The sequence below is a fragment of the Pseudochaenichthys georgianus genome, chromosome 16 (genome assembly GCF_902827115.2).
Source record: "Pseudochaenichthys georgianus chromosome 16, fPseGeo1.2, whole genome shotgun sequence".
Classification (NCBI taxonomy): domain Eukaryota; kingdom Metazoa; phylum Chordata; class Actinopteri; order Perciformes; family Channichthyidae; genus Pseudochaenichthys; species Pseudochaenichthys georgianus.
Genome location: NC_047518.2, coordinates 401,548 through 473,636, shown reverse-complemented (window position 1 = coordinate 473,636; position 72,089 = coordinate 401,548). Strand labels below are relative to the sequence as shown.

Sequence of the window (72,089 nt, the reverse complement as noted above, 5' to 3'; positions counted from 1 at the left end):
ATAGTGATAATATTAGGGCCGGGAATTTAACGCGTTAATTAAGATTAATTAATTACACAAAAATTAACGCGTTAAAAAAATTAACGCATTTTAATCGCACTTATTTTTGCACAGCGGAACGTTTCTCACTGGATGAGTTTCAGGCGCACTGTTAAATTAAAATCAATGTTTTGAGAGCATAGTGCACCTTAAACACACAGTCAGTTTAATTGCTGTTTTATACTGAAAAACCAGAAGTTCTTGTACACAACCAGGTGTTAAGCTTTTATTCTGAAAATCCTTCATCTCCGGTTAGCATGAGGCTAATATACCATTTACTATAGAGGTGAATTTAGCACCAATATGATATGATGTTGCACATCGAAACCTACTGATTTCAACACTACAACTATAGACGTCGAGATATTATTATTGTTGGATAAGGTACAGTTTATTTGATTACGTTATTGTTTACAGATGTGGTTAGCATGTGACAACATTCAGACTGACCGGAAACCAAACTGCTGTGAAGTATTTCCTGTATTTTTAGGAGTATTGATTACAGCGTTTAGAATGTGTTAAATGAAAAGTCATGAAAGAGTTAAGGAAGAGAAAAGGCGTGTTTAGATATATATTGAATGTACAATGTCTTTATCCTCTGATATGCGTAACAACGGATATTGAAATGTGGAGAGTCGGCCTGCAGGGAGGAGCCAGCAGAGGATATATATTCAGCACGGCCTGAGGGGACGGCCTCTTTTCTTCACGACCGAGAGCCAGAAATCACAGCTGTATTTCTGTTCGGACAATATTCTGTTTGTGACATTACCACGCTTTTTATTAATTAAAGTACCAATTTGAACCTTCTCAGAGACTCCATTTAGTCTCCTTTTTAAACTTCTGTCCTGGACGCTAGAATAATCACACACAGATAACAATTGGGACCCGACGTGATTCTAGTGGTACGGGAGAGACAATCCAGCCGGCTGTGGCCTGGACCCGAACGCAATCGTCTGACACACAAGAGATCTCAAACAATCGGTAAGAAGAAACCCGTTAAATCAAATTCTTCAATAGTTTATGCAGGAAAATCTTAGGACTGTGTGTTGGACTGCTGCTTCCGGTTCCCGAAAATAGCTGGGAAATTAATGTTAAAACAACCAAATTTAATGACAACAATCATATAACACGAGGCGTTGCTTTGTCACAAGCAGGGTGAGTTACTTTTACTTATTTTTCTTATATCTAACCCTGCATGCTATTCGTTTGTCTGTTATTACATGTCAGCAAGAGGCTAATCGCTCCAATATAGTGTTCTTTGTTACGTTTTAAGTTAACGTGAATAGCGTGTGGCTATTTAAACAAAAGAACAAAATCACAGTGGAAACTGAGATTATTGGAGGGAGTGTTTGTTTTTTTTTAAGTCCTTTGTGTGATTTGGCAATCATTTCAATTGCGTTTCTTGTTACGTTTTAAGTTAACGTGAATGGTTGGAGACTATTTAAACAAGAACACAGTTGAGTGAGTGTTTTGATTACAGTGAGGCTTTCTTATACCAAACCCTGCATGCTATTCGTTTGTCTGTTATTACATGTCGGCAAGAGGCTAATCGCTCCAATATAGTGTTCTTTGTTACGTTTTAAGTTAACGTGAATAGCGTGTGGCTATTTAAACAAAAGAACAAAATCCCAGTGGAAACTGAGATATTGGAGAGAGTGTTTGTGTTATTTTTAAAAGTCCTTTGTGTGATTTGGCTATCATTTCAATTGCGTTTCTTGTTACGTTTTAAGTTAACGTGAATGGTTGGAGACTATTTAAACAAGAACACAGTTGAGTGAGTGTTTGATTACAGTGTGAGGCTTTCTTATAAAAAAGTCCTTTTCGAGGAAAAGGCCTGAAAGTTTTGAAACTTTCAGTGGTTGTTTTCCTGTTTTCAAACAGACATTGCGTGTGGATTACGATGAGAAGTGCGACATTCGTGCGTTAGTTAGACGATATTCTGCTGATTGTGTTTGATTTGCGTCTTAAATTTGTCCCAACATGGCGTGTTTAAACAGAGGAGATAACCATACTGGCTCTTAAAGTCAAAAATTACGTGCATGGGTAGAGAACTGTGACGTAAGGGTATGAGGCCCATTTATAAATTGTACATTAAATAGAAATGTTATTTTAAACTGCATTGTTGTTTTGTGTTGAATTTAAAAAAACTCCGCTGTGAAAGCCACGAGGTGTTGTAAAATCCCTTTGTTCTTCAGGTCAAAGGTTGGAAAAGTTGCCATCTTGTTTTGCCAGCATTTTTAAAATGAACCACACGGCAGTCGCCGTGCTAATGAAATGCTAATTGAAGAAGTGAGACTGTTTGTTTTTACCCAGTCCTACTCCTCTTGAGAAGGACAAATCATATTTCTTTGCAAAGTTGGAATTATAAAATAGATAGGTTATCTTACCGTGGGAAGTTTGGCATTCATAGGGATCTGATATTGGAAGTTTTTTCTGCTTGAATTGACGTTTTTGAAATATTCCAGTTTGCAAAAGTGTTTTGGCGATTATGTGCTGTGTCGTTTTAACCAAGTGTAATATTATTCCCTAGTGTAATTCTCTTTCCATTTATTAAATACAGGTTAGTTTTGCAACAGTAATCCCTAGTGGATTAAGCTGAAAATTACAATAGCGCACTCTGCTGGTAGTACAGAATTATTACATAGAGGAAACACTCAATAGCATTTTGAAGTCTAATTCTAAGTGTTATAAATACACACATGCCTCATTGCCGAGATAGAATTGCAAGTGGTTTCTAATTATAAGATAAGACACTTTATATAATACTTTTCAAATAAGCAAACAAATGTATTGAAGCTAACACAAGTTATGACATTTACATAATTCCAAACACTTCGGAAAGTGGAAGATTTTCACCAGATTTCTAATTTTCATATTTCATAGTCAAAACCATACACTGTACAATTTTTATTTTTAGCATTTCAGATTTTAAAATTTGCATAATTTTTATCTTTTAATTAACTTTATTTAAAAAAAAAAAATACTAAAAAAAAAAGAACAGATTTAACAATTCTGATGATGTAGGATATTTTGAAGGAATACAAAGGTACTAGTCAGAGGACTAGTGCTTTGATCATTTGAATAGTTAGAGAGCATGTCACCGAAAGAAACTAAATTGAGACCAAAAGCAGAGCCAGGCCATAACATGCTTTAACCACTAGGTGTCCCTTTATATCAGCTCAATCAATCAATCAATCAATCAATCAATCAATCAATCAATCAATCAATCAATCAATCAATCAATGTTTATTTATATAGCCCAATATCACAAATGTTACATTTGTCTCAGTGGTCTTCACAGTGTGTACAGAATATCAGTATGACAATACGACACCCTCTGTCCTTAGACCCTCACATCGTACAAGGAAAAACTTCCAAAGAAAACCCAGTTTAAAGGGAAAAATGGGAGAAACCTCAGGGAGAGCAGCAGAGGAGGGATCCCTCTCCCAGGACGGACAGACGTGCAATAGATGCCGTGTGTAAATTGAAAAGATAATACATTTGCAACATAGGTAGTCCAAATGTTTGGAAATGCATGTGTGTATAATAGGAAGATGAATCCACGAGGATATCCATCCAGGACCTATGATCCAGGACCACAGCCACGACTCAAGATCCAGCGCTCACGATCCAGGACACAGGACCGCAGGATCATCCATGACTCCGGATCCCAGCGTATATAGACACCAAAAAGAAAGACATTTGGGGAAGCTGGGTTAATCGGAACATGAGTGTACACGGGTATAGACAGAGAGAAGGAAGAAGTAAGATGTCCCCCGACAAACTAAGCCTATATCAGCTAAACTAGGGGCTGTATCTAATCAGCCCTAACTATAAGCTTTATCAAAAAGGAAGGTCTTAAGCGCACTCTTAAAAACGGATAGGGTGTCTGCCGCCCGAACACAAACTGGAAGCTGATTCCACAAATGTGGAGCTTGATAAGAAAAGGCTCTGGCTCCCATTGTACTTTTAAAGATTCTAGGAACAACCAACAACCCTGCATTCTTGGAACGCAATGCCCTAGTAGGACAGTAGGGTATAATGAGTTCGTAAGGTAAGATGACGCCTGCCCATTAAGGGCTTTGTAGGCGAGAAGAAGAATTTTAAATTCTATCCTGTGTTCTATAGGGAGCCAGTGTAAGGCAGCCAGAACAGGAGTAATGTGGTCCCTTTTCCTAACTCTGGTTAGTACACGAGCCGCAGCATTTTGAATCAGCTGAAGCGACTTGATTGACTTCTTGGTACTCCCTGATAATAAAGAGTTACAATAATCCAGCCTAGAAGTAACAAATGCATGGACTAGTTTCTCTGCATCGTTTTGAGGCAAGATATGCCTGATTTTTGCAATGTTACGTAGATGGAAGTAGGCGGTCCTTGAAATTGATTTTATGTGGGCGTTAAAGGATAAATCCTGATCAAATATAACACCAAGATTCCTTACAGTCTCACTGGAGGCCAAATTAATGCCATCCATAGTTAGTATGTCTTTAGATAATTTGTTTCGTAGATTCTTCGGGCCAAGTACAATAACTTCAGTTTTGGTCGTGTTTAACATCAAAAAGTTTAAGGTCATCCACGTTTTTAAGTCCTTAAGGCAGTCTTGAATTTTATTTAGATGATTAATTTCATCAGGCTTGATTGATAAATATAGTTGAGTATCATCCGCATAACAATGAAAGTTTACAGAATGATTCCTTATAATATTGCCTAACGGAAGCATATATAATGTGAACAAAATAGGTCCGAGCACTGAGCCCTGTGGCACTCCATGGCTAACTTTGGTTTGCGTGGAAGATTCATCGTTAACACGTACAAACTGAGAGCGTTCAGATAGATAGGACCTAAACCAGCCTAAAGCAGTTCCCTGTATGCCAACTAAGTGCTCTAATCTTTGCAATAGGATATCATGGTCGATAGTATCAAATGCAGCACTGAGATCGAGCAAAACAAGAATAGAGACAAGTCCCCTGTCTGAGGCTATTAGAATATCATTTGTGACTTTAACCAGAGCTGTCTCTGTGCTATGATGTGTTCTAAAGCCAGACTGAAAATCTTCAAATAAATCATTGTTTTTTAAGTAATCACACAACTGTTTTGCGACCGCTTTCTCAAGAATTTTTGAGAGGAACGGAAGATTAGAAATAGGTCTATAGTTGGCTAAAACCTCTGGATCGAGGTTGTGCTTTTTAAGAAGCGGTTTTATCACTGCTACTTTGAATGATTGTGGAACATAGCCTGATAATAAAGACATATTCATAATATTTAATAAAGAAGTGCTAATTAATGGAAAAACTTCCTTCAACAGCTTAGTTGGAATTGGGTCTAACATGCACGTTGATGGTTTAGAAGAGAGAATCATTGAATGTAATTGTTCAAGGTTTATGGCTGAAAAGCATTCTAGTTTACTATCTAGTGTAATATTAGAACTTACGATTCCGGGAGCTGTTGATAACACTATACTGGTCGAAGGCAAGAGGTCATTAATTTTGTTTCTAAGAGTAACAATTTTATCGTTAAAAAAGCACATAAAATCATTACTACTGAGTGCTATGGGAATAGAAGGCTCAATGGAGCTGTGGCTTTCTGTCAGCCTGGCTACAGTGCTGAAAAGAAATCTTGCATTATTCTTATTCTCATCTATTAATGAAGAGTAGTAGGCTGCTCTCGCTTTACGCAGTGCTTTCTTATATTCATTGAGAGTAATATGCCAAATTAAACGAGATTCTTCAAGTTTAGTGGAACGCCATATCCTTTCAAGTTGTCTAGACTTTTGCTTTATTTTGCGGGTTTCGGCATTATGCCATGGAGCTAATCTATGTTGTTTTATTTTCTTCTTTTTCAAAGGAGCAACAGAGTCTAATTTTATTCGCAGCGCATCTATAGCACTATCAACAACATGATCAATTTGGGGTGGTGTACATTTTGTATAAGTTTCCTCCCCTACATGCAGACATGCTATCGAGTTAAGTATTGGTTGAATCTCTTCCTTAAATGTGGCTATAGCACTAACAGATAGGTTTCTGCTGCAAGAGCTTTTGACTAATGCTTTGTAGTCTAGTAACAGTACTTCAAAAGTTACTAAGAAATGGTCGGATAAAGCAGGATTATGCGGTTCGACTAATAGTTGCTCAATTTCAATACCATAAGTCAGAACAAGGTCGAGAGTGTGATTATAACAGTGGGTTGGTTTATTTACACTCTGACAGAAACCAACAGAATCTAATATAGAGTTAAATGCAACAGTAAGGCTATTTTTATCATCGTCAACATGAATATTAAAGTCACCTACGATAATTACTTTGTCTGTTTTAAGAACCAAAGTTGATAAAAACTCAGAGAATTCTGATAAGAATTCTGAATAAGGACCTGGTGCACGATACACTGTAACAAATAAGATTGGCTGCAAAGTTTTCCAGGTCGGATGTGTAAGACTAAAAACGAGGCTTTCAAGAGAGGTATAATTACATTTTGGTTTAGTATTGATAAGTAAACTTGAGTCAAAGATTGCTGCAACTCCACCTCCTCGGCCCGTGCCTCGAGCAATATGAGTGTTGACATGGCTGGGTGGAGTGGCCTCATTTATTTTCATATTCTTCATGTCTCAACCAAGTTTCAGTGAGACAGCATATATCAATATTATAATCTGATATTAAATAATTTACCAATATTGCTTTAGATGCTAGAGATCTTATGTTTAAGAGACCACATTTAATCTTCCTGTTTTGTTGCACTGTAGTAGTTGTTACATTTACTTTTATAATAATGTATTGAAAAGTTATTTGCTGATTGGTTTTTATATCGGCTCAGACAGGTTATATGGGAGGCCCAGTCTACGTACACTCTAACAACAAATGCCTTGGCTAAACAAAGAAAATCAAGGCAATAGGTTGCATCGATGGTTATTGAGTTTAGACAACTTCTATTGAAATGTTGTTAAAGCAACAAAGTTATTTGGGTTAGGGGAGAAGGCTTTTCCTCTACAATCAGAGGTGTTTTCAATTACCACTTACTTAATAATTGGTAGCATAAACACAAGTTTAAGTTTAAGTTTAAGTTGATTACTCCAAAGTTCCAACTTGTTTTACCGTATTATTTAAATATAATCTTAAATTGTATGTACTTAATTACCACATGTTGAACATGAACACATGTTTTTAAGTTGACAACTATTTATAAATTAAGTTGCTCCAAATAATATTGTATTCAATAGGGTTTTTCTCTTAGCTTTTTCATGTTTTTGCCTTTAAAGAAAGAAATTAATTGGTTCCACAACAAAAATATTAGGCAATTCATTTTTTATTTTTGAACTGCAGGTGTTTATTTCAACACATGATGTTTCAAAAGGAGAGACTTCATTTAGTTTGAACATTGCCTGAAGACGGTTGACGAACTTCTCATTGTGTGCACACCTAGACCGGACTTAAAAGACGTTCCTCTGACCAACGCTGACCTCATTTTGTATGTTGATGGGTCTGCCTCTCGCGACCAAGGGGGCACTAATCGGGTGGGTTTTTCTGTTGTTTCAGATTCTGCTGTACTCCGTTCTGGACCGCTTCCATGTCACCTCTCAGCACAGGCAGCAGAGCTCATCGCACTAACTGAAGCCTGCACGTTTGCAGAAGGCAAAACCGTGACTATTTACACTGACTCACAATATGCTTTCGGGGTAGTACACGATTTTGGGGCTATTTGGAAGTGTTGCTAGGGTAAATGAAATGCTTGCCGATACAATGGGCACTTGTAAATGTCTATAACTATGTATCCTGTAAATATAATGTCCTTTATTGTTTTATGTTTCATGTGGAACCTATATGCTGCAGGTCTCCCTTGAAAAAGAGATCTATGATCTCAATGGGACCAATCTGGTTAAATAAAGGTTTGAAATGAAATGAAATGAAATGTAGACAATTTCTGAAATCTGATGGCAAACCAGTACTTAACCATATACTGGTTGCAGGCTTACTAGACGCCATTCTGCTCCCATCTGAGGTTGCAGTCTGTAAATGTGCCGCACACGCAAGCAGTACAGACTGTCACAATTCAAATGTTATGTCACGTTTGTAGTTTTGTCTGTGTTGGTGTTTTTCTTGTCTTTGGGTTTCCTGTCTTATTGTGTTAAGTGTTCACCCCCGTCTGCTTTCTGTCTGTTTCCCTCCCTGATTACCCGATTGTGTTCACCTGTTGTCCTTGTGTTTCTCCTCCCCTGCCCGGCTGTTTCTCGTTGTCATGATTACCCCTTCTTGTATTTAGTCTTGTCTCTGTCTGTGTTCAGTGTTGGGTCATTGTTTGTTTGGTGACGGAGTTCACCGGAGAGTGTTCTGTTCGGTATTTGTCATTTATCCTTTATCCGTGGAATAAAGGGTTTCTCAAAAGTTATCTGCATTTGGGTCCTGCTTCCTTCACTCATCCGTGACAGAATGACCCAACCAGAAATGGACCCAGCAGATGACCCTTTTGAGGTGGAGCTGCAACCGTTTTCTTTTCCTTTGGAATGTTGCCACGATTGGTGGAAGGAAGCGTCCAGTGTTCGGCTGAAGGAGGCCGCCCTGGTAGAGGCGCACCGGTTGGCGATGGAGAAGCCCGACTTGGTGGAATTCTTACCTGACTGGATGTTAGACTTCCTCTGGAGGTGTGAGTTCCAGCCTGCTGACTACAGACGTCTCGGAGTGTTCCGTCTGGAGTCAACCTCTGCTTCTTCCCAAGTTCCTGGTCCTATTCATGAGTCTTATGCTGGAACTCGTCAGGCTTATGGAGGCCCACGGAGCATTCAGGCGGCTGCTACGAGGAGTCGTCGCAAGGCCAGACAAGGAGCCCGGGCCCCAGCAGCCATGGTCCCAGTACAGGCGCCAGCAGCCATGGTTCCAGCCTCAGTCCTGTTCCCAGCAGCCACGGTTTCGGCCCCAGCAGCCATGGTTCCTGCCCCAGTGCAGGCTCCCGCAGCCATGTTTCCGGCTCCGAGTCCGCCCCACACAGTCATGATCCGGGCTCCAGAGCTGGATCATACAGCCATGTTTCCGGGGCCGGCCCCAGCGGCTATGGTCCCGGCTCCGGGAGCGCCCTATACGGCCGTGTTTCCGGCGTCGAAGCTGGAGCTTATAGACAGGATTCTGGCTTCAGCAGCCATGTTTCTGGCTGCTATTCCGGTCCCTGCAGCCAGGGTTTCGGCCCCAGTTCTGGTCCCAGCAGCCATGGTCCCGACCCCAGCTGCCTTGGTTCCAGACCCGGATCTGGTCCCGGCTGCCACGGTCCCATCTCGGGTTCCCTCCTCTGGTTCCTCCTCGAGTCCCCTCTCTAGTTTCCCTCTCGAGTTCCCTTCTCTAGTTACTCTTCTAGTCCCTCCTCTAGTCTCTCCTCTAGTCCCCTCTTTAGTCTCTGTTCGAGTCCCCTCTCTGTTTCCATCTCAAGTTCCCTCTCCAGTTCCCCCTCGAGTCCCCTCTCGAGTTCTCTCCTTTAGGCCCTCCTCTAGTCCCTCCTCGAGTCCCCTCTCTAGTTTCCCTCTCGAGTTCCCTTCTCTAGTTACTCATCTAGTCCCTCCTCTAGTCTCTCCTCTAGTCCCCTCTTTAGTCTCTGTTCGAGTCCCCTCTCTGTTTCCATCTCAAGTTCCCTCTCCAGTTTCCCCTCGAGTCCCCTCTCGAGTTCCCTCCTTTAGTCCCTCCTTTAGGCCCTCTAGTCCCTCCTCGGGTCCCCTCTCTAGTTCCCCTCTCGAGTTCCCTTCCCTAGTTACTCCTCTAGTCCCCTCTGTAGTCCCTTCTCGAGTTCCCTCTCTGTTTCCATCTCGAGTCCCCTCTCCAGTTCCCCCCGAGTCCCCTCTCCAGTTCCCTCCTCTGGTCCCTCCTCTGGTCCCTCCTCGAGTCCCCTATTTAGTTCCCCTCTCAAATCCCCTCTCGTGTTCCCTTCTCTAGTCCCCTCTGGAGTCCCCTCTCCAGTCTCCTCTCGAGTCCCCTCTCAAGTCTCCGCTCGAGTTCCCTCTCCATTCCCAATTCAAGCCCCTACGCAAGTGTCGTTGGAGCTCCCGCCGTCTACTCCCCTGCCGGGGGTCCTGCCAACCCGGAGTCCTGTGCCGTTGGAGGTCCCGCAGAATACTCTTCTGCCGGGGGTCCTGCCAACCCTGTGTCCTGTGTCGTTGGAGGTCCCGCCATCTACTCCCCTGCCGGGGGTCCTGCCAACCCTTTCTCCTGTCCCGTTGGAGGTCCCGCCGTCTACTCCCCTGCCGGGGGTCCTGCCAGCTCTGTGTCCTGTCCCGTTGGAGGTCCCGCAGAATACTCTTCTGCCGGGGGTCCTGCCAACCCTTTCTCCTGTCCCGTTGGAGGTCCCGCTGTCTACTCCCCTGCCGGGGGTCCTGCCAGCTCTGTGTCCTGTGCCGTTGGAGGTCCCGCCGTCTACTCCCCTGCCGGGGGTCCTGCCAACTCTGTGTCCTGTGTCGTTGGAGGTCCCGCCGTCTACTCCCCTGCCGGGGGTCCTGCCAACCCTTTCTCCTGTCCCGTTGGAGGTCCCGCCGTCTACTCCCCTGCCGGGGGTCCTGCCAGCTCTGTGTCCTGTGTCGTTGGAGGTCCCGCCGTCTACTCCCCTGCCGGGGGCCCTGCCAACCCTGTGTCCTGTGCCGTTGGAGGTCCCGCCGTCTACTCCCCTGCCGGGGGTCCTGCCAACCCTTTCTCCTGTCCCGTTGGAGGTCCCGCAGAATACTCTTCTGCCGGGGGTCCTGCCAACCCTTTCTCCTGTCCCGTTGGAGGTCCCGCCGTCTACTCCCCTGCCGGGGGTCCTGCCAGCTCTGTGTCCTGTCCCGTTGGAGGTCCCGCCGTCTACTCCCCTGCCGGGGGTCCTGCCAGCTCTGTGTCCTGTGCCGTTGGAGGTCCCGCCGTCTACTCCCCTGCCGGGGGTCCTGCCAACCCTGTGTCCTGTGCCGTTGGAGGTCCCGCAGAATACTCCCCTGCCGGGGGTCCTGCCAACCCTGTGTCATTGGAGGTCCCGCCGTCTACTCCCCTGCCGGGGGTCCTGCCAACCCTATATCCCGTGCCGTTGGAGGTTCTACCGGGGGCCCTGCCAGCCCCATGTCCATCACCGGTCTCGCCGGGGTTCCTGCCAACTCCTGGTCCTTTTCCGTGGGGGATCCTGCCGAAGCCTGTCCGACCGGCTCCGGTTTCTGTCCGGCCGACACCGGGTCCTGCCCGATCTCCGGAACTGGCCCATCAGCGCTTTCCTGCCCGGCCTCCTGATCCTGTCCGGTCGACACCGGCTCGAGCCCGGCCCCCTGAGAGCCGCGGTCTTCGCCCTCGAGCCCGGCCCCCTGAGAGCTGCGGTCTTCGCCCTCGGGCCCGACCCCCTGACTCTTCCTGCCGTTGCCTTCGCCCTCGGACCCGGGTCCCTGACTCTTCCTACCGCTGCCTTCGGTCCTCCATGGTCCCCACCTTGGACTCTGTTTTGACCCCGGGCCGTCCGCCCGAGACCCCTTCCTGGTTCTCTGCCTTGTCCCCGGGCAGTCCGCCCGAATCCCCCTTTTTGGACTGTACCTTGCCCCTCGGGCCGTCCGCCCGTGACCCCTTCCTGGTCCTCCGCTGTGTTCCTGGGCTGTCAGCCCAAGACCCGTCCTCCGGACCCCCTCCGCCCACCCTGCTTGGGGTTTTGGACTTTTTTGTTTTGTTTTTTTTAGGGACGTCTGGAATCCGTCCCTTGAGGGGGGGGTTCTGTCACAATTCACATGTTATGTCACGCTTGTAGTTTTGTCTGTGTTGGTGTTTTTCTTGTCTTTGGGTTTCCTGTCTTATTGTGTTAAGTGTTCACCCCCGTTTCCTGCCTGTCTGCTTTCTGTCTGTTTCCCTCCCTGATTACCCGATTGTGTTCACCTGTTGTCCTTGTGTTTCTCCTCCCCTGCCCGGCTGTTTCTCGTTGTCATGATTACCCCTTCTTGTATTTAGTCTTGTCTCTGTCTGTGTTCAGTGTTGGGTCATTGTTTGTTTGGTGACGGAGTTCACCGGAGAGTGTTCTGTTCGGTATTTGTCATTTATCCTTTATCCGTGGAATAAAGGGTTTCTCAAAAGTTATCTGCATTTGGGTCCTGCTTCCTTCACTCATCCGTGACACAGACCCAGTTTCCCTAGGAAATGCGTCTGCTGACTCAGCCGCAAAGGCAGCTCCCCTGATTCCTCTCGCACCTCACGCACACTCATTTGTTAAAATCCCTGTCCCCTCCTTCACTGACAAAATGTCATCACTGACTTCCATGCAGCAACTAGCTACGCCAGTTGAGAAGGCTCAATGGAAGGCTGCTGGGGCTGTTTTTAGGTTGGCCCAAATTCCAATCCATGTCTTCCCAGACATTTTTTCCCTCATTTCGCTAAGTTGACACATGGGTTGGATCATGTGTCAAAAGGAGGGATGTTAGAGTCTATAAATCAGGAGTGGTTCACAAGGGGGTTCACAGTAACAGCTCAAAAGCACTGTGAAGCATGCTAATCTGCATTATGCAAAATTACAAACTAACAAAATGATGTGCAGACACAGGTCTGTCATGGACACAAGCTCTGCCCATTGTGCTGATGTACATGAGGATGCGGAAAAGAACACGGAGTCAACTCAGCCCATTTGAAATCCTTTTTGGGGCTCCTCCACAGATTGGACTCAAGGCTCCAGGATGTCCTCCTCCCTCCACAACTTTGTGTGAGGATGCTATGTTGTCATATTGTGTTAACCTATCATCCACTTTAGCGACTGCCACTGGTCCGCTTCACCGCCTTCAACCGGGCGACTTCGTGCTGGTCAAGGATTTCCGGAGAAAGAGCTGGAAATCCAATCATTGGCAAGGTCCCTACCAGGTGCTTCTCGTCACCCAGACAGCGGTCAAGGTCGCCGAGAGAGCTACATGGGTCCACGCCAGCCACTGCAAGGTCGTGGTCACAGGAAAGGAGAAACGATAGAAACAGACGACAACAAGTGACATGTCCAAGTCACCAACAGATGACAACAAGTGACATGTCCAAGTCACCAACAGATGACAACAAGTGACGTGTCCAAGTCACCAACAGATGACAACAAGTGACATGTCCAAGTCACCAACAGATGACAACAAGTGACGTGTCCAAGTCACCAACAGATGACAACAAGTGACATGTCCAAGTCACCAACAGATGACAACAAGTGACGGGTCCGAGTCACCAACAGAGATGACAGCAAGTGACGTGTCCTAGTCACCACCAGCACCACACTTGCACTACATACACCAAAACACACTACACACAAGGTGTCACGAGCGAGTGCCAGCTGAGCGGTTTCATATGCTCTCTGGTTCCTCGTTTGTGTTATCAGTGTGCGAAGTCTGACGGTCCGTGTCACGAAATCGACCGAGAGAATACACTCACACACCCCATGGAACATTTCCCCCTCGTGATGAGGGCTCGCCTGGAGAGACGACAACGCAACCGTGAGCAATGTGAATGCTACTGGAGAGCCTGGACACTCATAGAATGGTTCCTCTGCATACTTGCCATGATAGTTGTGTTAGGACTAGTCCTATATTTTATGTATCCATTTCAGCATACAGCATGTCAGCCAAAATCGAGGTATCTAAGAGGTACATGGAGAAAGCTTGGGCGAACCACATTTATTTTATTTTGTTGTCTGTATGTATGTATCCGGCGCCGACCCGTGTGGCACATTTTACATAGACATCGCGCCCAAAACTCAGACCCCGGAAAAGCGTAAGCAACCTTAGACGCCACTGTTGACATCCATAGGTACATCTACATGTAATCTATACATAGGCGACCATAGCAACATTGATGTGGGTCAGACCAGTAATGGGATCACCGGTAACGTCTGGTGGCACACTCTGAGATCATTCTTGCAGGCCGCAGGACAAAATGGGTCATGTTATGCATGCACCCCTTTCCCCCAGGACTCATCAATGTCCGTGCCAGTTCGTCCGCGCTCTCTGACCCAGGTTGAACACCTCTGCGCGTTTATGGCTCTGACAAGGCCCATCAAGGGTGAAGACAGCGTAACCGAGTGGCGTTATGCTAGGCAGCTTCCCCCACCATGCAGTAATCGGTCTAACTCCTCTTTGCGTGCATCCACGCTTGATACCACATACGCAAAGTACCAACCCGTCAGCCATGTGCACCCTAGTCATTTGAGAGGGATGAAACACAGCCTATGCATCCAGAGAGTTTACCACAAAACGTCTCTTACACCACCTTATTTGTTCCTAGGCACTACTACTGGTTGTACTCGCATCCTACGGAACACATGCGGTGACGGTGCTTACAAAATCTCGTATTGTCACATATCTGGTGCCCCTGAGAGAATCCTTTCTAACGTAGCATTCCCTGATGTTAAACATATTTCCCTCCAACTGGCGTGGCCCAGTGATGCTGGGTTCTGGCTCCCCTTTGGATAGGTACATGCACTCTAGTGGATTTGAATCCAGCAGTCACTGTACTCACGTCCTTAATGCACACGACACATCATTACCCAGAGTTCCAACACCCCGACCACCACAAGGTAAAAATAGATATGACGTCCGCTGGAGCTAAATTCATGGGTGGCCTGTTCCCATGGTGGGGTACAGTAAACAATGCCCATAAAATAGATACCTTACACGTCCGGCTAGAGAACCTCACTTACGAAACGACGCAAGGCTTCCAGGCATTGACCCCATTCATAATAGCCTCTAGGAACATGCTCATGCAGCACCAATTTGTTCGCCTCAAAGGGTGGCCTGTGTCATGTGATTGGTGACTCCTGTTGCACTTACATTCCCGACGCCACCAAGAACATCACTGACACCGTGCTGCATCTTAACAACCTGTTAGCTGACATGAAAGCTGATGACATATCCAACGCAGGGGGCTGGGACTGGTGGGCCTGGCTTACATCAGGCGGGTGGAAAGCATGGCTGGCTAGTATAGTGACACCCCTGGCGATCATTTTTGGCCTATTAATCAGTTGTACCTGTTTGATTATCCCAATACTGAAGAAATGCGTTTCCAGTATGGTATCCTCAGCTTTCGTTCAGTATACTACTATTCCATTACAGGACAATCCTTTGCGCCACAGTGAGATAGATCAGCTAGAATCAGAAGAGTCTGATTCCGATTTATCAATATAATCATGTGTGTATCTCCTCTCTTATGCTTACATTATATTGGAGTCTGTCCTCCACAAAAACAGCCAGTTTTCTTCTGATATATTTGTGATGTGTTTACTTAAACCAGCGATGGAGTGTATTCATTGATGTGTTATATCAGTCTATCCTATCATTTGTTTTTTCTATTGATCAAGTATGATCAAAAGGGGAGAATGTAGTGGACATTTTTAGTTATTATCATCCTTATTATATCTTTCATATGCTTAAACCAAATGCTTCTTATTTCCTGATATATTCTTACTATTATTATATCACTCTTGTGGCTCTGCAAGGCCACAGCTGTTTTAGCAGACTGGGAGTCACACAAGAACCATTATGCTATCTGCAAGGCCACTGGGTGTCTCATAAACAATCTGACCGTGTGAACCCAAGAGTTATAATATTCCCACTCTTTCCTTATATAATCTCTGCTTCTTCATTGTTCTGCGCACTCTCGGGCAGACTTTTCATACTCTGTCCGACCTGTGACAATATATTATTATATCGTGTATTTGAAGCTTCAAATAAATAACCAAAAGACAGCTTTGCTTGATTCACCATTTATTTGTTTTGATCACTTTTGACTTGTACTCTCGAGCCGGTGTTTGGGGGCTAGATTTCCATAACACCACTGAAAAGAGTTACAGTGGGAGGATTCAAGAGCAGATGGACTGAGGAGACAGGACGGAGGAGAGGACAGGACGGAGGAGAGGACAGGACGGAGGAGTTGGCACGGGCCATCAGAACCTGAGGGGGTCGTGGCTTGACGACCAGAGGGGGAGAGAAGGAACACGGGAGTGAGTGAGTTTACACATAAACACACTTATTAGAAAATAATCCTAAAAACACACTGAGGGTAGAACATATTATTCAATCTTTTCATCATATAGACAAATTATTCTTTTAGAGATTCTTATTCATGTGAGAATTTGGGGAAGATTTAATTTGTTACAATATAGAAAGCAGACAAATCTTTGTTTGAATGGAAAATGTTAAAGGTCGAGCTAGAACCAAGCCAACGAAAGTATTCCAATCTAGAGTATTGATGTCTCCATTGTAGCATGGATATTACCTCGGGAGAACTGTTAAGGTGGAAACAACATTTGTTTGTCGTCCAAGATGTAGAGTTTTTAAAAAGACACTAGGCAAAGAGCAATTGAACATTTTAATTTAGAAAAACTAGTATAATTGGGAGTAATGCATGCAGGGCCTTGGATCACTCATTTTAATGGTGCATATTTTCGACAACAAATATCGTTCAGGGAGAAGGGGTCGCTCAACCCACCCTGCAGATGTTTTAAATCTTACTTGCAGCTTCAGAGGGAGCGCACGGCACCAGAGTATGAGTTTTAAAAGACAAGTGCCACCACCTCCTAATGCTCATCCATTAATCAGTGATGACCTGACATTTAGAGATGTTATTTAAAGGAGAAACATATCTGCCATGAGTGAACATTCCTGAATTGAACTACAAACCATTAAAGAAACCACCACGGGGACCTTATCACTGCATTGATTGATCACGACGGCCTCTTCTAGAGAACATATTACTTTCATACCTTAAATGGTATGAAAGGAGGGAGGGTACATTTCTCATGAGGAGACGGTTACAAATGCTAGCAGAACCGGATGATCCACCCCCATATACAGATGTTGATGAAAATTATGAGTTAGTTTAAATGATATGGATGTTCAGAGATGAGATTATTCAATGAATGTCCAGCCGATGTGATTCTTTAAATGATGAAATCATGTGAAGAAGTGAGCAAAATAAAATGCTAAAATGGAGTGAATCCATTTCAATTTACCTATACTATTCCAAGATAGTGTATTGTTTATTTTTCATTATTATCCTATACTATTCCAAGATGGTGTATTTTTATTTTTTATTATTACATTAAACTGGTACAAGATATTTTATTTTATTCTTTATTAGCCATACTGTTCTAAAATGATGGATCACATGTTGTATGGATCATTGATATTCTAAAATGGGTCGTTTCTTTTCACTTTGTAAAAACAAGTGCCTTAACACTGAGCGTGGTATGAGAACGGTTTCTGTGAAAGGAGGGAGGAAGAAATGTTCTGATACCAAGCCATTGCTGCTATTTTGAAGAACCATATTGAATGTTAACACTAGAAGTTATGCACAAGGGAAAACTTTTATGTTTGAACAGTCAAAGTATTTTTGTATTTTTCTAAGGTTGATATTAAAACCATTCCATTTTATTGTATGTTTTTGATATGAGTTATGTACTATGCAGAGTTCAGTATTATACCTTTTAGGTGTGTAAGGAGGGACTGTTAGAAATTAAAATCAATGTTTTGAGAGCATAGTGCACCTTAAACACACAGTCAGTTTAATTGCTGTTTTATACTGAAAAACCAGAAGTTCTTGTACACAACCAGTGTTAAGCTTTTATTCTGAAAATCCTTCATCTCCGGTTAGCATGAGGCTAATATACCATTTACTATAGAGGTGAATTTAGCACCAATATGATATGATGTTGCACATCGAAACCTACTGATTTCAACACTACAACTATAGACGTCGAGATATTATTATTGTTGGATAAGGTACAGTTTATTTGATTACGTTATTGTTTACAGATGTGGTTAGCATGTGACAACATTCAGACTGACCGGAAACCAAACTGCTGTGAAGTATTTCCTGTATTTTTAGGAGTATTGATTACAGCGTTTAGAATGTGTTAAATGAAAAGTCATGAAAGAGTTAAGGAAGAGAAAAGGCGTGTTTAGATATATATTGAATGTACAATGTCTTTATCCTCTGATATGCGTAACAACGGATATTGAAATGTGGAGAGTCGGCCTGCAGGGAGGAGCCAGCAGAGGATATATATTCAGCACAGCCTGAAGGGACGGCCTCTTTTCTTCACGACCGAGAGCCAGAATTCACAGCTGTATTTCTGTTCAGACAATATTCTGTTTGTGACATTACCACGCTTTTTATTAATTAAAGTACCAATTTGAACCTTCTCAAAGACTCCATTTAGTCTCCTTTTTAAACTTCTGTCCTGGACGCTAGAATAATCACACACAGATAACAGTACCGATTATACTGGAGCACCAACTAACGTTCATGACTTCAGCATGGGACTTCAAACAACAACAAACCACGGTGAACAATAGTCAAACATGAACGAACAAGCTGATGAGACCGCTTTGGTCGGCCCCGTGGATGGGAAATTTTGTTTTAAAAAACAGACGGATGGAAGCGTCGACAAGAGCACGGTTGTGTTCAAATTATGCAAAAAAGAATTTGCATATCACCGCAGCACATCAAGCCTAAAGTATCACCTAAATGCAAAGCATGTAGCAGCTAGCGTGGACGTTAGCCCGACTCCGAGTGCAAGGAACCACACCCTGACCCAACCCACACTCAACCAGATGACTGGTTTCAGGGCCAGGATAAGTAAGTCCACGTCTGAGAAAATAACCAACTCCCTGGCACACTGGATTGGGCTCGACATTAAGGACTGCCCGATGGTCCGGGGCCATCTAGTATTTAACTCGGGCAATGAAGCCTCACCTGCTGGTTGCCCGATCGGACAATCTATTATGCCAGTATCATGCAGCTCGCGGATCCAGTAATGAGTGACCCAACAGTAAAACTAAACATATCTATAACTAGTTTAGGTAGTTTGAGAGGTAATTAAAATAGCTACGTGTGATATTCTAACCTGAAGTGTGTGTTTTGTTCCACTCACCGCTGCATGTGGTTATGCAGAACTGCATGTCGAGTCTCCACTCGTCAGCAGCAGCTGATCTCTCTCTCCCGTCAGATTAGACTTCACTCGCGTTTATGTCCATATCGATCAGATTAAGATGAACTTTTATTAATCCCTCATGGGGAAATTATTTCTCTGCATTTGACCCATCCTAGTGTTAGGAGCAGTGTGCTGCCATTTTGAACGGCGCCCGGGGAGCAATGTGGGGAACGGTGCCTTGCTCAGGGACACCTCGGTAGCACTTGGTCTTTCGGGGACTTGAACTGGTGACCTTCCAGTTCCCAAGCCAAGTCCCTATCGACTTCGCCACCACCGCCCGCAGATCCAGCTAGTTCTAGCTAATGATATGACTACCTGCTTATTAAAAGATAACTACACAATAAGTGTCGCAATGCAACTGGATGAGGCCACAAAGTATAGCGCAGCATTATGCCTTTGTTTACATGCCCACCGGAACCCCGAGGCATTACCAACAGACCAACGCACAATCAACCCATCCAGGACATCTCTTTCTCCACATTACGTGTTCGACATTAGAGTTGACTATTCTTGTCTGTCACATACTCTTCTTGTCTGTCACATAAGTGGCGCAACTGAAGTGGTATTGCTCTAAAGGGAAATAATTTTGACCGAAGATATTTAGATTTGCCGGCTAACGGGAACTCTGACGTGTGCTTCGTGGATGCACTCGGCTCCTATCGACTGCTGCTCGGGTCTGCTCGGTCAGCTTCCGGATGAGGAGGCATTCGTTCGACCAACTTACAGTAGTTAACATTACAAACATTTTTAACAGGGGCCATAATAGTGTAAATAATGTTTGTTTTGGCAGTTATAACTGAATGTAATGTTTTCTACTTTTTTCCATCTGGGAAGGCATTTGTCTTCATCAGATGGAAAGTGTTTTGACCAACAACTTAAGTATTTCTTATAGCTATGCAGGGCATTCAAGTGAGCAAACACAAACAAGAACAAACAAACAAGTGAAATGAAGAATAAAATTGAAATTATACAATATAATATTGTGGTGGTTCATCTTATAATTCAGTCTAGAGAATGCACCAGACAGCATCTACGACCTGCAAAAATCAAAAAATGTGTAGGGGGACGGAGGCACCCCCAAACCCTTCGTGCCATTTCGTCCGCGTGCATTTTTCAGGGCAATCTCTATTGGGCTCAGGGCCATCTGTAAATTAGCTTAGATGGCCCACAATCCCAAAATCCTTAATGTCATGCACTTGGACTGTAGACCACTTGGAGTAAAATCCATGTGAAAATTGCTTCTCACTGTTCTCAGGTCAAATATGTATATTTGATTAAAAATGCGATTAATTTCGATTAATTAATTACAAAGCCTCTAATTAATTAGAGTCCCGGCTCTAGATAATATATAATAATAATTCAAGTACATCCTTTCAAACTGCTAGTCACATCCTCATGTAAATGGCAATTTATCGAGTTCATTTTTATTTATCAAACCATAAGTCAATTAATTGCTTATCGCCACAGGCAGACAATAAAACAGTGGAAACAAACATGTGTTTGACTTTCAATAGTGAATGAAACGTTGTGCCCTTTATAGTCTGTGTCCAATATTGTGTATTTGTATAATATTATATATATATCCTATATATATGCTAAGGTCCCGCTGCTGACACGATAGCAGTCATTTAGTGCGCATATGTAATTAAACCCATGATATCAAAATCTCACTCCAGCCAGGTACCCAAAGTTGGCAACCCTGCCTTCACTGCAAACATCGCTGCTATAACCCGCTGCTGCAGATACACACTTTACAACATCAGGAGGATGCGTCCACAGCTGACCCAGAAAGCGACGCAGGTTCTGGTCCAGGCTCTCGTCATCTCAAGCCTCGACTACTGCAACTCCCTCCTGGCTGGTCTGCCTGCATGTGCCATCCGACCTCTGCAGCTCATCCAGAATGCAGCGGCTCGTCTGGTCTTCAACCTTCCTAAATTCTCCCACACCACGCCGCTCCTCCGCTCCCTCCACTGGCTTCCGGTAACTGCTAGAATCCACTTCAAGACAATGGTACTTGCGTACCATGCTGCGAATGGATCTGGCCCTTCCTACATCCAGGACATGGTTAAACCGTACACCCCAGCACGTGCACTCCGCTCTGCATCAACCAAACGGCTCGCTGCACCCTCGCTGCGAAGGGGACCCAAGTTCCCATCAGCAAAAACACGTGGGTTTGCTATCCTGGCTCCAAAATGGTTGAATGAGCTCCCCATTGACGTCAGGACAGCAGATAGCTTACACACCTTCCGGCGCAGACTGAAAACTCATCTCTTTCGACTCCACTTCGAGCAATAGAACTATTAACAAAGCACTTATATACTAATAAAGGGCTGGCTTATCTAAAGCCAGTTGAGTAGCACTTGAAATGTTTTTGCTCTATGAAACCTGATGTACTTATATGATTCTGTTTTCTTCAAGTTTGTATTTTGTTGGTCGAACGCACTTAATGTAAGTCGCTTTGGAAAAAAGCGTCAGCTAAATGTAATGTAATGTAAAAAAAAGGTAAATTCTTACCTCCGCCTAAAAAAAAAACATTACTTATAGTGAAAACCACCCTTGAATGATGGTATGGTAGACTAAAAGCTTTAGGAATCCAAAGTATAACATAATAAGTACCTTGTATCAAGATTGAGGCAAAACAAGTTAAATTTCACCTTTTTAGAGAGGTTTAGCAAAAAGTAGTCTGACCTTTGGGCATATTTGGCATATTTGGATACCATCAGTGCCATTTGACTTTTTTCAGGTACCATACTGTAAAAATAATTGTATTATCACTATAGGTAATCATTCCATACAAATAAAGTGTTTTTTAAATGACATTTCTTTTTTTATGTAAATTAGTGTTTATGAATTGAGGCACCAGGCACTTGGTGCAGTAGATAGGTCTTCACCGGTTTGTTGCCAGCATCAGAGCACCTCCTGAACGCGGTGGCACCTTCCCCATAATACTTGGGAATGCATACGATTGATGATGGGGGGAGGGGGGGAGTGGTGGTGCTGCTGCAGGGACTCCACCCCTCATGTCTGCAGCAAGCTGCTCCCTGAAGGACTTCTGGGTGTGTGGCTTTGTCCTGCCGGGGTCACCCCTCATCTTGTGCAGCTCCTTGTGGAGAAGGAAGCTGTTCGCCACTGCAATGTCCAGAAAATGGTAAAAAAAAAGTCTTGTACCATTTCACAGTTTTGTGGTGAACGCTGAAGTACCCGATCAAAGCATCGGACACATCCACGCAGCCCATGCTTTTATTGTAGTCCACCACAGCGTCAGGAACGGTAACAATCTTAGTCTGCCACACACCAGCCCGTTTCACTTTCCTCCTGACAGTCTGTCCACTGAATCAGAAGATGCAGAGGGAGGCTGAGTTAGTACTGGTGCAGACGTCCGGCGGCGTAGCTTGGATGTTGATGGCTCTGGGGCAACTGTATGCTGATCTGATGCACGTCGTAGCTCGGATGAGGCAGATGTTGATGGCTGTGATCCAGAAGCCATCATCAGCTTTGATTACTTCACTGGCTTATTCTTTCAAAAATGTAACTCAACTCAGAAATAATTCCTCCATTTAGCGTGTGTGAAATAACAGTATATATATATATAGACTGATATACAATACAGCTTTATTTATAAACTGCTAATAGTCAATGTCTGTAGAACTACAAAACAGTAATACCTTGCTTCCCAAGTAAGGCTGTCACTGCTGCTTTTCAGATACTCCCTACGTTCCTGAATCTCACTGCCATGTGCAGCATGCAGCTGCTGTGTGATGTCCCCGTGGACCTGGGTGGCTTTAAAGCTCTTCCAGAGAATAATTGAGGCTTTGTGTATGTTTGACTTTTCATGTTCTCGAAAAGAATCCAATGAACGCTTCCAGTTTGTGTATCCTGAGGTGGTGAGGGTGTCCCATTGATCCCTTGATTGCTTTGCCATATAATCTACAACTAAAGCAGAATGCTGCATTGGCAGTTGTAGAATATTCGAGCCATTTAAAAGTATCAAACCAACTTGGTTGAAATGATCTCTTTTGCTGGCCAAACATGCCGGATGGAAAGCAGTGATGTCTCACTTGCCTTGGCCCTGTATCTGCAGTCCCTAAATCAGTTCCCCAGTTACCCATTGACTCTGGTCTGTTCTAATGTTCCTGTTCATTGTTGTTCTTGTCTGTTGTATCTCCTCCTTGTGTGTCCCTTTCTCCTGTTCCCCTTTCTTCATACTCTGTTTGGCTCATCTGTGATGACTGTGTAGGTAGAGACAAACAAGTATGTAAGTCAATCAGTTTCCAGCTCTGTCAAATAAATGAATTTCAAGATACACAAATGTGTCTTCATTAAAATTAGTGTCACCACACTGTCACAAAATGTAATACTAACCAATTGAAAATAGTTACATTTACATTGGAAACCTCTTGTAGATATCACTGTTAGAGTAATTATCTGCCAATAGGACAGAATCATTCCTATACAAATGCAGTTTGAGTAATTCACTTAATACTTAAAACTTTAATATAGTCATTTTCACTTAATACTCTAATATAGTCATCTTTCTGCATTCAACACTAAGGAAAGCTGTACAATTTGACATAATAATGAGGAAAAAAGGCCTCCGACAATGCAGATCATTTTTTGATCATATCAATTTTAAGATGGGGGTCAAGGCTTAATATTTGGGAGCATAGTGTCCCTTCCCTAGGACTCAGGAATCAGGATCAACTGTGTAGGCTACTACTGTAAGGTAGCTTCTAGCTTCATGTCGAACACAGACAGTAAGTCAACATTTCCCAGAGAGCTTTCTTTTAAATCACCAAGTAACGCTAAAAAACACAACATTTAGATTGTATGACAAAGTGTTTATTTAATATATCTGGCTAGCTATAGCTACTTGCTAACGGTTTAGCTTACCCACGCGATTCAAAGTAACGTCAACGTAGCTATAATTTATGCTTTGCTTACATGTTCGCATAACTTGTAAGTTTACTGACAGGTACATACCTTGTTCACCTGGCTCAGGTGGTGGCTCTGGGGTTGTTGTGTGAGCCACCACTTGAGAATTGCCGTCTTTTTTATTAACAAAATGTCTAATGTCCATCTTCAGAATCTCCGCGTCCGACCGGGGCTGACAGTTTAAAGTTTAAACATTGTCACAGAGGAGAGGTACGTACCTGTCAGCCAATAAAACACGTTTATTTCCATGCAACTCTCTGATTGGTCTGGTGGCGTCGTCTTGCCTCTGTGTTGCATTCACCGAACATGGGAAATTACATTTCTGCCGTCCGTCCTATAGGTAAAGTAGGTTAATGTATTATATTGTTAGCCGCGTTCACACTGCGGTACTTTTCCCACAAAGGTTCATGCGAACTTAGTTCATGATCGCATTCACACCAAAAAGAGCCGGTACTAAAAGTAGTTCATGCGAACCTTTTTACCCCCTCGAAAGTCCCTGCTAGAGAGCAGGGACTTTCGAGCGGCTCTTTTTTGAGAAAAGAGCTATATTTCTGATTGGCTGGGCGGATTGCAAACCATTTTATTATCCTCGCATTAGCATTATTAGCATTAGCATTAGCCCAGCGCAGAAACGCAGAGAGAATAACTTATGGCAACACAAAATAAAACATGGGAGCGGTGGAGATGAGGAGGTGTCGGCGTTCTGGCGATTTATTCGGAAGGCTTCAGTAGAAGCTGCTGGGACTCCCAGCAGCTTCTACTGAAGCCAGTCCCCAACTCCTGGGACTTCCGGCCGGGAGTATGCGCCGTGAAGTGGTTTGCGGCCTGCCAGTAAACCCAAAGCAGAAGAAGAAGAAGTGACGTCAGCGGCTTCATTTGCCTAATCCACCCCCAGGGACTTTTTCTGGTGTGAACGCGATCTGTACTTGAACTAAAGAGTTCACATGAACTAAGTTCGCATGAACCTTTGTGGGAAAAGTACCGCAGTGTGAACGCGGCTATTGAGGGAGAATTTGTCCGGGGCTAAAGAAAAAACATCCGGGGCCCCTGCCCAAGCCTGTTTATCAGGTCTCAGGCTCGAAAATGACATTCCCAGATCAAATGACTATAACTTCACTTCTAAAAAGGGTAAATTAATAATCTTTTTTCTCAAAGCAATGATAAACCTGTGAGTTGGATGTAGAAAAGTCAGAATCTATTTCGATTTTTTTTAAATTTTAAAGTAAATTCAGATTGAACATAGTAAAAAATGTTTAATTAAAGTGTCTGTTCAAAAATAAAACATTGCTTATAGTGAAAACCACCCTTGAATGATGGGATAGTAGACTAAAAGCTTTAGGAATCCAAACTATAACACATAAGTACCCTGTATCAGGATTGATGCAAAACAAGTGACATTTGACCTTTTAATGCAGCTTTCACACCAAGGCAAGGCAAGTTTATTTATAGAGCACTTTTCAACGCAAGGCAATTCAAAGTGCTTTACAAAACAAAACAAAAACAAAAAAAATGAAAGACATTAAGCATTAAAAAAGAAAAGCTAATCAAATAAACATTAAGAAAAAATACATGGATAAAAGTTACAGTGCAGTCTAAAATATAAATAGTTCAAATAAAAGCAGCGACAAAAAGAAAAGTCTTTAGCCTGGATTTAAAAGTAGTCAGAGTTGCAGCGGACCTGCAGGTTTCTGGGAGTTTGTTCCAGATATTTGGAGCATAATAACTGAACGCTGCTTCTCCATGTTTAGTTCTGACTCTGGGGACAGAAAGCTGACCAGTCCCTGAAGACCTGAGAGATCTGGATGGTTCATAGTTTAGCAGGAGGTCAGTAATGTATTTTGGGCCTAAACCATTCAGTGCTTTATAGACCAGCAGCAATATTTTGAAATCTATTCTTTGACACACAGGAAGCCAGTGTAAAGACTTCAGAACAGGAGTGATGTGATCCACTTTCTTAGTATTAGTGAGGACTCGAGCAGCGGCGTTCTGAATCAGCTGCAGCTTTCTGATAGATTTTTTAGTGAGACCTGTGAAGACACCATTACAGTAGTCCAGTCTACTGAAGATAAAAGCATGGACAAGTTTTTCCAAATCCTGCTGTGACATTAGTCTTTTAATCCTAGATATGTTCTTTAGGTGATAGTAGGCTGATTTAGTAACTGTTTTAATGTGACTGTTGAAACTCAGGTCAGAGTCCATGACTACACCTAGATTTCTGGCTTTATCTGTTGGTTTGAACATTGCAGACTGAAGCTCAGCGCTAACTTTTAAACGTTCTGCCTTGGCTCCAAAAACCATTACCTCAGTTTTATCTTTGTTTAATTGGAGAAAGTTCTGACACATCCAGTCATTGATTTGTTCAATGCACTTACTCAGTGTTTGAATTGGAGCATAGTCTCCTGGTGAAATTGTTACGTAAATTTGTGTGTCATCTGCATAGCTATGGTAACTTATTTTGTTGTTCTTCATTATCTGAGTCAGTGGTAGCATATAGATGTTAAAGAGAAGAGGCCCCAAGATGGAGCCTTGAGGAACCCCACATGTCATATTTGTCAACTCAGATGTGTATTTACCTATAGAAACAAAGTTGTTTCTGTCCTTTAAGTAGGATTTAAACCAATTTAGAACTGTTTCCGAAAGTCCCACCCAGTTTTCCAGTCGGTCCAGTAATATGCTGTGGTCAACAGTGTCAAACGCAGCACTGAGATCTAATAATACTAACACTGAAGTTCTGCCACTGTCTGTGTTTAAGTGGATGTCGTTAAAGACCTTTACAAGAGCAGTCTCAGTGCTGTGGTTTGGACGAAAGCCTGACTGGAACACATCGAAACAACTATTTAAATGCAAGAAATTACTCAACTGTTGAAAAACAACTTTTTCAATGATTTTACCTAAAAATGGCAGGTTTGATATGGGCCTGTAATTGTTCATTACTGAAGCATCTAGATTATTCTTTTTTAAGAGCGGTTTAATGACTGCAGTTTTCAGGGCCTGTGGACAAATACCTGAGTGAAGAGATTTGTTTACTATATGAAGTAGTTCTGAGGCCATGCAAGGCAAAACATCTTTGAAAAATCCTGTTGGAATAATATCAAGGCAGCAGGAGGAGGATTTCAGAAGTTGTATAATGTCCTCTAGGTTTTTATCATTAATCTGATGGAATTGTGTCATGATGTCTGAATTGATGTTAACTGGACACAGAGACAACACATTTGCTGTTCCTGATGCAGAGGCACTGACTGCTTGTCTGATTTTCTGAATTTTGTCAGTGAAAAAGGAGGCAAAATCATTGCACGCCCTGGTGGATAGAAATTCAGAGGCTACTGACACTGGGGGGTTAGTTAGTCTGTCGACGGTAGCAAACAAGGCACGTGCGTTGTTTTTGTTTTTGGTAATGATGTCAGAGAAGAATGATTGTCGTGCGTTTTTCAATTCCAAATTATAAAGGCCAAGTCTCTCTTTATAAATTTCAAAGTGAACCTGGAGATTTGTTTTTTGCCACCTGCGTTCAGCTTTTCGACATTCTCTTTTTTCTGTTTTAACGGTCATGGCCTTTCTCCATGGAGATATTTTCTTCCCAGTCACTTCCTTTACCTTAATTGGAGCAATGGCATCTATAACATTTTTAATTTTTGAATTAAAATGATCTACTAGCTCATTTACTGAGGTGTTAGCAGGGGCAAGTGTGGAAGAAAAATTCTGAGTAAACATTTCCCTAGTATTTTCAGTTAAACATCGCTTTGTGGTTACCTCTTTTTGAACACTTGTGTGAACAGAAATAGAGCTCTCAAAGAAAACACAGGAATGGTCAGAGAGTGCAACATCAGTCACCACAACCTTAGAGATATTCAGACCCTTTGAGATAATTAAGTCCAGAGTGTGCCCCTTATTGTGCGTGGGCTCCATCACATGCTGAGTCAGTCCATAGCTATCAAGAACACAAAACAGTTCTTTAGCCCCTCTGTCCTGGGGGTTGTCAACATGGATGTTAAAATCACCAACAATGACTAGACGGTCAAAGTCAATACACACTATAGACAGCAGTTCAGTAAGGTCATCAAAAAAGCTTGCACAGTATTTGGGTGGCCTATAGACACCAGCGCTTTTCCCTTTCTAGCTCCAAGCGGGAGCTTTTCTGGTTCAGCTCCGGTTTCCCTTTTCTGCTCCCGCTCTGTTCACACCGCCCAGAGCTGCCGCTGCTGCGTCATGACGTCACCGTTTACGTGCCTGCTTCATAAAATCCAAACCGCACGGAAATCCCTCACATCGAACAGTTTTCCATCGTTGTGTACAAACTGGATAAAACGCAGGCATTGTGTTGTTGTTCAGGAGCTTGATGCCCATGCCCCTACCTGGCGCCTCTGCGGTGTGAACAGGAGAAAACGGTATTTTTCAGGCTCCAGCTCCGAGCCAGTGTGAAAGGGGCATTAGAGAGCTTTAGCAACAACAACAAAACATTTCTGGCCCCTCTTGGTCGATTTTGATGATTGACACCTCTTTTTAACCGTTAGAGCCAATAGAATCGAGGGGAAGTTCCTAAAATTCATCTAAACATTACCCATTGGTGAATGAGTGATGCGTAGCCAGAATGCCCAAACCCGGAAGCTGTCATACACTCTAGTAGCTATCATAGCAGTTATGAAAACTCCGTTATTGACATAAAAATGGAATGATGGATTATCAGTAATCATTTCAAAGTGACAGAGACATATTGGATTAACCTTCAGCCGCGGGGGCATGGGGCTTAACAGGTTGGCACAGGGGTGCTTTAAGCTACATGCTAATTTCAACAAGCTAACGGATCGGAACAACGGCTATCCTGCACTAAACATCTGGTGAAGGACACAAAGAGAATACTGGGTAAATATTTGTAGATCATATTTCATCATGGGCAACATAAGATCACTGGTTAATGGGAATGGACGAGCTAACGTTAGCAAGAAATCATACGGAATATCTGAGTGTAGTGTAACGTGCTTTACAGAAACATAACTGCACCTGCTGACAACAGCGTTTCCTTTGATGGATTTCGTGCTGTTTGGGCTGACAAGGATTGCACGGATAGCTTCTCCATGTCTTAACCATGCGTCTTCAGAGGGTCTCTGTGCTGTGGAGAACGTCCTGCCTCGTTCCTTTGCCAAAGAAGCTGTGTCCCTGTGGCTAGAAGAACTTTGATTGCACATTTTTACTTCAACTCATGTTTATATAAAATATTTATTTTTATTGTATTCGTATATGAAACATGAAATATTATCCTCCTGGTACTAAAAATCTATTTTGATTGATTGATGTACCATCCCTTAGCTTGCCATCTAGCAGAAAACACAATGTAGGCTACAGCTGAGGCTGATGTTAAGTTTGCAGATCATAAGGTCATAAATCAAAGTTTTGAACAAATACATATACGTCAAAGAACTGAGCAACTCTTTTTTAGCTTTATTCGAATCAACAGCAGCACTTCGGCATCTTGCGACCAACATTTTTTAAATTGAATTCCCCATTAAGCCATTAGCCGCTATTTACTTGTTTTTGCACTTGCTCCCAGTTTCATTAAAACAGAGCCGTAAGAATTGAGAATACCACTCAATATTTTATTCTCCACTCCTTTTTTTTTTTTGATATACTTTAATTGTTTCTCTGCATTTGACCCATCCTAGTGTTAGGAGCAGTGGGCAGCCATTTTGAACAGCGCCCGGGGAGCAGTGTAGGGAACGGTGCCTTGCTCAGGGACACCTCGGTAGCACTTGGTCTTGCCGGGACTTGAACTGGTGACCTTCCAATTGCCAAGCCAAGTCCCTATCGACTTCGCCACCACCGCCGCCTGTTCGAGCTTTCTCTTTCTAGGTCAGTTTGATGTTGCCTGTGGGTGATGGTGTGTCAATAAGAGCCATTGCAGTTGTTTTGAAATTGACCTGCGGGCATGTGGGAGCTTCTCTGTTCTTTACTGAGATCCCAGGTGACTCAATCATGTGTCTCCTCTCTGGAGCTGCAGGGGCTGTGCTTGTTGTTCAAATGGAGATGAAGATGCTGTATGTGACTCGGCCCGAAAGAGTTGATTCTGACTAACCATAGCCGTGTGTTGAAAAGCCCACCCCGCTTCTTCTCATAGCCACAGATCATGTCCAACAACCTAGAGAATGTAGAGCCAGGTGCCAGGACTGGAGGGCAGCAGAGAGTCTCATATCAGACTTAGCCAGTCAATATGTTGCCTTTGGTTTAGCAGAGTTGTGTTAGCAAGAGCTGCGTGTTCATTGACGCAGATAGAACTGCACGTGTAGAGGTTTGAATGTATTTGAAGTGGAATTAATGGTTTAATGGAAAGAAAGTTATATTATACTTTTTAAAGGCATAGGTTTAAAAAAGAAAAAAAAGCTTTAGTCATACAGATTAATGGTACAGGGAAGTTTTTCCCCAGCCTGGAAATATCTGTTGCCAGGCGCTAGGTCAGGGTTGCCAACCCTCACGCATCTGGCGTGTGACACACGCTTTCACTCTCAATCTCACGCTCTCACGCTGCCCAAACTATTCTCACGCCAAAACAAGATGAACCGGCGATCGTTTTTGGTTGGTTATTTACAATGTTGAGTTGACAGCTGCTCAAGCTGTCGATCCGCTCCCTCCCCGCCCCCACCACTCAGACAGCAGAGCAGTGGGAGCCGGTTGGTCAACCCCCGACCCGTATTGCGCATGCGCAGATCTAAGATCCATTGGAAATGATAACAAGTAAAAGTCTGCTGCTTATTGTTCTACTAGGCCAAAATAGAGTCAAAGAGTATATGAGAGTGTGTTAATTAATATATTTGGCAATTTGGAGTAAGTCTGTAGATTTGTGTGTGTGTGTTTCATGTGTAGGCCTCTCATGATAATTAATTTTGTTGGATACATTTTCCAGGAAATTATTGCGATAAACGATAATATTGTCGGCACCGATGTATGACCATTTTAGACCACTGACATAATGATATATATATATAATAATAAATCAAGTACATCCTTTCAAACTGCTAGTCACATCCTCATGTAAATGGCAATTTATCGAGTTCATTTTATTTATTGTACGATAAGTCAATGAATTGCTTATCGCGACAGGCACACATTAAAACAGTGGAAACAAACATGTGTTTGACTTTCAATAGTGAATGAAACGTTGTGCCCTTTATAGTCTGTGTCCAATATTGTGTATTTGTATATATTGTATGCTAAGGTCCTGCTGCTGACACGATAGCAGTCATTTAGTGCGCATATGTGTAATTAAACCCATGATATCAAAATCTCACTCCAGCCAGGTACCAAAAGTTGGCAACCCTGCGCTCGGTGAGTGGTGGAACTAGCATGTTGGTTAGCTACTGCAGCTCGCAAGCTAACTTTTAACCCATTATGGTGTGTTCACACCGGACGCGATGCAATTTTGGGGGGTGTCACAATTAAATGTAAATTCAATGCAAAGACGTGGACAGACGCGAATGAAGTGGTTGATGCGAATGACGCGGCGTCATTGAGGCGATTGAAGGGGGCTGCGACAACCGCGAGAATTCAATTTGTTCAACCCGAGCGTCAAATTCGCGTTGCGCTTTCTCGCGGTAGTCAATCAGCGGTGAGGATCTCAGCCTGCCGTCGCGAACGTTGAATCAGAAAACCAAAACATCAGCCGTTAGCTGTTAGCACTCAGAGCTCACAGCTCCTCATATTTAAAAACTGGACAAAAGTGAACAAACCACAGACTGTCTGAGTGTTACGTTCCCTCCAAATCTAGGGGTACGAAGGGGAGTAACAAAACACAAAGATGACCAGGCACGAAAAAAAAGAGGAAATTGGTCTCTGAAGCCACGAGCACGTCTTTTAATGGACAAAAAGAACACAGGCTCACCAGCAATTTGCGAAAAAACAAACTGAAAGTAACTAGTAAGAACAACTTTCCTCTTAAAGAAAGTGACTAAATTAAACAATACACAACAAGGTCAACTGGAGCACCTAACAATTCACTACAACACAGGCCTCACGCAGAGACAGCTGCACACATGCAGCCAGAGGAGGAGGAGAGAGGCCACTGCAGTCTTCCTCAGGTCCTTTATGGAGGCCATGATTGAGGATTGGGAGCACCTGGGGGAGAGAGGCTGCACCTGGAGACAATCAGGGAGAGAGAGAGAGAAACACACACACAAGCACCAATTGCGGCACGTAACACTGAGTCATGGCGAACACAGTCACTGGTGTATCTGTGTCTGTAGTGATGGCAAAATGAAGCTTTGAATGAAGCATCGAACCACTTGGACAATTGTGTCGGAAATAGGTTCATTTCTCGAAGCTTCAGTTACAGCGACCTCTCCTGGCGAAGTGCAAGGCTGCAGTGGGTTTAACGTATTTTTGCCTTGAAAAATATTCGATGCACACACACTAAGACTGAATATCATGTTCTATTTGCAATTAAAGATTGATAATTGTGTGTATTGGGTTATTGAGAAGAGACTAGAGAGTGCTGGAATTTTTTTTGGTTAAGACCTGAAAGACAAACATGACTGTAATCATCAGTACTGAAAAGTTTCAATGTGTATCCTTTTTTACTTATACTTATTTTGTCCTGCATTTTATCAATTAACTATTTATAACATGACCTGTGGATGATGGATTGTCAACACTTGCTGGTGCCGGTTGAGCTGATGTGGAGGGCTGTTCTTCTGTAGGTGTGTCAGGTTGTGCGTTTTTCCTCAGTTGTGTGCAAAACGCTGTCAGTCGTTTAACTGATGCCGCTGCCTGGACTTGATTGTAGAATCCAATAGTTTTGAATCTAGGATCCAGCAGTGTTGACATGGTCAATGCAGTTTGGCTCTCGGTGGTGTCAAACTTGTTTTGCATATTTGACACCATGTTCTGTCCCAGTAGTTTTGCTGCGTCGTGGCTTGTTTTTCCAATTGTGTGAAAATTAACATTTTCGTCATTGGGATGATCTTGGAAACTCTCTTCTCCTCGGAGAGTTCCACTGTTGCCTGGAAAAAGGGGGAGAGCAATTGCAGGCATGCATCTGCTGTTTCATAGTCTTCAGAGGACAGAGGTCTAACATCTGTTTTCAGCATCGCAAGAGCTGCCCCCACTGACTGCCTCTCTTTGAAAAGGCGTTGCAGCATTAGGTAGGTGGGTGCTGTTCCAGCGGGTGTCCACTTCCTGAATGAGCTTCAGCACAGGGCGATTCATCTGCTCCTGCACTTCTCTGAGCTTCTCTTTTGCTGTTGTGCTGGTTTTAAAGAACGCGACTACTTTTCTAGCCCTTGTGCGTAGGTCTTGTAGGCCAGGAGTTGCATCCAGAGATTTCTTCACCACTACATTTAGTGAATGAGCAAAGCAAAGTGCATGTCTTAGATTTAAACTTCTGACAGAGGCAACCATATTTGCTCCTGCATCCGTCACAATTGAGGTCACTTTGCCTTCAGTGCCCCATCCCTCCATGAGAGACCTCAGTGCAGCAGTGATGTTAACCGCTGTATGAGCTTCAGGGAAAGGCAGCACTCCCAGAAGCACTGTGGCCAGCTTCGCAGAGTCATCCACATAATGGCAGGTCACGGCTAGATATGCGTCCATATTAATGGAGGTCCACATATCAGCAGTCAGGCTCACAGCCTCGACCCTCTGCATGACAGCCTTGGCCTTCGTCTTCTCCTCCTCATAGCGCTTGACCACCGTCTCCTTTAGAACCCGTCTGGATGGAAGAGTGCATCTAGGATCAAGCAAGGCCACAAGCTCCTTGAAGCCACAGTCATCCGGTGATCCAGGTGATCTCCATTCATCAACAACTCCTGGTGCCCGCCCCCTCCCCCTCTCTGCACTGGCCCCTGACACAGAAATGCACACTCCCAGCTCAACCCCTCAATCCCCAATGCTCTCTCTCCTCCTTCTCCCCAGTGGATGTTCCACTGGTCTCGAAGCTGGTGACCAATGCTAAGGCCTCCACCTGCTCCCTTGACCCCATGCCCACGGTGCTGGTCAAGGCCTGCCTTCCCACCCTCTGCCCCATCATAACAGACATCATCAACTCCTCTCTGTCATCTGGAATAGTTCCCTCCTGCTTCAAAACCGCCTCCATCACTCCCATCCTCAAGAAGCCTGGTTTGGACCCTGAGGAGCTGAACAACTACCGACCGATCTCCAACCTTCCTTTCCTTAGCAAAACCTTGGAAAGAGCAGTCGCCGCCCAGCTTCATCAACATCTGTCCAACCATGAGCTCTACGAACCCCTACAGTCAGCCTACAGAGCACATCACAGCACAGAGACCGCCCTCCTCAAGATCACTAATGACCTCCTTCTCGCTGCTGACTCCGGACAAATCAGTATTCTCATCCTCCTCGACCTCTCTGCCGCTTTTGACACTGTTTCTCATACAGTCCTCCTGAAATGCCTCTCTGACAACCTTGGCATCACTGGCACAGCTCTGTCATGGTTTCAGTCCTATCTATCAACCAGGTCTCAGTTTGTTAGCATCAGCGGCTCATCCTCCCCCTCGGCCCCAGTCAACCATGGTGTCCCCCAAGGCTCTGTGCTTGGTCCCTTACTTTTCACCATTTACATGCTCCCCCTTGGCCAGATCATACGTCAATTCGGTCTCAATTTCCACTGCTACGCTGACGACACTCAGCTCTATCTCAGCACCTCACCATCCGCCCAGCTCCCTCCACAGTCTTTGGTCAACTGTCTCCATGCCATAAAAACCTGGATGACAGCAAATCTACTCAAACTCAACAGTAAGAAGACTGAGCTCATGGTTGTGGCCCCCAAAGCACTGCTCCGGAAGGTTGGGGATCTCCTCCTCCACATTGACGGCTGTTCCATCTCCCCGTCTCCCGAAGTCCGTAACCTGGGTGTCATCCTTGACTCCACTCTCTCATTTCAGTCACACATCAAATCCGTCACTAAGTCTGCCTTCTATCACCTCAGGAACATCTCCCGTCTACGACCATCACTCTCTGATTCCGTGGCCGAAACCCTCATTCATGCATTCGTCTCCTCCCGGTTGGATTACTGCAACGGAGTCCTGTTCGGGGTTCCCAGTAAAGCCCTGGACAGGCTCCAGTATGTGCAGAACTCGGCTGCCAGGGTGCTCACTCACACCAAGCCCTGGCAGCACATTACCCCCACCCTGATCCACCTCCACTGGCTCCCAGTCAAGCACCGTATCACCTATAAACTCCTTCTTCTGACTTACAAATCCCTCCATGCCCTCGCCCCCCAATACCTGTCTGACCTTCTCCGCTACCACACTCCATCCCGGAAGCTAAGATCATCTGGACAGGATCTCCTCTCCACCCCCCGCACCAGGTTGCGGACTTTTGGTGACAGAGCCTTCAGTGTGGCATCCCCCACCCTCTGGAACTCTCTCCCCCCCGAAATCCGCAGCGCCCCAACCCTGGACATTTTCAAAAAAGCCCTCAAAACGCACCTTTTTACTAAGGCTTTCCCCACTAGTTAGTTTAATAGGTTTATTTTTCCACTACTTCCCCCCCCCTACCCGACTTGTAAAGCGACCTTGGGTTTCCTGAAAGGCGCTATAAAAATATTATATATTATTATTATTATTATCCACGATGGAAAAAGGCTGCGAGTCTTTCACCACCATATTCACAAGAGGCCCATCCAGCTCTCGCTTCCGGTCCACTAAGACAAAGAAATAAAGACAAAGAATAAAAACAAAACCCAAAAAAGCAAATAAGGATTTATGTGAAATTGCACTCAAAGGAAGCAGACTTGTGAGTCATGGAATACAGTCATAGCATATTGTGTTAGTGTTACTAGTTAATAATAATACACACCATTTGTGTTCCCCTGGTTCACAGCAGCTCCATGTTTGGCAGTGAAGTGCCTAATCATGGAGGAAGTATTCCCATGATACTTCAGTTCAGTTGAACACACCAAGCCCTGGACCTGTAGAGAAAGGCATTTGTAAATAAAAATGCAATTTCAGTCTATAAAGCTATAGCCTAATGGCTACATTGATCATATACATAATTGTACTTTAATGCTACTTAATATAGATTTGAGATAAACCATAGCTATAATACTGTAGTTGACCTACCTTACCATGCGCAATCAGATTGAAATGATCCCACATCCCAGAACGACCTCTCTTCCTGGCTGGCTCCATAATGATCCAAACGCAATACTAACAAATCAACAGCAACAACAAGGCAAACTACGACGACAATCCCACAGATTGCCAAATTGTGCATTTTTTTGAGCGGTTATAAAGTGTCACTTACTAAGTGACGCTCAAATTCAAACAGTTTCAACCAGTCAGAATCGAGACATTGAATCACCTGATTGGACGACGAACCAGTGAGTTGATTCATTCAGGAAATGAAGCAGTTTCTGGCTTAAAATCACATGTCACGTGATTTTAAGCAAGCTTCGAAGCACTGCTTCTATGGAATAGGAAGTCCAGGGTTGAAGTTTGAAGCTCCGTTCGAAGCTTCAGTGTCAAACTGCCATCACTATAGAGGCTTCTCAATACTCAAATGTCCCCTCCTCGACTCCTCGACTCCTCGGTCCTCCGGTAGTGACCCGGAAATGAATTTCAGCGCGCCATTTTGAAGGACATCTCATTTCTCTAAATGCACACCGAGGATCGAGCGTCGAGGAGGCTCTCTGGAGGAGCTCTAACCGAGGAGACACTGATGGTTCATCCACGGGATATATCCAGTCTCTGATTGTGTTACGTTATTATGAGAGTGCTCTCATACTTTAAATTGTATACATTTATATAAATATATTTGTGTGTGTGTGTCCGCATCTGTAGCCTGGTATTGTCTCATTATACCGCACTCTCAATGAATTCAAAGTAAATATGTGGGGGAACAATGTTCAGCTGATCCAGCAGAGATTATAAAATATGACGAAACACTCGACAGCTGATGCAGCTGTTGCCACGTAATAATGAACGGACGTCGCTTTAATATGACCGCTCAGAGGAGAGGAGTTCTCATTTCTTTAAACGTCTGCTGCTTCCCCTCCTCTCTCCTCGGTTCCCCTCCTCGGTCCTCCGCTCGCATCTCCTGTGGGCGGGACTAAGTCTCGAGGAGGGGAGTCGAGGAGGGGACATTTCAGAATTGAGAAGCCTCTTATGTGTCTGTATCATGTTGTTTTGAGAGAGAACGGAGCAGATACAACATTAGCTTAGCCTCATCGATCCGAACTCCATTCAGAAAACTATGCATTTTAAAAGGTTTTTCGCCTGCTGTCTTGTCTGCACACTTGTCAAAGCATTAATTCATGGTTTTTACTAACCGGTATCAGTATGATGTTACTTCGGCATCATTTTGAAACGTGTATTAATTAAATCACGGTAAAATATGTTCATTTTGTTGTAGTTGGTATCTACCATAGTATTTGCATGGATATAAGCCCCGCCCCCTGGCCAGTGCATCTTGTTTGAATGATGCGAGTAAACACAGCTGACAGCCGCGGTGAAACCTTTATATATACAGTCTATGGGTGAAACCTTCTTATTATACATCCATGGGTGAAACCCTTCGAATATTCGCATCGTATCCGGTGTGAGTTATATAAATGTACACCCCGAGTCTTGAAAAGGGAAGTTAGTGGGTCCTGGCCTATAGTTTACAACCAAAAACAAGAAGAAAAGGTCCGTCTGAGAGAATATTAGAGTAACTAATGGGGCGAATGTTAGCTCAATTAGCTAGCAGTGAGACTTTCTAGGGTCTATCGTTATTGTTTAAAAAATGAATAAGTTTAAGTGGTACATTTGTCAGTTAACATTGTAACTGCATAATGTGCCTAGCATAGAATGCTCAATAGTCATAGCAACAGTAACCAAGGGGGACAGGGGGGAAATTGTATCATTTGGAAATAGTAACAGCTACCAAAACCATAGACATATAAAGAGTAGACGCCGCATCGACCGCTGCTGCCTATTGGCGCTGACGAGCCGTGGGGCCGCCATCTTGGACCGGTCACCCGCTCCACTCAGTGTAATCTGTCTGGCAGGCGCAATGAAGTGTCAGCGCATTTTATCAGTCATAACTCGCTGAATACAAAACTGATTTTCACGGGGGGGGGTTTTCTGCAAACGTCATATATGTAGGCATGATACCGGACACATGATTTGGCGTATTTTAATATTCATAGTAGGCTTAACAGCAATAGAATATTCTGGTATTTGATAGCCTATGTTATGTATGATAGGTATTTTGCAAAAGACACACGATATATAATATATACACACACACACATAAAAAAACACTAATGGTCTATATGATAGAGAAGCAGATTGTGTAGGCCTATACTCAGCTATTTTAATAAGTTGAAAAATGAAGAAACAATAATACATTATACATAGACAGAAGTTATATATCAGTAAAAATGAATATCTATGTCATAAAAAATGAAAATGTACTTCTACATCTATATAAAAAATGTAAATGTTCAAGTTAAACACAAGAACATGACACCACCCCGCCCAAACCATATTTACACAAAGTTGCTCATGACACCCGAATGCCCCGTGCATGCGGCTCCTCCAAAGCATGACTGAGAACCTCTTTCTCATATCTTTGTCTTTGGGAAACCATCAAAATAAAAACGGGAGATTTGAGAGTCAACACAAAAACATTTTAAGAAGGAGGTCAAGCTTATTTTCTTCCTTCTTCTTCCTAGATAGATTAGATTAGATTTTAGATTTAGATTAGGACCCTTTGTGTTTCAGGTGACAAAGACTTCGTCAGGTAATATGCAATGGGAGCCTTCCAATGTCCGTGTAGGCCAACCACCATGAACACAAGAGCCTCAGTAGCAGCATCGGTCTCATTGTTTCCATCACCCATGTCTACAAAAGCAGACATTGACTGGTTATGTGGATTATATTGCACATGTTTTCTGATGGCCATGTCATCCAACATGAGTGAAACACATCCATATTTAGCCTGGTCGTCCTGGCATCTTCTCTCCAGCATATCCAGCATCATCTTGTTCAGGCCAGGCTTGCCATCCACCGAACACAGCCACCTGTAAAAAATTGAGAAGTAGCTATTTAACGTACTTGCAACCGTAATTTCCAAAAATGAAATTGAACAACATTAAGACTACCTTTTTGTTGTAGTCTCTCTGAGGTATTTGTATGCCTTTGGACCATGTAGATGGAGTGTGAGGGCACATTCTCTGTGGTCCTTGGAGTACTCATGGCCCTGCTTTGCCTTCAAGTCTATTTGAAGATCTGAAATTGTATGAGAAAAAATTAATAAGTCCCCTTCATATAATAACAAAGGAGTTTAATAAAGAGTGTAAGAGTAAGATGTACATGAATCTCAAAGTGCTACTTTCATCTTCCCTGAGTAGAAATCAAGCCTCTTTGAGTTCTTCATTAATGAGGTTCTTTTCCCTCAAATCCCCCAAAAGAGTCCTCACTGTGGTCTCTGCCCTCTTTTCTCTAGCCATGGCATTCTTCCTCTCTCGCTCGAGACTCTCCACTCTTGCTAAAGCTTCATTGAGTCTGGCCTTAAGAGCAGTAGGAGAAGCAGGCGAGACATAGCTATGATCCTAGAAAGAGGGATGAACATGGTTTGAGTGATGTTTCACTTCACACACATCACTTTGACACAACTAGAGTATGGCCCACATTATTTCTTATAGTCATCACCTGTCAAAGCCACTGCCAGCATCATGTGTGTGTGTGTGTGTGTGTGTGTGTGTGTGTGTGTGTGTGTGTGTGTGTGTGTGTGTGTGTGTGTGTGTGTGTGTGTGTGTGTGTGTGTGTGTGTGTGTGTGTGTGTGTGTGTGTGTGCACGTGTGTGAGTGTGCCAGGAATGCATGTTCAACATGTCTTCAATTGTGTGTGTATGTGTTTATTTGTGAGTGTGTTTAATATGAGTGGCAGCAAACAAGAGAGATTTGACTTTGTCTAGGACCATTATGATATGATGTTGAAAATAGAAATACTCACATCATTAGGCTGAGGTTGTGAGTGTGAGGTTGAAGCTTCTGGGTCGTCCTGAGGGGCCACAGACAGGCTCTCTTCAGCTTTTCTGGAAGGAGACGTAGTCCTGCCCTTTTCTGGCTAAAATGAAAAAGCATAATACTTGAAACACACACACACACACACACACACACACACACACACACACACACACACACACACACACACACACACACACACACACACACACACACACAGCCCTGTTATTGATAATAGAATATTTACATTTATGAATGCTAATAACCTTATGATGATACACCTACTCTTTGGAGGTGAACCGGGAAGCTGAAGATGGAGGGAATAACACCATCTCTGAGTCGGACAATCTGTCCTGTCAAACTCGTCCTGCTTAAAATGCTCACTGCAAATCACGGATGACTCGCTTGCAGTGAACCCTTCCCTCCTCAAAGCAACTTCCCACTTCTTTCTCATATCTTTGTCTTTGGGAAACCTTCAAAATAAAAACGGGAGATTTGAGAGTCAACACAAAAACATTTTAAGAAGGAGGTCAAGCTTATTTTCTTCCTTCTTCTTCCTAGATAGATTAGATTTTACTGTATTCATCCCACAACGGGGAAATTCACTTGTTACAGCAGCGATTTATAAAGTCTCAGTTGGCCATGAACATAATGTTTGCTGGCTACGATTTCGCTGGCGGACATCAATACAGTACAATAATATTCTATTTACAAAATACAACCAATTATAATGTTGAATCTTACTTGTGAAAAGTAATCCCCCGACCCCTGTTCGCAATCGTCCGCCGATTTGCACAGCAATATGCTGCACAGTGCTCTGGCATCTTGAAACCTCTGCTGTCTATGGGTAGAATGTCTGTAGGATGACCGGTCCAAGATGGCGGCCGTATTTCTTGCGCCCCAGCAGCCAATGCGGCGTCTACTCTTTATATGTCTATGACCAAAACATAAAGCAGATTTATTTAAACTGCATTAATTTAAATCACAAGTGAGTGATAATCTGGTTGGAACAAACATGGATTGTAATTCCTCTACGAAGATGAAAAACTCAAGGAGTCCCACTCATCATCCAATCAAAACATCAGGTAAGTGAAATATGATCTTATAATGAATATTTCAGATAGTTAGCCCGTCAATTTGGTTAGCTAGTCGGCCTATTTAAAACTTCATCAAACACATCAAAGTCCCTCTTGGAACCTTGTACCTTGTAGGGTGTGTGACTAGAGCTACAATCACATTCAACAACAAGCTTGCGTCATTACAGAAAATATATTGACAATAGTGTTTCAAAGTTTAAAACTACCCTCTGTTGTATCATCATAAAACAACAATATAGTTTAAAAAAAACTCCATTATGAAATCCATCTCAAAGAGACACAGACACTACCTTTAGCTAGTTAGGAAGTTATAGGGATATTTAAGAGCTACATATGTTTGATACAAAGCCTTTACCAAATTAATCTGTAAAAGGCTCAATGCACTTCCATTTTGATTTCCAGGGAAACACACCGAAGCTGATTCCAGTGCAGCAAAACAGCTGGACAGCCCTGACCAACTTCTATCAACAAAAAAGCCTGGACTCTCTCTAGAGGTAAAGCTCAATAAAGATTGTTTTACTTAAGAGTTAATACCATAGTGTAGAAGTATTATGTAACAAGTAAATGTCTTGTATTCAAAGTTGTTACTTAAGAATTAGCATAAGAATAACTTGTCATATTTACCCAAGACTGATATTTACGAAAGAAAGGAAAGATATCTGCTGGTGGTGAATGGTTGTTCATCATTATCACTTACAAAAGTCTTAATTATCAATAATAATGGATTTGTTATGTGATTATTTAATTTGTATTTGATAATCTGTACCATGTAGGCTGTGTTTACTGGAGATGGAAATGATTTAGTTAGTGTTGTAGCTGAGATTATTCCCGTTCCAATGATGTATGGGATGTATTGATTTGATACAAGCAAGCCAGTGTTTCATGTCATGGTTCGGGCCCATCAAGTTCAGCATTCACTGTGATGAATATAAAATAAGACACTGATACTGTTTTCTTCAATGAACATTTATTGAAAGAGAAATATACCATAACAGAACGTGTGTGTGTGTGTGTGTGTGTGTGTGTGTGTGTGTGTGTGTGTGTGTGTGTGTGCGTGCGTGTGTGCGTGCGCAATGAATGAGGTTGTGCCAAAAACATAATGATATTTATTTGTTTTGCTCTTGTCACTGAGGGCCCTCTCTTGCTCAAGGGCCCCTGGGCACGTGCCCAGTGTGCCATTATGGTTAATCCGGTCTTGTGTATTGGAGTCACATATTTCCCTCTAAAATGTAGTGTAGAAATATAATGTAGCATAACATTTAAATCTCGACAAAAGTGTTTAAAGTACCTAAAAAATGTACTTTCCACTACACTAATTGACAAGTCTACAAACCTGCTAACTACACTTTCATTAGCAAATCATTGTTGTAATTGGGAACTTTAACTTAATGTATTTGTTTTTTATTTCCATTCAGACTAAAATTGTCCGAGAGAAGGGGAAGATCAATGTCCTGATCATCGAGCACAACAGACTGAGCTTTGCAGTGAAGGAGAAAGAAGCCAGGTTGAAGACGCTGCAGAAGACCCTGCAGACAATGGACGCCCAGCCTGCAGATTCCAACACTGAGGACGCATGTAGGCAGGTGAGTGTGTGGGGGGCATCACAGACTCACACCCAGACACAGCTGTGGGAGAAAATGGTCCTTTGGGGCACCATTAATATAAAAATGTTGATTAGTGCAGCACCTTTATCTTAAATTATAGACTATAATGCACAAAACATATTGCACTGAAGAATGTCATTAAAGGTCCCATATTATAAATAGTAATATTTTTGATGACATTTTTATTATAAAATGGCTCTAAGTCTTATTTAAATACTGTAAATGTATTAGCCGTTCAATCCCAGTTGCATGTATGTGACATCAACTGACAGGAAGTAAAAACATGAACCCAAGTTGCTGCCTAGCAACAATTTCAGTTGAAATGTTCTATACTGAGCATTTTATATAGATGGTGAATACAGTTTATTCAAAAGAACGGTATGAGCAAAACAAATAATTTGAACAATAAAGTATGTAAACATGTTCTAGTGAAATCCCATAATACAAGTATTACCCTGAAAAAGAGAAAAATAAGTGACCTTTAACACAGCATCTGTTCCCACATAGATCAGTCTGCTAACATGTATCACTATTCTTCAGGTTTAAGGCAAACAAGTGCTTCATCACCTGAAGCATGCTTCCTTTTGTATTATGTATAGTTTTCCAGTCCTTGTTTTAAAGTGTTTCCTTGGTTTTCATTTGGGGTGTGCTTTACTACAGTATGTGTGAGTATTGCTGTGTCTGTCATAAAGTATTGTCTTCATATTCTATCCTTACACCATCTCAGGGACTGCAGTATAACTGTGACATAGATGGTCTCAACACAATTAATTGGTTTATGTTAACCTATTTTAATTTCTTGTCAGCTTTACTTCAAGGGAACTTCATTAGGATCACTGTTGATGTTTTATCTTGTTCTCTATTTATTTTAATATTGTTGGTATGTATTACGTAACCATTGACTGTTAGCAGGCTCAATGTCGAGTCAAGGCAACATAATAAAGGAGACGGTAGCCGAAGTAGTCAAAAGAAGAATTTAATTAATAATTACCACCATGGTTGGACAAAGGAAATATAAAGTAATGACAGACAAGAACACGTACTGCACAGACAGGATCAGCCACAGACAAAGGGGAAAGCAGAATCCTTATACATGAGGTAATGACGAGACAAGACACACCTGGGTTAATTACAAATGGGTACACCTGGAGGAGAAACGATAAGGACTACAAAACCATAACAGGAAACTACAGCTAGACATGACACATCACACTAGGAGCGCCTGATCAGGGCACAAACACATAACACCCCCACACCCAACTTTATGTCCATAACCCCAAGGCGAAATGGGGGAATGAACATAAACAGCGGCCATAACCCCCACACCACCTCAAGGATAAATAGCACCCCCTCACCCTGTCTACAGCCGTGATAGCGCGTCAGCCAACACATTGTCCTTGCCCTTGACGTGAACCACGTCAACATCAAAGGCCTGCAGGAAAAGGCTCCAGCGCATTAGCCGCTGGTTCGAATTCCGCATCCTGCCTATAAAGACCAACGGGTTGTGGTCGGTGTATATTTTAATCGGTACCTGGGATGAACCGACATACACCTCGAAATGGGAGAGAGCCAAAATCAAGGCCAAAGCCTCCTTTTCAATTGTGGAATAGCGCCGCTGGTGTATATTAAACTTTTTAGAAAAATACGACACCGGATGTTCTATACCCCCGTCATCGTCCTGCAGAAGTACCGCGCCTGCGCCCAGCTCACTAGCATCCACAGCCAACTTGAAAGGCTTTGTGAACACAGGCGCTGCGAGGACAGGAGCACTGACCAGGATGGACTTTAATTGCTGAAACGCAAAAGTGCACCTAGGCGTCCACTGAAATGGGATCTTCGGGCTCAAGAGATCTGTGAGGGGAGAAGCTACCGCTGAGAAGTTCCTGCAAAAACCCCTATAATACCCCGTCATCCCCAGAAAACACCGGAGGTCCCGACGTGTAGCAGGCTCTGGAAAGCCAAGTATCGCCTCCACCTTGGAGTGGACAGGGCGGACCTCCCCCCGCCCCACTACCTTGCCAAGATAGGTGACGGTCGCCCTGCCAAACTCGCACTTGGCCAGGTTCAGGGTCAAGTTTGCCTGACCAAGCCGGTCAAAAACTTCCCGCAAACTAACCATGTGCCCCTCCCAATCGTCAGAATAGATGACGAGGTCATCGAGATAGGCCTCACAATTAGCTACGCCTGACAGAACACGATTCACCAGCCTCTGGAAAGTCGCAGGCGCGTTGCGCATACCAAACGGCATTACCGTATATTGCAGGAAACTGTCAGGTGTCACAAACGCAGAAATTAGTTTAGCGCGATCCGTAAGTGGCACCTGCCAGTATCCTTTCAGCAAATCCAGCTTGGTTACATAAGACGCACTCCCCACCCTGTCGACACAGTCCTCCATTCTGGGCAATGGAAAACTATCAGGCCTAGTCACGTCATTTACTCGGCGAAAATCCGTACAAAACCTATCTGTCTTGTCTGACTTATCAACCAACAAGCACGGCGAGCTCCATGGGCTGAAACTGGGCTCAGCGATATTGTTAGTGAGCATGTATTCCACCTCTTTCTGTAACCGTGCCCGCTTATATGGATTCACGCGATACGCGTGCTGTTTAATGGGTAATGCCTCCGCCACATCGATATCATGTTGTAATACGTTAGTGCGCGAAGGAATATCGGAGAACAGCTCACAATGAGACCCAACCAAACCCCTGATATCATCTCGCTGCGTTGTTGATAAATGGCCAAGATGACAGTCAAGAGTGATCAATGACTCAGTGTTTGTCAACCGTCCCTCCACGACCGCCTTGGACGGAATAATGACGTCATCTTCCAGTTCTCCAACCCCCTCTGAAAAACAAAGACTGTCATTACTCTCATCAACGCTAGATGGCGCCAACATACAAACTGACACCGGCACAGTGGACACACTCGCAGAGGGCACAACAATATTGTCAATAGGATTCACCAGAGGCTCCCTCACATAATATGGCTTAATCATATTAACATGACACAAGCGAGTCTTCCGCCCACGATCCGGTGTCTCGATCAGGTAGTCCAAATCCCCTACTTTCTCTCTAACCAGGTACGGCCCACTAAACCGTGCTTGTAAGCTGGAGCCTGGGACAGGCAACAACACTAAAACCCTCTCCCCTGGCACAAACGTTCTATCCCGAGCCTTCCTGTCATACCAGCCCTTCATCCTCCCCTGTGTGTCACTCAGATGTGTCCTCGCTAGTTCACATGCCCTCTTCAGCTTCTCCCTAAAGCCACAGACATAGTCTAACAGGTTCTTCGGCTCGCTCTCCCCCAACCACTTCTCCCTCAGCAGCTTAAGCGGCCCCCTAACCGAATGCGCAAATACCAGCTCTGCAGGACTGAATCCCAAAGATTCCTGCACCACCTCCCTTGCGGCAAACAACATTAAATGAACCCCTTCATCCCAGTCGTCCTTCGTGTCACGACAGAACGCCCGAAGCATTGTTTTTAGCGTGGAGTGGAACCTTTCCAAAGCCCCCTGGGATTGTGGGTGATATGGGCTAGAGAAACTATGCGATATATCCAGCTGCTTTAAAACCTGCGAGAAGATGCGGGATAAAAAATTCGTACCTTGGTCGGACTGTACCACGCGAGGCAAACCAAAAACGGAGAAAAACCTCACCAAGGCCTGTGACACTGTTTTGGCCGTTATCCGTTTCAGCGGAATTGCTTCCGGAAACCGTGTGTTGGCACACATAATGGTCAAAAGAAAGCTATTACCTGCCTTGGTTCTAGGGAGTGGACCTACACAATCAATGATAACCCTCTCAAAAGGTTCCCCCACTGCCGGGATAGGGTAGAGTGGCGCCGGTGGAATGACCCCGTTAGGTTTACCCACCACCTGACACGTTGAACACCCCCTGCAGTGCTGCACCACATCCCGTTTCAACCCTGGCCAAAAAAATTGACGCAGCACTCTATCATACGTCTTATTGACCCCCAGATGTCCTGCGAGCCTGTGATCGTGAGCCAAACACAGAATATCGTGACGGTATTTAAACGGAACCACAACCTGCGTCACCACATTCCAATCATTCTCCGCTGACGCGTCGAGGCTAGGAGACCATTTACGCAGCAATACCCCATCCCTCAGGATATAGCAACTTTTAGAAATCTCACTCTCTCCCACTCCTGCTGTGTTCGCAAAAAGGCCTGACAGGCTTGGATCTCTACCCTGTTCCGCGATAAGCTCCTCACGAGCAAAAGAAAACCCAGCCGCGCTACTGGCAGACTCACACGAGGAAGTAGAGGGCAGTAAAGGGCTGAGACCGGCTGGAATAGATGGAAGAACAGCATCACCTTCAAGAGGGGCAATTTCAGGAACAAACTGAGATGATGACCACAAGTCGGGTTGCCCCGGGAGCGCCCCCTCCACCTCAGGCCCCCGTGGTACTGCACCCTGGGGATTATCCATAAGTGGGTCACGACACTCAGGCACCCCGTTAACAGTCGCTATGATGGTATCAAACAAGTCCACGTCGTCCTTTTCCTCGGCCAGAGCCTTAATACCCATGGCCCGCGTGACTGCACATGAGGAGAACACTCTCGGATACGCATCCGCCAGGACGTCCACCGCCCCAGACTCTGCTGGCACACAAGTCACATCTGCCTTCACGAGGACCCTACCCCCTGCCAGATCATTCCCGAGAATTAATGATACGCCCTCGACAGGAAAACAATTTTCCACCCCAATTACCACTGGCCCCGACACCAACTCAGATGTAAGATGGATAGTGTGAAGCGGAACTTCCATGACATGCATCCCAAAAGACCTGACAGTCATCCCAGCATCCACCTCTGAACCACTGTCAAAAGGCAGCACATCTCTCCGAATAAATGACTGGGACGCAGCCGTATCCCTTAATATGGTCACAGGAACCTTCACCCCTTCGCCGGACAAGGATACAAACCCCTCACTGATGAACGGTAAGTACGCTTTCATATCCTCACCCCTTTGGGCATCCCTACTCAGAGATGTGTGTGTGGGTGTGGGTGTCATTATCAACGATATTTGTTTACTGGGACGGGTAAGGGCAAAACAGTTCTCCTTTATGTGGCCTTTTTTACCACAGTGGTAACACTCACGCATTTCTCCCCTCATTCCCCGCTCAGCAACCTGGCCCACACTGCCACCGCCAGAGGCCACAGGCCTGTCACCCAAGTCCCACCTCGGTCTACTCTCCACCCTGCGCACGGGATAATTAGGTCTGTCAAAGAGCACTTTGTGCGTCAACACGAACTCATCCGCCAGGCTCGCAGCCACCGAGCACTCAGTCACCTTATGTTCATTAATGTACATCGCCACATTATCGGGCAAACAATATGACTTAAACTCCTCAAGAAGCACGAGTTCCCGCATCTTAACCAAAGTGTCCACCTTCTCCGACGCGCACCAACGATCAAACAGCTCCTTCTCGTAAGCAAACTCCACGTAGGTTTGCACATTGTTCTTTCTAAGAGCGCGAAACCTCTGCCTATACGCCTCCGGCACAAGCTCGTAAGCCCTAAGGATAGCAGCCTTCACCACGGCGTAATCCTGGGTGTTTGGGCAAAGTGACGCGTAAACGTGTTGTGCTTTCCCGGTGAGTGCGCTCTGGAGAAGTAATGTCCACTGGTCATTAGGCCATTTCAGAGTTGTGGCTATATTTTCGAACATAGAAAAATATTTGTCAACATCCTTCTCGGAAAATTGCGGGACCAGACGTAGGTGCCTAGTAGCATCGAACCCAGTTTCATGATGCACTGCCCGCGCCTCTACCCCAAGCCTTCCAAGCTCAAGCTCATGCACACGCCCACGTTCTGCCTCCTCCGCTTCCCGAGCGCATAACCGCTCTGCATGTCTCAGCTGCTCGAATTTAAACTCTAGTTCCATCTTCCTCAGCAAAACCTGGTTCTCCGAAACCGGGTCACATGTGACTACCTCCTGCTCCTCAGGTTTGCCCACAGACTCCATAACCTCCATGGCGGTCAAAGCCTCCACCAGCGCTAACCGCTGCTGCTGCTTTTTCATGCTCGGGGCAAGCCTGACACCGTAATGCTCTGCTATCCCCGATAATTCCTCCTTAGTGCACAAGCTCAACACGTTGACCGTTGGCCTAGCCACAAAATCACATACCTTCACAGGCATACCTGCCCTAGTACCGTCGCACCGGGGGAGGAAGAAACTAAAGAACCAATCCCGCTTCCACCAGCATATACGACCAACCAATTAACATATACACAAAAAATAACAAAACCGGCTTCACCCTACACGTCTGTACAGTCTGTTCTTAATAACTCTGGCCACCGCTCCCCTACCGCTATCCACTAAATAGAGAAGAGCACCGGTATGACCTTCTGAAGCATCCACACTCAAAATTATTCGCAAGAGATTAACAACTGTCGTGTGTTCAAAACAGGAAAAAAAAACTAAGGCCCATCCCTTAAACGTTTCCATCCCTCACTATCAGACCCCCTATATAACTAACTAGCTGACATACGCCGGCCTAGGAGGAGCCTGACAGGGTCTTCCTACTACCCCGACCAGCATAGACGGTATGTCTTCCAGGCGAAGGAAGGAACCATAGAAAATGGTCCAGCTGCCCTAGCTGGATGAAAACGCTCCTTATTGGAGAATTATTTACCAAGAGGGTATAAAACATGGGCCACACACACGACACTGTCAACCATAATTCAAAGTGTGGACTAAGCTCAGCGGCCACCACCAAATTCCTGCTCAAATCAGTTTGGCACGAGCCCCCATATTACGTAACCATTGACTGTTAGCAGGCTCAATGTCGAGTCAAGGCAACATAATAAAGGAGACGGTAGCCGAAGTAGTCAAAAGAAGAATTTAATTAATAATTACCACCATGGTTGGACAAAGGAAATATAAAGTAATGACAGACAAGAACACGTACTGCACAGACAGGATCAGCCACAGACAAAGGGGAAAGCAGAATCCTTATACATGAGGTAATGACGAGACAAGACACACCTGGGTTAATTACAAATGGGTACACCTGGAGGAGAAACGATAAGGACTACAAAACCATAACAGGAAACTACAGCTAGACATGACACATCACACTAGGAGCGCCTGATCAGGGCACAAACACATAACAGTATGTTTTCTTCTTGTTCTGTAAAGCACGTTGGGCTGCTTTGTGCATGAAAGGTGCCATACAAATAAAGTGTATTATTATTATAATATCCATCTATCTATCTATCTATCTATATATCTATATATCTATCTATCTATCTATCTGTATTATAGTGTACTGTTATGAACACAAGTGTCAATTCTTTGCACCATAGACAGGAACAGCTAATGCTGGATGAAGGTCATCATGTCTTCTTCATTCACCCTGTACTTAAATGTTGTGCTTCTCTCTCTAATGTCAGCGTATACGCCAGCTTGAGAATAACGTAGACAAGATGAAGGTGAAGATCACTGAGGCTAGGGAAATCCAGACCGCCTATGGACATATTCGTGAGAACCTGCAGCAGGTGAGCACTGAGCAGTGCTTTTATTACACTGTCAACCACTGTGTGAATCAAACCTTTACTTTTAGCAGATACAATAACAAAACTAAAAGGGACACAACTGATGATAACTATCAGTAGCTACCAATAGACTCCATGAAAGCAGTATTTTAACAAGCAGCAAAACGTAACATAATAATCAAAAAGCAGTGTCTCATTCAGCCGATGTTTGGAATGTGTTGTGAGATCAGGAGGTCCGTGATATATACGCAGTGGTGGAGCAGAAAAAGCAAGCAGTTGCTGTTGGACAGACAAAGTTGGACAAAGCAAGCAAACAGTCCCAGACAGCTGCCGCTGCTGCAGGCTGCACACTGGTAAGCATCACACACACACACACACACACACACACACACACACACACACACACACACACACACACACACACACACACACACACACACACACACACACACACACACACACACACACACACACACCACACACCTTAGGCCCTGTGTCCATATAGCGTATTTCTTTGTCTAGAAAACGCCTTCTTTGTACGCACTCGTCTTCTTGTCTTTGGTTGAATGTTTTTTCGTCCCCCCCCCCCACGGGACCCCCCTCTGATAAAGGGATTTGGTTTAAAATCAGAAAAAGTGTAACTTTTGCATGTAAAGGATTTATGATCTCATATGGATTGAAGGGACTGTATAACCCTACTTGACTTGATGTAGCCTTGTTTAAACATAGTGGATTAACTGTAAATCAGTCAAGCAGTGTTGAATTCCTCGAGGTGCTCACATTAAAGATTTTCAATGTGATCTTGTTTGTTCTTTTTTCCAAACCCATCAGGGCAGGGTGCTTCAGATGGAATGTGGATCTTGAGCTGTGTGAACTGAGTGCAGAAGAGAAGGAGCTGAAAAGGCAAATGGAAACTCTGGGACAACTCGGCACCCAGAGGCTCCGAGAGCAGGTCAGAAAGAGAGGGGACTCATCTGAGAGGTAGAACAAGTTGCTTTTGGTTTGTTAGTTCTTGTCATATTTCATTTTCACATGTAGGACATTCAAGAAGAAGAAGAAGAAGAAGAAGAAGAAGAAGAAGAAGAAGAAGAAGAAGAAGAAGAAGAAGAAGAAGAAGAAGAAGAAGAAGAAGAAGAAGAAGAAGACTTTTGACTTTTGCAAAAACACTTTATTTACATATGATCAGTTATACATTTGATCAATAAAGTGCTTCATTGAGCAAAAAAAATGAACGAATCACTTAAAATAGTACATTAAAACCTATGTCTTAAAAACTTGTGCAAAGTGCAAATCCTCATCCACCACAGAACACACAATATCATTATAACACCAACGTTGTTTAAAAGCATCCAAGTCTCCAATATGTTTATAAAAACGATGCTCCAGCCAGAGTCTGGCTCTGATGTTGCACAGCCAGATCGCTTTTGCCTCTTCCCCTTTCTTATTTTCAACCCTGTTTTTTCTACTTAAATAAATGGCCATTTTTGCTTCGCCAGAGAGGTAATTCAGGAGCTGCCACTTTTCCTTGTTCGTCTTTTTATATGGAGCCCCCATGATAAAAACACTCTCGGTAAAAGCTATACTAAAAAGACTAAAAACCAATGTTAAAAGAGAGAAGAAACCCGTGAGTCTCTTGCACTCTGTAAAAACATGGAAAACAGTCTCTCTAAAACCACAAAATGGACACTTGTTAAAAACAGCAGGATTAATAATGGAGATAAAAGAATTACAGGCGATGGCACCGTGTAAAATTCTCCACTGGAGGTCGGCAGTACGTTTTTTTATGGGAGGTTTGTATAAAATCCTCCACTGTGGGCCTGGTCCGCTTCCTGCACCCAGTCTGGTGCTCCACACAGTGGAGGCCCTGTCCTTCAGTGCATTTGTGTTGGTCGTCTTTACAATGTTCATGTATATGTTTTTTTGTCAGCTTTGTGGATGGTCATTTGTCCTTGGTTTGCGACCTTGAGCAGGGGGCCGGTCAGTTCTCCGAGCCCTGGGCTCAGTAGATCTCCGGGAAAGGGTCTGCTGGGTCCGGCTTGGCTCTTCCCTGTCCATAGCTCCTTAAAAGTCTTTTGTCATCAGGGGAGAGGATCTGGCTCCATAGTTGCAGGATCCTCTCGGCCACCCGGACAGAGTGCAGACCCAGCAGAGAGCCCAAGGCCCGGGCATCGCTCAGCTCCGGCCCCACTGCATCCACCAGCTGCTGAAGGCACAGGGTCTTGGATCGGCACAGCGCCACCGTCAGGCCGGGTGTTTCGCTGCTGCTGACGTCCAACCTGGCTCTGTGAATGAGAGGCTCCCTCAACAACCAGTACAGAGAGTCAGTCTTTGGACACCTTTTATGGTTAAAAAGGGCCCAAGATTTAAAAACACCCTGATAAAAAGGAGGTAGCCCACTTAACTTTAAAATGTTTAAATCAGTTAAAAACAGAGCAGCATCCAGCCCCAGGTTACTCACGCGTCGGAGAATGCAGCTGCTCACATCTCTCCACACCAAATCAGCCGGGCCAGTCAGATACCTCTGTAAAAACTGTATCCTAAAAGTGGCTGTTCGGCTGGCCAGGTGGATAAGGCCCTGTCCCCCCTCCTCTCTAGATAAAAACAGCACCCCCTGTGGCACCCAGTGTAGACCCTCCCAAAAGAAATCCACCAACTTCTTTTGTATTTGGGCTAGTAAGCCCGAGGGAGGGTCCACACAGGTAAGACGGTGCCACAGTTGGGATGCCACAAGGTTGTTTAAAACCAACACTCTACCTTTAAAAGACATCTGAGGGAGCAGCCACTCCACTTGGACAGTTTTCCCTCTATCTTTGCTATGACGTCCTCCCAGTTCTCAGGACTATGCTTGTATTACCCAGGAACACACCCAGGTACTTTAGCCCATCTTTCTTCCATAGCATGTTCTGGGGAAGAACTGGGAGACCGCCACTCCACTCACCGACAGCGAGGGCCTCACTTTTCTTCCAATTCACCCTCGCTGCCGATGCTGAACTAAAATCCCTCACGATGTTAACTAAAATGTCTGTCTCTTTTTGGTCTCTAATAAAAACAATGATGTCATCCGCATATGCTGATAAAACCATGCCTCCACTAAAACCAGGTAAAAACAGCCCTTGCAGTTTGGAGCGTATTTTGTTGAGAAGGGGTTCTAGGGAGAGTGCATAGAGCATGCCAGACAGAGCACAGCCCTGTCGGACCCCTCTACACACTCTAAACGGAGCACACAGCCCACCGTTGAACTTCAGCACACTCTCAATCTTATTGTACAACACCTTGATCTTGGCTATGAAACCAGCGCTGAACCCAAACTTCTCCATTACTTTCCAGAGGAAGCTGTGCTCAACGCGGTCGAAAGCCTTTTCCTGATCTAGAGAAATCAGACCAGTATCAATGCCCAATGAGCTGGAGACCTCCAAAACATCTCGAATTAGGTGGACATTGTCCACCATGGACCTGCCGGGCACACAGTAGGTCTGGTCCCGGTGGATGACCTGCTCCACAGCCCTCCCCAGCCTGGTGGCCAAAGCCTTGGACAGAAGTTTGTAATCCACACACAGCAGAGACACAGGGCGCCAGTTTTTGATGTCCTGCAGGTTTCCTTTTTTTGGTAGCAGCGTGATCACCGCTCTCCTGCAGGACATCGGCATCGAGCCAGAGGCCAGACTTTCATTAAAAACGTCTAAAATGTCATGTGACAAGACGTCCCAGTAGGCTTTATAAAACTCTACGGAGAGGCCATCGATACCAGGAGCCCGCCGTCCCTGCATGCCTTGCAGGGCGGTCTGCAGCTCCTGGATCGTTAACGGCCCTTCGAGCTGTGAGTTGGTCTCCTCGGAGACCTGAGGTAGTTCTTTGCAGAACCCCTCGGACAGAGTTTCCCCCTCCTCATACTCGCTTGTGTATAGGGTGGAATAAAAGCTCACAGCTCGCCTCCTGATCTGGCTTGGCTCTGTTATTTCCTGCCCTGTGTCTGACAGCAGTGAGTGGATCACTCGCCTCTGCCCATTCTTTTCTCCAGGCCGAAGAAGAAGCTAGTGGGAGCATCCATCTCGTTGGTGTTGAGGAACCGGGACCTGACTAGTGCACCCTGAACTTTAACGTCCAGCAGGTTGGCTAAAGCCATTTTTTTCTCTTTGAGGATTTCAATATATCCTCGATCTCCTGTGGTTTCACTTATTGTTTCTAGTTCCACGATATCACTCTCCAGGTCTTTCATAGATCTAATGATGTCTTTGTGACATTGAGGGTGTGCTGTTGGCAGAGCAATCTTATCTCAGTCTTACCATGGTCCCACCACTGCCTAAGACTGCTAAAATCTCCCTTTCTCTGCCTAAAAACACTCCAGAAATAAATAAGGGCCTCTTTAAAATGTTTATCAAATGTTAAAACCGAGTTAAAATGCCAATATGCACTTCTGGGTAAAACATTTCTAATAAAAACATTACATAAAAGCAAAGAGTGATCCGTAAAACCAGCAGGTGATATGCTGCACATTTTAAAAATATTAAAATGATGCTTAAAACAATAAAAACGATCTAGTCTAGCTGATGAGATTCTATTCTCTCTGATGTGGGACCAGGTGTACTGCCTGGTGTCTGCGTGCATCCTTCTCCATACATCCACCAGGCCGTGGGAGTGGACCAGCTGCCTCAGAGCATGCTGGGATGCTGGATGCGGCTCTGCATGGTTGCGATCCAAAGATGCATTTTCTGTACAATTAAAATCCCCACCCAAGAATAAAAAATCCTCCGTGGCACAACCGTTTAAAACATCGTTAACTTTGAGTAAAAACAGCTTCCTCTCTGCACCGTTTGTTGGAGCATACACATTCACAAAAACAGCTGTAAAAAGGTCAAACCGTGCTTTTATTAAAAGCAACCTCCCATTGATAAAATGCTCGACCTCCAGAGAGACAGGACTAAAAGACTTGGAGAGGAGGAAGCCCAGAGGTGTTGTGGCTTAAAATGACTTCCCCCTCCCACTCCTTTCTCCAGTCCGTCTCATTAAAAACGTCGCTGTGCGTCTCTTGTAAAAAGAGGACATCGATATGTTTTATTTTTGCAGTCTGAAATATTAAAGCCCTCTTTCTTTCCTCTCTGGCTCCATTTACATTTAAACTTCCCACTCTAAAAGTGTCCATTTCGAGTGAGATGTTAAAAGCAAAAATAAAAACAAATAAATTAAACACAGACATCGAGGTTTTTAAAATCAACGCTGCCCATTTGCTTCCTCACTTTTGTAACAATTCTTTTTAGTCTGTATATTTCCAGCTCATCCAGGACAGACTGCTCTTTCCGGCTTATGTGGAGTCTTGCTGAGGCACAAAAAACGGACAAATCTGGGAAATATTTTTCTATGATTAAATTATGTTGGTTTTTTGTCTGCACCAAGTAATTTTTTATCATTTCAGCCGAGTACATTTTTTTTTGTTGGCTACTGCTCATAAAACCTGGCACATCACTGCTGTCAGACACACAATCATCCCAACTCTCATCCGCCTGTTCTTGCTCTCTTTCTTGCGTTTATTCGCGCGTAGTTTCGCGCGGATTAACGGGGAGGTCCGTTTATTCGCGCGAAACTACGCACGAATAAACGGGGAGGTCCGTTTTATAAACGGGGAGGTCCGTTTAAGTTCAAAGTCTCAGTAACCAATCAGTGAAGAGCAAAACCAGACCAAAGCAATCTGTAGATGAAAAGTTCCTGACATTGTGAGGCTGGAAATTGTACGTTATTCCAGATTCAGGGGACTATGTATTAATTTGGCTTTCAATATAATAAATATATCAATCAATCTATAACCTGCCTTCATTGTCTTTTAAAATAAAATCGCCTTACCTTATTTTACTGAAGTGAAGGGTATTTGTCTCCTTAAATCACCTTTTAAATGTACTTCTTATAACATGGCATGGTGTAACATATCAAAATGTTCAGTCTCTGGTCTTGCTAGAAATGCAATGTCACTCACCTTAGAGCACTGTCTTATGAGATACTTAGCTTAGAAATCTGATTTTTGGAAAACTTAAAAACTCTTGTGAAAACACAGATGTACTCTTGTTATCCATTTTTTTTGGTGTTTCAGATTTGGTTTACCAACGTTTTTGGTTCACAAAAGTAGTGAAATATATGAATTATACTATATGCCTATATAAATGTGTTCATGTCTAAAACGAAAATGTGTAAATTAGAATTTGGAGTAAAATAGTTCTATCACTCTACTTTCACCACAGAAAAGTTACATCAGGACTGATTCATGACTTCATATTCCATACTGAGGTTCATGTGATGTGTCCAAATACAAATTGAGCATTACAACTTTTTTTTTAACCAACTATTTATGTTAACATAAGAAACAGTAACATCTCAATATTTACAATACAGGGTTCATACTTTTTCACCAATGATTTTAAATGACTTTTCCACGTCCAAAAAAATGACTCATTCATGTGGCTAGCATGCGCTGCCTCGCCCATATTCTAAATATTGAATATGTTACAACACAGTTTGCATTTAGCACGTCTTGGGTCAATGTCTTTTGATAACCACAATTGGTACTTATTCTTTAGAAGCCATACATTGTTGAAACTGCACTTCCCTGGCATCTTTATATCAAATAGTAGCTCCTATAGACTAGAGGGCGTGATTGTAAACATCTCTCACCAGCGAAATACTGCCACAGTTGCCATCTTACATTTCATTATACGATACAGTATTTATTATCATTATAGTATTACTATTTCGGCGATTAGATAACATATCAATTATATTTGATGCAACTTTAGTTATATTTCCATGACTTTTCCAAAACATTGGGAAAAATATTGCATTCCATGACTTTTCCAGGTTTTTAATGACCGTACGAACCCTGACAATATCGGAACTTTCTCAACCAACTATTCATTATAAATGTAAAGACAGGGGGAGCAGTGCCATGGTCTTTGTCTGTCTTCCAAGACAGTGGGTCTGGCTGCTGTGTAGGTGATGGTGCATGGGTTGCTGGTGGCTGTGTCGGAGGGAGGGAGGTGTGCTAGGCGAGACTTCTTTGCTGGCTGGGTTGATCGTGATGGCTGTGGTGGAGGCCTTTGTACCGAGGTGTGTCTTAATCTTGTGGCAGGCACAGATGGAGGTGGAGGCTGCTGTAGTGATGCTGGTCCTTGGTGGCTCTGGTGAAGGCCCTTGAGCCACGGTAGATCTTGACCTGGGTGCAGGCACAGATGGAGGTTCTTGCTGCTAGGCGCAAGCAGCTGTGAAATGGGAAAGAAATATAGGACAATAATTACTAAGTTCATTAAAATATAAAGTTCAAGTGGAATGTTTCTTTCTCTCTCTCTCTCTCTCTCTCTCTCTCTCTCTCTCTCTCTCTGTTACACCCACACAATGAAAGTACACTATTACTGTAATATTTACCTATCTTCAAATGGATCCTTGTTGTTGCTGTATTCTCCAGGTTCTGATGCTCCACCTCCACTGCTGCTAGTGCTACAAGTCCGCTGTGCAGAGCTGCATATTGCATTCCATGACTTTTCCAGGTTTTTAATGACTGTACGAACCCTGACAATATCAGAACTTTCTCAACCAACTATTCATTCTAAATGTAAAGACAGGGTCTTTGTCTGTCTTCCAAGACAGTGGGTCTGGCTGCTGTGTAGGTGGGGGTGATGGTGCATGGCTCGAGCATAAGGACGTCCCGTCGTAGAAAAATAGTGTCGGGGAGGATAAAAAATAATTTTGGGACGAGTTAAAATAAAAATACCCTGCTAACTCTACTACAAACGGCGATGAAAATGAAACCGACTGCACGTTTTGTGTAGCACACAGTTATTAAACCTCCTTGTCAACATAAACACCATGATAAACACACACGCACAAAACATTCAGAAACCCTCGAAATACACACATGTAGCTACAGCTGGCTGTGCCCGCAAATGTGCGGGTCTAGCTATGTTCTGTTCGCGGGTTGAGTGATGTACAATGGCATCCCGTGGAGGAATTCTGAAATGTTTTACCGTTACATCACAAAAACGCACAGCAGAACCAGACCCTGGAGCGCCGGCCTCTTTATTTACTTACTCCTCTTCATTCCCTATGAGTAATAAGGCTGAGAAGAGAACCCTCCTCCATCGTATTTAGTCCTGAGCAATATGCTGCCTCTCCCCATGTAGGGATGGGTGCTGAGCCCCGGTATTAAACGGGCCCCGGGCCAGAATTATTAAAGACAGTGGTAACGTTAAGCTCCGACGTTATCTGACTTTTTCTCGGTACTCGAGACATTTCAAAAATATAAGTCATATGTATTATTGCTACATACACATTATATCGCAGTTTTAGTTTCACCAACTCCGTTTCTAATATGTAATAAGACTACAACATGTGTCTATGATGTATTTTCGAGCTTTCCAATCCAGATGAGATCTCTCTGTCCCGTCTATGTGCGAGGGGGCGGGCCGTTTGTAAAGGTCTCCTGACTGTGTTACAGACCGTCATCCTGGTTAGTGGTTACTCTGGGTTCTGTCTTCAGGACACAGTGTTGGATTTTTTTGTTAATTGGATGAGTAATTTTCTCATTTGTGTGTTTGTTTAAATATATTTGGCCTTTGTTTATGTGATTGAATGATTTACTCAAATAAAAAGGTTGATGAATTATCATCTAATGATTTGTATGATGTTTTATTTATCTTAAAGGTCACTTTGAATGATTTTAACTCATGATAATGTAGAAAAACTAACATTTTAAATTCGGGACGGTCCACATTAATTTCGGGACGGCTTATATTGTATTTCGGGACGGTTCCGGGAGGATGGGGAAAAAAGTTAGTCGAGAGCCCTGGTGCATGGGCTGCTGGTGGCTGCTGGTGGCTGCTGGTGGCTGCTGGTGGCTGTGTCGGCGGGAGGGAGGTGTGCTAGGCGAGACTTCTTTGCTGGCTGGGTTGATCGTGATGGCTGTGGTGAAGGCCCTTGTACCGAGGTGTATCTTAATCTTGTGGCAGGCACAGATGGAGATGGAGGCTGCTGTAGTGATGCTGGTCCTTGGTGGCTCTGGTGAAGGCCCTTGAGCCACGGTAGATCTTGACCTGGGTGCAGGCACAGGTGGAGGTTCTTGCTGCTAGGCCCAGGCAGCTGTGAAATCGGAAAGAAATATAGGACAATATTAAATACTAAGTTCATTAAAATATAAAGTTCAAGTGGAATGTTTCTCAAGCAAAAATAACAATGCACAACTCAAAATAAAATGGGGAGGTGGGACAGGAGTCTCTCTCTCTCTTACAACCTATTTAACTAAACCCACACAATGAAAGTACACTATTACTGTAATATTTACATTTACCTATCTTCAAATGGATCCTTGTTGTTGTTGTTGTTGTTGTTGCTGCTGTATTCTCCAGGTTCTGATGCTCCATCTCCACTCTTGCTAGTGTTACAAGTCCTCTGTGCAGAGCTGGTAATCAGATAATAAGCCTGTTGAACAGGAGAAAAGAATGAAGCAGAGGGAAAGTTGCTGCCGTTTGTGTGGTTGTCCTAGCCAGAATGTATTAAACACATTAATAAATTCACTTACAAATTATATCCGTTCTCTATTTATCTAATCATTCTCTAGTTTGACGCCACATGTATCTCTGCGTTGTCTTGTGTGGTCGAATGAATATGACTTCCTTCTTGCCAACCAGCTTTATTATCTGTGCAAACAGAATATAAGGAAATGGCTTCACCAGCGTTCTACCTCAATACTTCTCCTCAGTGAGGCCTGAAGCTAACTGAGAATGTAAAAATACATTTAGCCAATCAAAATAACTATGTCTGACATATTGCGTTTTCTAATCAAAAATGGACATAAATCCACATGCCATATTATGACTTTCATGAGGGATTAAAGCCGTTTTCATTTACAGTATATAATACGGTGATAACAGATACAGGGATGCAAACTCATCAGGTATGAAAAAGGTGTCAAGGATCTGAGCCCCGGACCCCACGGAATATCGGCTTTAAAATTAGGAATAACAGATGATTTTAGCAGTCAGAACAACTAAAGCAGCAGTGTCAATAATAACAGAAACGCCAAAGAGTCACATCTAATATAAATATATATAAAAGCATTTATTTTAATTGTGTAGCAGTGAGTTTAACATTTTGGCGGCACTGTTGAGCATTTTGAAAATGTATTTTCATGCCTCTGTGCAAGGCTTAGTCTTTCTATCTGTATGGCATCTGGTGTAAAGTAACTAAGTTCATAGACTCAAGTACTACTTGGGTACAATTTTGAGATACTTGTACTTTATTTAAGTATTTCAATGTTTCTTTTGCTACTTTGTACTTCTAATCCACTACAGTTCAGAGGTACATGGTGTACTTTTCCTCCACTACATGTATTAATCCCTTTAGTTACTTCACAGATCTGGATGAATGATGTGAAATATAACCAAGTATTAAATCAGACTTTAGTTCCACCTGGAGTAAATCCACTAGCTACCCTGCAGTCTACAAAGTACTTCAGACTAGCTGCACCTTCACCAGCTTTGAGAACACTTTCATGATCAATCATTATAAAACATATCAGATGTATTATTCTGAAATGGACAAATCTGCACAACGACTACTTTCACTGTCTTTCACTATATTTAGATGATAATACTTTTGTACTTTCACTTGAGGAACGTTTTGAATGCAGTACTTTTACTGTAACAGAGTATTCCTACACTTCTTCTTCTTCTTCTTTTTCTTCCATGCGGTTTCTTTAACGCTAAACCGGAAGTGAGGCTAAGAACGGCGAATTCAAAGATAACAATACCATTAGCAGTACTTTATGAACTGCAAACAAATTATAACATTATAAAATGCCTTTAAGGCGGCACACTGTTTGAAGCGCTGCACATTATATAAACTAACGTTACACACGGCAACGACATTAACTGCAAACAGTCGTGACTTGTGTGAAGTGTAACATTAAACAATATATTAACATATTAAATACAACATTTATGACACCACTCGTTCCACTCTCAACCCTCTTTCCAGCGCTGAGATAGGCTACAGTCATACCAAGAATTGGCTTAGCCCCCACCATGAAAAATGATGTTAAAGTAAGCTAAATAAAGTCCACCAACTCGCGGAGTAAATTGCACAGACAGCAGTTAGTCAGATTGATTTCAGTAGCCACTTGTCTGGAAATACCGAAGACTAGAAACGGTTTTGAAAACTTTTGTCACGTAGTGATTGTCTTCTCAATAGAACATCTTTGATAATGTCTTCTGGCCAATCAGAATCATGATAACGGCGTGATGTTGTTGCAGGAAGTCCCGACGGAGAATATGTTTGCTGTAGTACATCTATATATACATCGATACAACATTACGTGTTGATAGAAATCAACACGTAATGAATTAAGACCCCACGGTTTGATGATTGATAGGTGTGTGGGTTGTCTTTCATTTTGACACACAGAACAATGTTACAATAAACATACATACGTATGTTAAATGGATATATCCGCCTTCTTTCATTTATCTTTCCATTCCCACAACAATATACATAAAAAATTGGCATATTTTGGACATAGTTCGAATGGTGATTAATCTGATTAATTAATTTTTAAGCTGTGATTAATCTGATTAAAAATTGTAATCGTTTGACAGCCCTAATTTATATATATGAAAACAAGAGGGAGATAATATCACAAAACAATTAATGATGATGATTATTTCAGCCATATGTATAATAGTGTTAATATCTATGAAATTTAAAGTAATAATAATAATAATAATAATTCCCTGCAAAAGCACTAATAATAATACAATAATGGCAAAAATAGCAATTCGATATATAGTACAAATCAATCATTGTCATGTGAAGCAAGGAGTGGTTGCGACAAGCGGGGCTAGTAACTGCACAACATCAATGACAGAGACCATTGTTTAAACAAAGTAATTTATTTAAGGAAAATTCACTCGAATACTACAACATAAAAACATAGGTACACACATATATATACACTGCACACTAGAAAAATGTGCAAAGTAGTAGTTTTAAAAAAGGCAATTAGTGTGAGTTCAAAGGCCAAAGAACAGCCTGCGGGGAGCCGCTGGGAGATATGTGTCCGTGACGAAATCAGACAACATTCAATGTTGCCATGAATGACAGTATGTTCTGGATGACGTCCAGGATCTCCTCTACGACCAGCAAGAGGACCAACCTGCGGTGAGCTGCTCCATGTCCTCATCGCTGAGCAGGTGCTGGTTTCAAGGTACGGTGACCCTCTCTGGCTCCTCCTGAGCATCCTCTCCTGCATCAGCTCTACTCTCTCTCTCTGGCTCCTCCTGAGCATCCTCTCCTCCATCAGCTCTACCCTCTCTCTCTGGCTCCTCCTGAGCATCCTCTCCTGCATCAGCTCTACCCTCTCTGTCTCTGGCTCCTCCTGAGCATCCTCTACTCTGCATCAGCTCTACTCTCTCTCTCTCTGGCTCCTCCTGAGCAACATCTCCTGCATCAGCTCTACTCTCTCTCTCTGGCTCCTCCTGAGCATCCTCTCCTGCATCAGCTCTACTCTCTCTCTCTGGCTCCTCCTGAGCATCCTCTCCTCCATCAGCTCTACCCTCTCTCTCTGGCTCCTCCTGAGCATCCTCTCCTGCATCAGCTCTACCCTCTCTGTCTCTGGCTCCTCCTGAGCATCCTCTACTCTGCATCAGCTCTACTCTCTCTCTCTGGCTCCTCCTGAGCAACATCTCCTGCATCAGCTCTACTCTCTCTCTCTGGCTCCTCCTGAGCATCCTCTCCTGCATCAGCTCTACCCTCTCTGTCTCTGGCTCCTCCTGAGCATCCTCTACTCTGCATCAGCTCTACTCTCTCTCTCTGGCTCCTCCTGAGCATCCTCTCCTGCATCAGCTCTACCCTCTCTGTCTGGCTCCTCCTGAGCATCTCCTTGTCCTCCACCAAAGAGGCTCTGCATGGCAGAAGTGGTCTGGCCCTGCCGTTCCAGGCAACCTTGGACAAAAAGTTGTATGGGACTCTGGTGTCTTTCGGTCCTCAACCCATGATTGTTCCACTGCTCCAAAAACCCCTCTAGGTCATGGTTTATGCGCGGGAGATAGACATAATGCAGGGCCCACATGTGCATTTCATTGTCTATTTCTATTATGCCTTCACTCTCCAGGAAGTTGAAGAGGTCGTAATAGACATTGCTCACACCTCACCACAGGTCACCCCAGAGCCGTTCTATTCTCTGGTTGTGGGTGCTTCTTCCACGGAGAGCACTGCCTCTGTGAGAGCCTCTGAAGATGCTCATCAATAGGCAGACAGAGTTGTTTTCGCCCCCATGGTCGGTTCTGACCCTCGAGGGCATGTTTATTCAATTAAATGTCAAACTGTATCACAAAATCCTCTCATAAGCTAAGGGTCTGACAGGCTTGTGGTGGGGGAGGGGTAGAACATGAACAAAATTGAAAAAAGGTGTGTGGCGCTCCGAGACTTTGAGAGTGTGTTGCTTAACTTGTGTGGAACCCGCGTGCAAAATGTGGGGACCCTGCGACCTTCGACAAGGTCAAAATCGAGGTCAGAGGTCAAATGTGCATGTCGACAGTACCCTCGACGGTGCAAAGGAATGTCCGACGGCTTTGAGCTTGGTCTTGTTGGATCCGGCTCGGAAAGTACATGCAGATTGATGCCTCTGGTCCAACTAAATGTCAAAGGTTACGCCTTAAAATGTAACAAAACCTTCCCTTAAGGCCTTTTGAGATGCAACTGCTGCATGAGTTTTTAAAGGACTTTGGAAAGGGCTAAAGAGATTTTTCACAGGGCATTGTTTTTGCCTTAATGATGGACAAAAAACACACACAGGACAGTGGGGGATATCCACCCATCCACAAATGTAAAGTAATTCACACAGCCTTTTTCCTCTGTGAGGAGCAGCAGGTTCAGCTTCATTTAAATATGTCGTGTAGTAATACTGTAGATGGATTTATTTTTCATCTCAAGAGAGAATGTGTATTTTATGTTAGTATTTCAAAAAAAATCCCCCCAGACAGCGCCGCTGCGGGGTTGGGTTTTCAGCATGTCAATTTTGTCACACAAATGTGCCTTTTTATTTCATACAGTTCCATTTGGATTGAGACAGGGAAATAATCCAAACCTCATGCGTGGCGTTTCACCGTCAAGGGGGCGATATAGCCATCTGTATGTCAAATATGTCTTATATGTCTTAAATGACATGATGAATTGGAAATGGGGGACCCTGATGTAAACAAGACGAAAGTCTTTCTCTGGTCTGCATCCCCTTGACAATTGTATTTTTTGAGCTGTACTGTACCCAATATACAAGCTGTTAATAAACTTTTCAATCAATCAATTAATATGTAATTACATTTCAAATACTGATTTGAGCCCCACCACTGTATGAGTTAGCCCTACCATAGATTACCCAACAAAAGAAATACTCAGGAGCTGATAAGTCAATTAATTGCTTATCATGACAGGCACACAATAAAACAGTGGAAACAAACATGTGTTTGACTTTCATTAGTGAATGAAACTGTGTGCCCTTTTATAGTCTGAGTCCAATATTGTGCATTTATATATATATATTATATACATATCCTACATATATGCTAAGGTCCCGCTACTGACACGATAGCAGTCATTTACGTGCGCATGTGTGTAATTAAACCCATGATATCGAAATCTCAATCCAGCCAGGTACCCAGAGTTGGCAACCTTGCCCATGCCCCAAATAATATTTGTATTGCAGATCTACATGAATCACACAAACGACCTATTTTGGATTCAAAAGGTGACAAGTTTGCATCCCTGCTTGTCATCCATTTCATTACAGAGCTGGGAAAATGGTGTATTGATTAGATTCTGATCCGTGCAAGTCCTATTTTAACTGACTTTAGTTGCTAATATTAATGATAATTTGATTTCATCCCATAAGTAATTATTTAAATTAACTCAACATTTCACATGATGGATTAGTGTTCCACATTTCCCCACTAATTTATTTTATGATTGAGCCACTGGTAAAGAGAGACATTGATGACCCTGTGTTCCGTTTGTTGTCTATGGCTTCGGACGGCTTCACTAAAAGTCACCCAGCTCTGCCCTACTACAGACCGGCTGTGTGCAGTCACAGAGATGCTATGGCTGCGCTACATGACGTTAATGGTCTGGTCCGAGAATGGACACCATTTCCTGTTCACAGAGAGAATGACATTCCTCAAACTGAACTTTACAGCCGTTGATACTGTCTCACATGGGTCTGCTCCCCCCACCGAGCCATGAACTGAAAGCTTGACGTCTGCTCTGAACACTTGGAAGCCTCCCTGTCACACCAGCTCCAAACCCTTGGGTCAGTCAGATAAGTCAAACGGCTTCACTTGGGCACAGGGGTCAGAAATATGATTCTCGTTACCACGGAGTGGTTGTTTGTTTTTTTAAGGCTATCCATACTGCTATGCAGAGGATGCCTGTAAGATTGGCAAGCTGTGAAAAGCCCCTACCATGTTTAGTATAGGCCTGATGTCAGGGGCCTGTTACTGTCTACTACATATATTCACATTATATAGACCATGTTTCCACCCGGTGAAACAAGAGGCTGCACGGAGCTTAGGCTAAAAATACAACCATTCTGTTCTGCTCTAAAGATTCAATTTATAGATTCTATATCAAAATAGTTTGTTCTTATTGTTTCCAATGATAACGTCACCTTAAGTGGAGGAATGCAAACCTGTTTTCAAATGTAAGGTTTTGAATTTGTTTGACATTTCTCAGTAAAGACACCCTCAGACGCCCACTGTCATTCATGCTATGCCTTCAGTGGTGACTCAGATGTTAAGGGGGTTGAAGCTGTTCCTCCCAACATTTTTTTTTTTTTTTCAACAAAGGTATGCATTTCCTGCATACTATATAGTTCTCACAATTGTTTTTGTTAGTTGCGCACAGCTGATACTGAGTTTTCTCGAGTGATGGATTATGACCTCTACCATGCTTACATGGACTCGTATGTTTTTATTTCATATCTAACTGAAGTAAGAGACAATAGAGAGAGATGTGGAGGAGAGAATAGAAAGAGAGAATAGAGAGAGAGAATAGAGAGAGATGTGGAGGAGAGAATAGAGAGATGAGGATAAGAGAGGGATAGGAAAGAGAGTTATTTGCAAGTTGCGTGCTGATACTGAGTTTTCTCGATTAATAGCTTATAGACGATACCATGTTTAAATAGACTCCTACGTTGTTATTACATTATGTGACATATGTAAGAAAAGGGAGGGGAGAGTCAACTATATTTGAGTAATTGATCTCATATTGAAACATTCATTTCTCAAACCTATGTTTTATGGAAGAGGAAATGTACGCCTGATAAACTAATCTTTTATCAAACGGTAAATGGTGAATTAATATAACATTTAGAATCATTGAGAAGGGGTTATATCCACAGGGACTAGCTCACATTTAACTTAAAATAACATTTCTCTGCGTTGGACTGATGAGTATATGATTCTTGCATGTTAAATGACTAACACAAACCTTACATGTATGCATGTGCATGTGTCAGGAAGGCTCCCAAATAATTCTGAGGGGCCTATCCTATTTTTGTAATTGAATGATAATGTGCTAATCCATTACTTTTAGTTGTCTGCACTCAGGAAAACATCTCTATGAAGTGTTAACCCAATCACTAGGACAGCTCTGAAGGTCAAGGGTCAGAGAGAGAGGGTCACACCCTCTGGCTGCAGAGAGCACCCCCAGCCACGGGCAAGGAGGCACGAGGTCGTTCGAGATGAGAGGATTCTAATCTTCAACTTTCTGATGGGATGGGATGCTTCTTCATCTTTCTGCTCGGGGGGGGGGGGCAAACAGACAACTCTGCAGGACGAGCGATGGCTTCAGAGGCTCCATGGTTCTTGGAAGGGCAGATTTCTTCCTAACCTCTCCCATCACGGGGGTGGCATCTGGATGTGCCACTTGGAATAGGCTCTGCTCTCAAGCAGATAGCAGAAGGAATGCAGGCAGATGAGCCTCTGGTTCACTGGGAGATCATAAAGTGCTCACTGAATGAGCCACAAAAGCAGAGCAATTGGGGGGTTTGAAATATGGCGCTCTGGTGAAGAAGAGTTTTGAGCCAATCAGCACTCAGTGCTAATCTACAGTATCAGGATGCCTTCACACACCAGACATTCTGTGTCATAAAGAGAGGAGGAGAACGAGTCAGGAGGACATGTTCTTCTAGCTCTTGTACAAAGATAACATTTGAATTGAATGACCATATGATTACAGATGTACAATTAATGATTGTTTTTATATTTCCGATGAACAGATATGTGTTAAATAGTGGTGACAAATATATTTTGTCAGATCAGATTACACTTTCACACTAAACAAATAAATTAATTGTCAGATCAGATTACACTTTCACACTAAACAAAATAAATTAATTGATATTTTCAGATTGATAATGTATTGAACAATAAGATATTTCTAATATTATAACAGACAATGTTACTATCCTTAATCATTACCAGGTAAAATGTACAACGAGGAAACCAGATTACCAGGTTCCCAATCCAGGTGCTACTGCATGCTACATTTAGATAGAAAAACAAATGTTCTATCCATCCATCCATCCATCCATCTTCTCCCGCTTATCCGTGGTCGGGTCGCGGGGGTAGCAGTTCCAGCAGAGAGCCCCAAACTTTCTTTGGGAAAAGAAAGTTTGGGAATGTTCTATCCACTCCACTTAAATACTCAGCAGGTGATGTAGATTTTTCAAAAAGGCCTTAATCACTCCTTTCAAACGAACTAAAACTAATTCTGCAGCAAGTTTAATGTTAGACTACGCACATGAACACAATATTAGCAACTGTTTGCTGTGCCAAAATATGCCAGAATCTATGCATTCTCCTATGTTTAGCCCAATTCCTTTCACGAAAGCTGGTTTAGTGAGCTGGACATAGCATCCAGAATTAGCGAGGAGGCTGAGGATTGGTACAACTTTTCCCCACAGACTCTGAGCAATCTTAACAGTACGAGGGCCTAGTCTCTCTCATTGTTGATACAGTAAATACAATTACCTGCCTGATGGTTTCAAACGAAGATGTTTTGATTTTTCTTTCCTCAGGTTGTTGAAATAAAATGCCTAACTTTTCCTTTTCAGATGTTAAACAAATGTATTTGAATAAAATGTATGTAGTAAAGTGCCTTACTCTTGAATAAGTGTATTGAAGTAAACGAAAAGTAATGCTAAAGATTGAGGACACTGTAACTTTACAGATTACAGATTGATCGATTCATCACTGTGAATGTATACCTTAACTGTGAATTTTAACTGAATCCCTATTGATTCTGATTTATACCTCAATTGGATTTCTTATAATCCTACATTCTAATTGTGTTTTAATAAGTAATTGCCTTGAAGTGAATCTTTAAGATGTAAGCTGAATTTGAATTTGTGTTTGATGAATGAGATTAACTGAGTGATAAATGATAAAAGATCTTGCTTTTTAAACATATATTTTACTATTATATTTTTGTATTGCATATGTGTTATTATTGTGCTTTTTGACAAAAGAAATCAAACACTGAAGAAAGATGATTTTCTATTGTGGTTGTCTGTATCAACCATTGTGATTGACTGTTTCAATCTTATTCTGCTTTTGATGTGATTAATGTAATGAGAAACACACACAACTCTGAGGACGTTTTATTTGATTTAAGTAGTGACTGAAATATTCTTAGACTAATGTTAATTGGTTATCAATAAATTGATAAAAGGGTGGATCTGTGAAGGAAATATTGAATGGGATCTGTGCATGGGAGACTGTTGGTGTTTTTCCTATGTGTCCTGTTTGTAGTTTACACAGGGCACAGGTCAAAAGGTCCTGCCTCCCTGAGGGGAAGTGTGACCAAATGCACAGATGGTTGTTAATGGATCAGTCCTTGGTCTCAACATGTGTTGCATCGATTAGGATGAAAAGGGCGCGAACAGAGGCTCCTCCTTGATTATCTGTGTAGATTTGCGCTGTGTTTCTGTGTAATCTTCAGTGTTGGCTGGGGAATCACATGATGAAGTCGTGTGAAAACCCTGCCAATGCTCACGGCCGTGGCTCTCAATAAACCCAGTGTTTGATATAAAGCGGACTCCAGCTTCCAGTTCTTCCATCAACATTGCTGAGCAGAAGTTTCTTTCACAGCAGGAGAGGATGCTCAGGAGGAGCCAGAGAGAGAGAGAGAGAGTAGAGCTGATGCAGGAGATGTTGCTCAGGAGGAGCCAGAGAGAGAGGGTAGAGCTGATGCAGGAGATGTTGCTTAGGAGGAGCCAGAGAGAGAGAGAGAGAGAGTAGAGCTGATGCAGGAGATGTTGCTCAGGAGGAGCCAGAGAGAGAGAGTAGAGCTGATGCAGGAGAGGATGCTCAGGAGGAGCCAGAGAGAGAGAGTAGAGCTGATGCAGGAGATGTTGCTCAGGAGGAGCCAGAGAGAGAGAGTAGAGCTGATGCAGGAGAGGATGCTCAGGAGGAGCCAGAGAGAGAGAGTAGAGCTGATGCAGGAGAGGATGCTCAGGAGGAGCCAGAGAGAGAGAGTAGAGCTGATGCAGGAGAGGATGCTCAGGAGGAGCCAGAGAGAGAGAGAGAGTAGAGCTGATGCAGGAGAGGATGCTCAGGAGGAGCCAGAGAGAGAGGGTAGAGCTGATGCAGGAGAGGATGCTCAGGAGGAGCCAGAGAGAGAGAGTAGAGCTGATGCAGGAGAGGATGCTCAGGAGGAGCCAGAGAGAGAGAGTAGAGCTGATGCAGGAGATGTTGCTCAGGAGGAGCCAGAGAGAGAGAGGGTAGAGCTGATGAGGGAGAGGATGCTCAGGAGGAGCCAGAGAGAGAGAGAGGGTAGAGCTGATGCAGGAGAGGATGCTCAGGAGGAGCCAGAGAGAGAGAGGGTAGAGCTGATGCAGGAGAGGATGCTCAGGAGGAGCCAGAGAGAGAGAGTAGAGCTGATGCAGGAGATTTTGCTCAGGAGGAGCCAGAGAGAGAGAGTAGAGCTGATGCAGGAGAGGATGCTCAGGAGAAGCCAGAGAGAGAGGGTAGAGCTGATGCAGGAGATGTTGCTCAGGAGGAGCCAGAGAGAGAGAGGGTAGAGCTGATGCAGGATAGGATGCTCAGGAGGAGCCAGAGAGAGAGAGAGAGAGAGAGAGAGGGTAGAGCTGATGCAGGATAGGATGCTCAGGAGGAGCCAGAGAGAGATAGTAGAGCTGATGCAGGAGAGGATGCTCAGGAGGAGCCAGAGAGAGAGGGTAGAGCTGATGCAGGAGAGGATGCTCAGGAGGAGCCAGAGAGAGAGGGTAGAGCTGATGCAGGAGAGGATGCTCAGGAGGAGCCAGAGAGAGAGAGTAGAGCTGATGCAGGAGATGTTGCTCAGGAGGAGCCAGAGAGAGAGAGTATAGCTGATGCAGGAGAGGATGCTCAGGAGAAGCCAGAGAGAGAGGGTAGAGCTGATGCAGGAGATGTTGCTCAGGAGGAGCCAGAGAGAGAGAGGGTAGAGCTGATGCAGGATAGGATGCTCAGGAGGAGCCAGAGAGAGAGAGAGAGAGGGTAGAGCTGATGCAGGATAGGATGCTCAGGAGGAGCCAGAGAGAGAGAGTAGAGCTGATGCAGGAGAGGATGCTCAGGAGGAGCCAGAGAGAGAGGGTAGAGCTGATGCAGGAGAGGATGCTCAGGAGGAGCCAGAGAGAGAGGGTAGAGCTGATGCAGGAGAGGATGCTCAGGAGGAGCCAGAGAGAGAGAGTAGAGCTGATGCAGGAGAGGATGCTCAGGAGGAGCCAGAGAGAGAGGGTAGAGCTGATGCAGGAGAGGATGCTCAGGAGGAGCCAGAGAGAGAGGGTAGAGCTGATGCAGGAGAGGATGCTCAGGAGGAGCCAGAGAGAGAGGGTAGAGCTGATGCAGGAGAGGATGCTCAGGAGGAGCCAGAGAGAGAGAGAGGGTAGAGCTGATGCAGGAGTGGATGCTCAGGAAGAGCCAGAGAGAGAGGGTAGAGCTGATGCAGGAGAGGATGCTCAGGAGGAGCCAGAGAGAGAGAGAGGGTAGAGCTGATGCAGGAGAGGATGCTCAGGAGGAGCCAGAGAGAGAGTGTAGAGCTGATGCAGGAGAGGATGCTCAGGAGGAGCCAGAGAGAGAGGTAGAGCTGATGCAGGAGAGGATGCTCAGGAGGAGCCAGAGAGAGAGAGGGTAGAGCTGATGCAGGAGAGGATGCTCAGGAGGAGCCAGAGAGAGAGAGGGTAGAGCTGATGCAGGAGAGGATGCTCAGGAGGAGCCAGAGAGAGAGTGTAGAGCTGATGCAGGAGATGTTGCTCAGGAGGAGCCAGAGAGAGAGAGTAGAGCTGATGCAGGAGAGGATGCTCAGGAGGAGCCAGAGAGAGAGGGTAGAGCTGATGCAGGAGAGGATGCTCAGGAGGAGCCAGAGAGGGTCACCGTACCTTGAAACCAGCACCTGCTCAGCGATGAGGACATGGAGCAACTCACCGCAGGTTGGACCTCTTGCTGGTCGTAGAGGAGATCTTGGACGTCATCCAAATATACTGTCATTCATGGCAACATTGAATGTTGTCTGATTTCGTCACGGACACATGTCTCCCAGCGGCTCCCCGCAGGCTGTTCTTTGCCCTTTGAACTCACACTAATTGCCTTTTTTAAAACTACTACTTTGCACATGTGTCTAGTGTGCAGTGTATATATGTGTGTAGTTTTTATGTTGTAGTATTCGAGTGAATTTTCCTTAAATAAATTACTTTGTTTAAACAATGGTCTCTGTCATTGATGTTGTGCAGTTACTAGCCCCGCTCGTGGCCTGCACGTTGCCACGGTGACTGGGCTTTATATAGTCATCCATTGGGATGTGTTTTCGACAAATAACAGTCCAGACCTCATGGGGACATTCAATAATAGCCACGAAATGTGTTTTTAAAGAAAACATAATGTGTTGACATTGATATATTACAAAACATATCCCTGAGTTTAACATTGTTCATTAGTGCCACGGAACATAAGCACATACTGTAAAGCAACAAAGAAAAAAGAA

The 72,089-nt window shown here is 43.8% G+C and overlaps 1 protein-coding gene and 1 long non-coding RNA gene across 3 annotated transcripts; one reads left to right on the top strand and one right to left on the bottom strand.

Moving 5' to 3' along the window:
• Nucleotides 1-39,111: 39,111 nt before the first annotated feature.
• On the bottom strand, nucleotides 39,112-40,660 carry LOC139435435 (uncharacterized). Of its 2 annotated transcripts, none has more exons than XR_011644673.1 (4): nucleotides 40,574-40,660; nucleotides 40,115-40,302; nucleotides 39,819-39,953; nucleotides 39,112-39,415 (listed from the first exon to the last, which is right to left on the bottom strand). It is a non-coding gene; the product is annotated as an uncharacterized lncRNA (long non-coding RNA). The 2 variants fall into 2 exon arrangements; XR_011644672.1 differs by having other exon boundaries at nucleotides 39,819-39,932.
• A 1,446-nt stretch (nucleotides 40,661-42,106) lies between these two features.
• Nucleotides 42,107-50,912, top strand: LOC117460340 (coiled-coil domain-containing protein 183-like). Its single transcript, XM_034101698.1, has 5 exons — nucleotides 42,107-42,118; nucleotides 42,342-42,509; nucleotides 49,947-50,051; nucleotides 50,279-50,401; nucleotides 50,880-50,912. The coding sequence occupies exons 1-5, from the start codon at nucleotides 42,107-42,109 to the stop codon at nucleotides 50,910-50,912; spliced, it is 441 nt and encodes a 146-aa protein (XP_033957589.1).
• The last annotated feature ends 21,177 nt before the right edge of the window (nucleotides 50,913-72,089 follow it).

Coding starts and splice junctions, on each gene's coding strand:
- LOC117460340 (XM_034101698.1), top strand. Junction 50,052..50,278: donor TTCGTGAGAACCTGCAGCAG/GTGAGCACTGAG, acceptor TTGTGAGATCAG/GAGGTCCGTGATATATACGC. Junction 50,402..50,879: donor CTGCTGCAGGCTGCACACTG/GTAAGCATCACA, acceptor CAAACCCATCAG/GGCAGGGTGCTTCAGATGGA.